The 72,089-nt window shown below is 36.6% G+C and overlaps 5 protein-coding genes across 5 annotated transcripts; 2 read left to right on the top strand and 3 right to left on the bottom strand.

Annotated features, from left to right (window-relative positions):
* Positions 1–2,792: 2,792 nt before the first annotated feature.
* LOC130673856 (uncharacterized) lies at positions 2,793–3,692 on the bottom strand. Its single transcript, XM_057479071.1, has 2 exons — positions 3,461–3,692; positions 2,793–3,313 (listed from the first exon to the last, which is right to left on the bottom strand). Exons 1-2 carry the CDS (start codon positions 3,690–3,692, stop codon positions 2,793–2,795), a joined length of 753 nt encoding a protein of 250 aa, XP_057335054.1.
* A 15,345-nt stretch (positions 3,693–19,037) lies between these two features.
* Positions 19,038–20,471, bottom strand: LOC130673855 (uncharacterized). The gene has a single exon (XM_057479069.1). The coding sequence runs from the start codon at positions 20,469–20,471 to the stop codon at positions 19,038–19,040; it is 1,434 nt and encodes a 477-aa protein (XP_057335052.1).
* A 1,142-nt stretch (positions 20,472–21,613) lies between these two features.
* LOC130673854 (uncharacterized) lies at positions 21,614–22,562 on the bottom strand. Its single transcript, XM_057479068.1, has 2 exons — positions 22,559–22,562; positions 21,614–22,386 (listed from the first exon to the last, which is right to left on the bottom strand). The coding sequence occupies exons 1-2, from the start codon at positions 22,560–22,562 to the stop codon at positions 21,614–21,616; spliced, it is 777 nt and encodes a 258-aa protein (XP_057335051.1).
* A 14,600-nt stretch (positions 22,563–37,162) lies between these two features.
* LOC130673853 (uncharacterized) lies at positions 37,163–38,854 on the top strand. The gene has a single exon (XM_057479067.1). The coding sequence runs from the start codon at positions 37,163–37,165 to the stop codon at positions 38,852–38,854; it is 1,692 nt and encodes a 563-aa protein (XP_057335050.1).
* A 23,590-nt stretch (positions 38,855–62,444) lies between these two features.
* Positions 62,445–67,077, top strand: LOC130673852 (uncharacterized). Its single transcript, XM_057479066.1, has 3 exons — positions 62,445–63,315; positions 63,367–65,448; positions 65,567–67,077. The coding sequence occupies exons 1-3, from the start codon at positions 62,445–62,447 to the stop codon at positions 67,075–67,077; spliced, it is 4,464 nt and encodes a 1,487-aa protein (XP_057335049.1).
* Positions 67,078–72,089: the final 5,012 nt, after the last annotated feature.

Raw genomic sequence — 72,089 nt, 5'->3', positions numbered from 1 at the left:
AGCGTTCGCTGGGTAACCGAAATGATGTTACCACTTGCAAGTCAAGTTCAGCTGTCGGTTTTCTCTTTTCAATAAAGGGAAAATGAGCTTAAAGATCGTGTGTTCCTTCTTTTAACCCAAAAATTCGCCCATTCCTTCAAATAACCGTATACAACTTGGATATGGTTAAATATGCAAGTGTATACGTAAAGAAAACTTGGTTTTCCTTTTTCTTTTTCAGTTTAGAGTTTTTTTTTTGTTACGGCGCAATTATCCAAAATCGCCAGGTGAGTGTTTTTAGTTTATTATGGAACATGTGACTAATCTGAGGTGAGTAACATTCTGAAGTTGGTTTTTGAAAGAAAAATTTCTATCTATTTGCTGCTTCCATTTTCTTGTTATAGGTGGTGGAAAAGGAGTTTCTAAGGAGTTTTCCAGGATTCATTCTTAAAGGAGAATTTGGCGGAGAATTGGTATCCTGTAAGAAAATTTTGTCAAGGCTGTGATAATATTTGTCAGCGGCTGTCATCTGCGTTTGGATTCGCGCATGCGCTATGAAAGGTATACGTTTAAATAATTTTCTTTAGTTTGAAAAGTAATTTCGCGGTTTTTAACAGGGACTTACCAATTATCCTGTTTTCTCGAATGTTCAGGTGATTTTAAATTTCATTAATGGTTTAAATGTAAAAACCTATTACTAAATTTTCTTTCTTTTTCCAAAATTTATCATATAACTTAAGTCTAGTAATATGTTTATTAGTTAAATTTTTTCTGTTTATCTTTTTAAAAATAAGGTGGTGGTAAAATAGAAATCCTCTTCAAAGATAACCATAGATATGGTTAAATGAATACAAAAATTTGTAGATGTTTTCCAAAATGGCCCCAAAAATTACTTCGGAGTCAGTTTCTAAATAATTAGAAGAGGATTGCTATTTTTACCACGCAAATTTTTTGTTTGATTATACATTATTCTTATCTTATTTAGGTTGATTATATTGGTGCGTTGAAGTCGGAGAGACGGAGACCTCTGGATGTACGAGTTGGAGTTGTTCGCCGATTTGCGGAGAAGGAGACACGAGTTGGTGTCGACGGATGCTCTTGGAGTTCGATGACCTCTGGTTGGTCCTTAATTTGGACTGCCTTTGGTTTGAGATCAGAGGTACGTTTGGTTTCTATTATTGTCTTGTGAAGTACCTCGACTGGCTGCTTGTTTATCTTGTAGGTGAAGCAGCGCCTTTTGCTTGAGCAAATACAACATTTGAAGACAACTGGAACGATGAGAATGGCACACAAGATGACGAGGATGGACATATTTCCCGCCGTCATCGTTCGTTGTATCTCGTCCTCCTGATGATGCAGCGCTATTTCAGACATCCGGTTTTCTGTTTCTTCCAATCCTTCTCCCCGGGGTTGGAATTTATCGATTGTGTTTAACGGGTCGATGTTCTTTTTGAAGAGGAACCCTGAGACTTTGGGCTCAGCTGTTAAATTTGTTGACAGTGTTTCCAAAGTTAGATTTAACTCCGGTAGCGTGATATTCAGCTGGGTGATTTCTTCGTCTATACTTTTGATTAAATATTTTATGTTTTTGGTTTCGCATCTGCCCCGGATATGGATCATCCCTGTTCCATTGATGTAGTAATCTTTTTCGACTGGGTCCAAACATTTGAGACTCAATTTTTCCTCTTTGCAGGTCGAATAAGCCCAAGAGTTTGGTTGATTGAGTTTTATCTACGTAGTTTTGCAATCGGGGATAATGCGGATGTTGCAAGTTCTCGAAATGTCTTCTGTCGATTTCAAGAGCAGCTTCATTTCGCAGTCGACTTCTTCTGGATCTTCTGGAGATTGGAATGGGATGTCGGGACGACACGATAGATCTTCTCCGATGGTTCTGCATTTATTTATATATTCAGAGTCTGCGAGGAAAAATCTTCGCAGGCCTGGATCTGTAACCAAGAACCTTTTGGATAGTAAAATGGTCAAAGTTTGAATTTTCCCGTTCACGTTTTCTGGTTTTGGCAACGGTCTCATTTCATACGATAATAGCGGAATCTTGTGGAACAGAGGCAAGGTTACTATGATGGGTCAATAACCTTTTGTCCTCGCTACCTTTACTGTCGATACTGCTGACAAGGTTGAGATATCCATCCTGTCAATCGGCTGAGGTGGATTTAAATCAGGATGTTTCCGCATGATGTTGACCGTTGCTTTGTAAAGTTGTTTTGGCGATATCGCTTGAGGAGAGAGTCGGCCGGCTTTTGCCTCTTCGATGATGGTTTTGGCCTCTCTCAGGACTCGTAGGTGGTGATTGGCGACCTCCAAGCGCTCATCCCCCAGCATGAGGACTTTCGTGACATAAACGACTTTTTCTAAGGAATTTAGTGTTGCGTTTATGAATGCGTGAGTGACGTCCGCAAGTTTGTTCAGATTTGACTGCATCTAAGCCTCACTCTGAAGGATGGTATTAATCTCACTCTTGACGATGTGGGTGGCGTTCTGTACCAGGTGCACCATTTCGGCATTACCTTGATATAACTTGTTAATTTCCTTGTTAATGTGTTCTTTGTTTTCATAATCCATGGTCCCAAACAATTCTCGAGAAATCGTGCCTATGAAACCGATCCATGGAGCTCTCTGGTTACGGTCAAGTGGCGGCGCTTGGAAATTTGTTTCGTCGAGGAGTTGGTCTAAGCGATGTCTGGCCTGGTATATTCCGAGCTGCACCTCATTTATCATGTTGATTTTCAGATAGTGCATTTAATCCTTGGATTGGCTGCTTTCTATGGTGATGACCAGGAATATCAACAATGGCTTCATGGTGGTAAATTATTTCCTTGGATCTGAAACAGAGAACTTTCTAAAGGTTTAGCCTTTTGATCGAAAGAAGGTTTAGCCTTATTACGGTTGACCAATTTTTGGTTCCCTTTGTCATTCAGGTAAATAAGACTCCCAAATTCGTTAATTTCGACAATTTCATAAGGCCCGGTGTAATAAACATCGAGTTTATTCTTCCTTGGCTCTTTTAAAACATAAATGAAATCACCAACTTTAAAGGTTCTGGCATGTATGTGTCGATCATAACGAATTTTGGAATCTTGTTTTGCCTTATTGAGACAATCAGCAGCGACTTCTCTAACTTCCGATAATCTTCCCATAAGGTCAGCGAGATAATCAGAATAAGTTTCGATTCTGGAATAATCGGGGAATTGGGTTGGCAACCGAGCTCTTCGATCAAACATCAACTCAAATGGAGTGAATTTGGTAGAAGTATGCGCATTGATATTGTAACTCAACGCAGCAAAACCCACATATCGATCCCAGTTCGGATACTTATCTGAAATTACTCACAAAAAGTCTATTAATGGTTGATGGCTCCGTTCTAAGGACCCATTCGACTGGGGGTAGTAACCCGAAGTCGTTAGTCTCTGTATTTTTAAAGCTTTTGAAAGCTGTTGAATTATTTTCGAAGTGAATGACGTACCTTTGTCTGAGAGGATAACTCTCGGGCACCCGTAATAACACATATATCGATCAACAAGGGCTTCAGCCACTGTTGTCGATCGGATATCAGGTATTGGGATCGCAGTTACGGCTTTCGAAAAGTTATCCTGGATCGTCAGGATATGGACATTTCCACTTCTGGTCATCGGAAGTGGTCCAACGGTATCGATGGAAATTTTCTCGAAGGGCTCGAAGGGAGTGTCGGTTATCATCATTGGTTGTTTAGTTTTTATTCGCGTGAGTTTGTTCTTCTGGCAAATTTCGCATTTCTGGATAAATCTGTAGATCTTTTCCTTCATGCCAGGCCAGTAGAATCTCGACACCTTTGTGGCCTGCTATAGGGCTACAGTGGTTTTCTTCGATGATTTCATCGCGTAATTCTTCGGCAGGAACTTCTATATTTCCTTCGCAAAGAGTTACCTCGATTGGACAATCGCCCAATTCTTGTATGAGATAAGGCTTTATGTTCAAATCGTCGAAGTCATCCCCCTGTTTCGCTATGCGGAACGTATAAATCTCATGTTTGAACATGGATGCTCGTAGATTTCGTAGTCCTTCAATTAAATTTGTTGAATCAATTTTTTCGAAATGATTCTTCTTAACGAAGACAGTGAAGATGAGGCATTGACCCAATTTAGTGACAAGTACGTCACCCATTTTTGGTTTAGCCACCTTCAGGTCTTTCCGATTGATGAAAGTAAGATCTCTCAACAGACGTGAAACTGATTTTATCATCTCGCAATCCAGAGACAGGAAATGCACTATGTGGTCTCTCACATACGTGATTCCATCTCGACTGTCTTTGAATTTAATTCGATTTTCAGGCAGTTCCTGAGGTCTGTCAGATTCAGAGCCAGATGAAGACGAAACTTCAGGCGATGAGTAGTTTTGACCACTCGAATCTTCGGCTATGTCCGAAGATGGAGGATCGAAGACGCACCATGGAGCTTGATTCGGAAATTTAGGTGGCAAATGGTCATTCACAGCCGGCTCATCCCCCAGTTGTTCGTCAACAACTTCCGGATGTGTCACATGGCGAGGACCAGATTCGCTTGCCTGCTCATTTCCGTCGTCTTGTTCTTGGTGTACCTCTACTTGAATCACCGTGGCTTCGTCATCTTGTGTGGTCTCTGATTTGTTTGATTGAGAAGATGTCTCTTCCCTTCTCGTCAGATCATTTGTAGAATTGTTATTTGGTGATTTGGGTTGCTGGTTTTCGTTCAGCAACGTTTTTTCATTAGTTTTTGGAGAAACTTCCCCCATTCGCTTGGGAGTTTCCGGATGTGCTATACTGGAAGATGCAGCTGGAAAATCTTCAGTGTTTAAGGTTTGACAAGTAGGAGGTCTTGCTATGATGGTAGAATTTCAATTGTCTGCTTCTACTTCGTCGTTCCAATAAGAAGGTTTTAGGATGGTCATCGTATTCCAGCCTTTTATGCTCTTTCTGTGCAGCTCTCAACACAGTGTGTTTCCACATGGGAGTAGATGGACTTGAACCACCACTCAAATATTTTTCACGAAGTTGGGTAGCTTACGACAACGGTGGAGTTGCTGGATTTGTCTCCACTTGGACTTCTGGTTCAGAGCAGCTGGCTTCTTTCGAATCTTCGTCTTCTACTGTACTTTCGTTTTCACGAAGAAATTCGTCTTCTTCTTCTTCTTCCATTTCTTCGGAATCGTCTGGGTCTTCGTTTTCATCGTATTCGTGTGGAAGGTAACTCTGTTCAAGATATTCTCTGACTTCCTTGGCCACCTGAGGGCTGACTACTGGCAGTGGATTGTAGTAGTCGTCTGTTGTGTGTATATCTGTTTCCAGTTTCTTGCAAAACTCTAGATGTACATGAGACAATTTTCTCGACATTTGCATCTGGGTTTTCCGGAGTTTGATCTTCGTTATCGAGTTCTTGGCTCAAAATACCCGAGATGCCAACATCAGACGAACTCGTCGCTAATATGAATGGTCGATTAAAGTCTGGGTAAGCGAGGAATGAATTCTCACACAATGCATTCTTTATGTCATCGAAAGCTTTTTGAGAATCAGCTGACCAGACGAACGGTTTAGTTTTTCTTGTAAGGTCGGTGATTGGTTTCGCTCTTTCGGCGAAGTTTTCGATGAAACGTCGGTAATAGTTCGCTAATCCCATAAATTTGCGCGCCTCCGTATGATTACGAGGGTGGGATGCATTTTTAAGGGATGAAATTTTCTTTGGATCGGGTTTCACGCCATCTTTAGTGATAATGTGACCCAAATATTCCACCTCAGGGCAGAGAAATTTACATTTCTCGGGCTGAAGAGTTAGCCCAGCCTCTCGAAGGCAGTTGAAAAGTTTTTGCACTCGTATTTCGTGCTCTTCAAGTGAAGATGCGTAACTTACCAAATCATCCAGGTAAATGAACAATTCAGTTCCCTTCAAACCACTCAAAGTGGAGTCCATCATACGTTGGAAAATTGCTAGAGCGCACTCAAGCCCAAAAGGCATACAGTAGTATTCCCAATGACCATCAGGGGTGAAAAACGCAGTTTTCTCAGCGTCCCTGGGATCCATTAGTACTTGATGGAAACCGCTTGCAAGATCAAACACGCTGAAATATTTCGCTCCACCGAGTTGATCTAGAATGTCAATTATGAGTGGTAGGGGGTAAGCATCCCCGATGGTTATCTTATTCAAATTTCGAAAATCGATAACCATTCTCCATTTTTTATTACCTTGTGCGTCAGATTTCTTAGGGACGATCCACAAAGGCGAATTATACGGAGATTTTGATTTACGTATAATTCCTTGTTTGAGTAAATTATCGACTTGTTTCTTGATTTCCTCGCGATGTTCTTGAGGAAAACGGTATTGTTTGATTCGGACTGGCGTATCATTTGTAGTTTCGATTTTACAAGTGAACTTTTTTGATCGTCCCAGGCGATCGCTAGGAAGGTGAAAAATATCATGATTTTTCTGTATGAGTTTAAATATTTGTCTTTTTTCCGTCCGAGTGAGATGAGTAGTTTGTATTTTATCAAAGATTAAGTGGATACGTTCTCGCTGAGAGAGGGAATTCGTTTCAGGTGAAGATTCGGCAGTATCAGAGTATTCGTCAGATGGATCTAAGTGATCGAATTCAAATTCTTCGAGCATTTGGGGTTCTATCTCGATTTTCGCTGGATCGGTTGTTGTGTTGATCACCATACACATGGCCTGGCCATCATCCACAGAAACAACGGCTTCACCCATTAAGAGTCCTTCTTTAAGAGGAATCTTAGGGAGATAGCCTTGTCCGATTTTTGTATTCAAGACAGGTACGGAGACAGACATTCGCATACGGGGTGGAATGACATACGAACGAGATGGCTGTACCCCTATGCTGAAGCATAGAGGTCGGGAAGGTCGCGAGAATAAATTCAAAGATTGGTGATGATATGAGATTTCTGCTTGCTCTTTTCTCAAGAAGTTGTTTCCCAAAATGCCCACGCCATTGAAGGGTAAAGTACCATCACAAACGTGAAATCGAATTTTGGATCCCAAAACTTGTAGTTCGACAGAACCGATCGTCTCCATGGGATGCCCATTCAAACCTCGGAGTAGCGTCGTGTCACCACGATCCACTCTAATTTCGGGTTTAAGGGCCGAGGAATTTATCAAACAGACATCCCCCCCCTATATCCACGAGGAAACATTGTAGTTCTCCATGAAGAGAATTACATGAATCGAATATTTTTGACCCTGTCCCCAGGGACAGGATATACCATCCGTCAGGGTCGTCTTCCATTGTGAAAGGGATAGGACGGGTAGATCGATTTTTAAGGACCAACGTATTCCAATAAAAGGAAATGCCAGCTCGTTCTTTGATGAAAAATTCGTTTCCAAGGATACCCGGGTAACCTCCAGGTGATCTAGGTACAACCTGAAAACAAACATCTACTTCAAAGACGTTGAGCGTCACAGTTCCGATGATTGGCATACTGCTGGTCGCTATGCCGCCCACCTTACCTCCGTTTTCGGGGTAAAAGCTGGTATCATCCCCCAGAGCGTTGATGCAAAGGAGGTTCAGGTCAGAACCTGTATCCAATAAAACTTCGCAACCACCCTGGGAGAGGTCTGGAGATTTCATCCAGACTCTCGGACCTTTACCGATTACTAGTGCGAGGGCTTCGGGCGTTGAAGGATTATGAATTTCTTCGCGGTCTGAGGTCTCTGCTGGACACTCATGGATCGGCGAGCCTCGCGGGGCATACTCGCAGTTGCCTCGGCCTGTCGAGCGCCCATTAAGTTTAAATGATCGTCGTTGTTTTTCCTTGGGGCGGATTTATTCGAGTCGCGGTGAGAGCAGAACGGACAGTCGCAACATGGAGCGTTTAATTTCAGATGCTCCAGTTTTTCAGTGTCTATGTCAGCAGGATCAAACGTCACAGTCTTTTGTCTGGCTGAAACCTGCTCTTCTGTACGTGAACGTGAAGGGCTTTTCTTGTCCGTTCGTGGAGTCAAATCATCGTCACGGTTCTGACTACGTCCCCCTTTACTTGAGGTGTAAGCGTAAGTTAAGTAATCTGCGGACTCTGCACTGGCGTCAGAGTCTACACTGTCTTCGTCGTCTGTGTCATATTTACTCCGTCTGTGGTTATTTTTAGAGTAACTAAATGCTCGTCCTCTAGTCTCTCTACGATCGTCGTACTCGTCATAATCTCGACGAGGTCTCTGATAATCGTCTCTTGAGTAGCGTCTGTTGTAGTCTCGGTCATAGTCTCGACGGTCTTTATGAGGATGACGAGAAAATTCGTTAGAATCGCGTTTCCGAGCAGGCCGCAAACATTCGCGAGTTCGCTCTTCTTTAATCGCCTTGTAAAGCTCTTCCAGCGTTCCGGGGTTTTTTAGACGCGCAAGACATTTTGGAAGGTCAGGCAAAGCGGAATAAAGAAGGTCGAATGCAACCTTTTCTTGCTGCGACATGATGGCATCTCGATTTTCTGCTGGTAGTGCAGCTTCCAGGCCTTTGATTATTTTGCGTAACCTGAAATAAAAGTCTTCGATGGTTTCCCCGTCCTTCGGGGACGCTGCAGCTAGACGTTTGTGCCAGATAAGAGCAGGATCGCCGTGACGAAACCTCTCGCTCAGAGCGTCGAGAAGTTCTTCAACGCTATGAATCGGAGTATATTCAATGATACTCTTAGCACGACCCGAAATTCTCTTTGCGATTTTTGCAACGAACATGTTATGGTGGTCTGGGAGGATGCATGGTAACCACCTTCGTACGATTGCGTCAAATTCTCTGAAATCTTGTTCGCAAGTTGGGCCTTCACCGTTAAATTTAGCTAGCTCTCGATAGAGATCTTTGGCCATATCGTACTGGGTTGGTAGGGTGTTTACATCGTGCAAAGAAGCATCCAGCCGGATGAGGGGTCTCTCGTTATCGGGCATTTCTGCTTGTAAGCCATGAGCCGGGGGAGGCGTTAGATTTCTTCGCCTCCGGTGTTGTCTATTACGAGCAATGGTGGTGACCACACCCTAAGGTGATGGTGAAGCGACAATTTTATGAGTCGCTAAACTCGGAATGTAAATTGCTGACTTAGTCAGAAAGAGAGAGAAAGAGTTACTTTCAGCAGCTCAAAGCTGGGACGATAAAGTCGATGTTTGACTTTTCGCTGACTCTGCGGTTGGATCGCGGAGTCGCGGACTGTGAACTCAGATGTTTCGCAACTCGATTGAGGGGCAGAAAACGCTGAGCTCGCAATACGTGGAGTTGCTAACCGTTAAGGTGTGGCAAGTCCACGAAGACAGGGTCTGGCACTTTCAAAAATGCCACGAAAATATAATTTTGAAATTTTTAGAATTTTGAAAATAGGAAAATTACCACAAATCTACCTTTAATCTAAAAATTGGTAGAAAAATGATACCTGTGGCTCAAAAAAAAGGATTTTTAATTTCGAAAATCCCACCGCTGCCACCAGCGGTCTTTATGTTATGTCCGCCACTTAATTTTTAATTATTTATCCGGGATTTCTCCCTTTGGTAGCGATAGTAATTTTTGGACAAGCGGGTTGGAGGGTGCGAACAACAATAAAGAATACGAGGAAGAAATTATCTCCCTATAATTTATTATTTATAGTGGATCTTTTCGAAAATTAAGAACCCAAACGTCTTCAAAGAGACTGGTGCTCTTGTTTAAGCCAAAAGTATTTTATGATGATAGAAAAATAGCTCTTTCACCTACCTTTCGATGTCAATTCTTCTAGTGCGGCAGCTATTATCCCTCCAGGACTAAACAGCTCACTCGACCTTCCTGAGGGTTGGTAGAATGGGTGCGGCTGGGTTGGTAGGATGATATCTTATGTACTACTTTCGAATGAAACCGCATGGTTGGAGTGATGAACTTGATCTTTTATTAATTATTTCAAATTACAACGTTTCTACTGAACGTCACTTGTTCACTATAGTTTTCACAATTTTATGTTTAATTTATATTATAGGATCATTTATCCTTAACAGATATTTTTATGAGATTTCAATTTATTTTTAATGCGTCCTTTTTCACACCCGAAAAGTGGTTTTATGCGCAAATTAACTCGGCACGAGATGGAATCGCAAATTCACGTGATTTGCGTCACTGGTTCGATCGTACTGGATGGTTTTCATAAATCCGACAAATACTGTACTAGATGAACGATTATTACAGTTGCGTCAGATCGAATTTTAGATCAATATTTGAGGATTTTTAATATAAAATTTAAATCCTTTACTGACTTTTCAACGCCTAGGGCGGATTCCTGCAGTAAGGTTAATAGAATTTAGCAATCTTTGACTATTTCTTATTGACTTTTCGACGCAGATGCGGATTCCTGCAATAAGAGTACACGAAATTTCGACGTTCGAATATTCGCGGACCGTAAGTTTTATGAACCGACTAGCCCTGAGCTATGGGTGCTCAGGCCTTTTATAAACTTTGGTTGGTGATTTGATGGGGAACTTATAATCATTGTCATTGGTGGAAAGTGACGACAGTTTATTATTTATTCGTTAAACTTATTGCAGGTGTCTTCTTACTATTATTTGCCGCATAAAAAGGTGAAAAAGCTGACGCTGCGTTTTCGCGCGCTTTTCAAAGAGGAGCTCAGAAATAATTATTTTAAATAATTATTGAAATAAAAAAAAAAAATTATTTGGACATAACATCATTAACGACATTATTCCGATTAAATAAAACTTCATTTTGTATTTCATTATTTTATTTTAAAATATGTGTAATATCAATGTACTAATAATTTGCTGTTCATTTCTTAATCATGTCATATTTTTTCAAAAATAATATAGTCAATTAAAAAATAATAAAAGAAAAAACGTCTAAGTATTAAGTTCATTCATAAAGAAATAAAAAATGAACCACAAAAAATTTATTTTTTATTGAAATTTTCCAGTCAAAATTTTTATACATTTATTTTTTAAATTATTTTTTTAATAAATAAATAAAACAAAAAAAATACCTTCCAAAATGAAAATGAACATTATTGTGTCATGCATAGTCTCATCGTTTGGCTAATAATAATTTTTTTTCTTCATAACATCTGATACACTGTAATACTAAATTTTCAATAAAGTAAATTTCTGTTATCAAAAGTATTTTTTACATTATTTATCATTACAGTTGAAAACTTTTTTTACTTTTTTCATTTTACATCATTACAGAAAATATCACTGAGATATTTAAGCTAAACTATAACATGTAAATTTTTTCATCATTTTCGTATTTTAATTATTTTATGCTATCAGTTTGAAAATTTCTTTATTAACATGAGGGTTGCAAATAGTACAGTTAAATTAAACTAAATTTGCATTGAAATAAATGTTTTTTCTAATTTTGAATTCGAAACAATTGAATTAAAAATAATTTTTGAAATTTCAATTCAATATTATTCGATTGTAAAACACATTTAAATTATTATATTCCAACATATTTCATTGGAAAAAAATTATTTTTTATTTCCGTGTATTATAGAATTAAGCATAAAATTTTTTTTTTCAACTACCGTATTCAAAATTTATTGTTTTATTTATTATACAGTATTATCCATTAAAAATTAAAATAGAAATTGTTTATTCCAATACTTATGGATTCAATAAGAATAATTTTTCATTAATTTTTTCATATTCATTTTTCAACAAATATATTTTATTTGTTGAATATCTTCAAATATTTAATAAAAACGAATTTATTAATTTTTTTTTCCGTTTCATTCCTATCATTCATATTGAAAAATAATTTTAAAATTTTTAATGATACATTTTAATTAAAATTTTTTTTAAATATATAATAACGTTCAGTTTCTACTAATTAAAATATCTAATTCTTTCTTATTTTATATTATAGTTATATAATATATTTACAAAAGATAATTCATAATTATATATATATACTTCAATATAATTATATCTATTTATATTTTTTTCAAATAATCTCTTGTACTCTGTATATTAAATATTATGACCGACTAAATTGTTCTTAAAAAAATAATAATTAAAAAATGAAATTAAATAATTTGAAGGAATTATAGTATATTATGATCATATTTTAGACTATTAATTCTACAGATAACACCTCCGCTCTACAGTAGCTGCATACAAAAACCTCATCGGTGTTTGTGATTTCTGTGACGTAGTTCTTCTGACACTTTCGACAAAACATGCAATGCTCACATGGCTTGTAGACCACATCCGCCAGAGCATTGTCATCACAACAGCCGATACATTGCGTACGCGCTAAAAACATAAATTATTTTACCTCTCAATATATAAATGAAAAAAAAAAAATAAACAAATAATTATTGTTATTTTTAATGCATATCAATGATCATAAAACAAAATTTTTCCTTACTTGCATTATAAACATTAGGCTGTAAATTTTCCAGTACACCAGCCACTTGATTTTATAGCAATGTATAAAAAAGTAAATCAATTATTTTCCTTACCGTGCGCTGGTTGAACAACGACTACATAGTCATGATCAAGTTCTATGTAATTCATGGCAACTGCAGGCGGATTATCAACTACTGCAGGCGGATTATTGAAAATTTACATTTAAAAAATAAAAATATGAAATAAAAAATGTTTGTGGTTGCAGAGAAGTTGAGAAATTTACAGGCTGTAACTCACCTAGAGCTCCTATCATTATTAAGTGGTGAACCAGTTATACGTCATCCCCGGAGCGAGAGCTTAAAAAGAGATGAAGCGATTACAAATGTTTGGCTACTATATGATAGCAACATTTTAGATATTCCGAATTTCCTAGCTTATGCTTGTTATTTTCTAAGACCAACATATCTACAAGAACATTTGAATGATATGGACGGTAGATCAGACGACGAGGAAGAAATTTTCGAAATAGGAGTTACATCTTCAATAAATAATCAATAAATATTATGTCGTTAATGACATTAATAAAACGATATAATTTTCAATTACAAATATTAAGAATGCCAATTAAAATTTTACAAACTGTTGCAGGTATCATTCTTCGACCAATGGAGGAGTACTTTAGGATGGAAGTCTTCTAAGAATTAAACTTAATTATTGAAAATGAATAAACTATACTTTTAATTTTATAGCAATGTATAAAAAAGTAAATCTATTATTTTCCTTAAAAAAAAAAAAAAAAAATTGTTTTCAAGTTTTTCATCCTAGATTATTACACCAATAAATTTAAAATTTTTTATTCGGATCGCGTTATAGGTTGAAATTTATTTTTTTGCATTTTTATTATTACATAAATTAGTTTTTTTATTTAGTCTAATTTTTCATAATAATTTCTACGGTCAATATTTTGTTATTTAATTAATATTGAATATAATTTTTTTTAACTTTAAGCCTTATCAATAAAATTTAAATATTTAAAAAATTAAATCACCATCATTTGAACTATAAATAAATTTATAAATTTTTAATTTAAACCAAAAAATAATACATGTCCTATTAGATTTTTAAAATCCTTAAGAACGAGTTCCATAATTTTTTATTATCATGGGAATCTACTACATCAACTGAATTCAGTCAATTTAACGGTCGGTATTGTTTAATAATATTTAAACACATGTCACTTTGTACAAAGCTCACGTTTACCGTTCCGCACATTGTATACATCTCACGTTATTCGTTCCTCCGTTTATACTAACCTCTCGTTATCCGTTACCCGCGTTTATTCAAATGTATCATTGTCCGTTCCTACGTTTATAAAAATGTTTCGTTTTCTGTTCTTACGTTTATTTAAACGTTTCATTATCCATTCCTCCGTTTCTACAAACCTCACACTAACCGTTCTGCACTTCGTACACATCTCACGCTTTTCGTTCCTCCGTTTATACTTACCTCTCATTATCCGTTACCCGCGTTTATTCAAACGGCTCATTATCCGTTCCTACTTTTATACAAATATTTCGTTTTCCGTTCTTACGTTTTTACGAATCTCACTATAACTAAACCTTCGGTTTATTGAAGTGATTGTTATTCGGGGTTTACGTTCATCGGAACAGACATTATACATCCATCACGTTATCCATTCCTACGTTTATTCGAACCTAACTGTTATCGGTCGTTCGTTTATTCGTACGAGTCGCTACACACTATTACTTCTGATGCAAGTGTGTGTTTCGACGTAACCTCCGTTTGGCACAAGTCGTGGCACCCGAAAATTTTAGTAAAAAAGTTCTCGACTCCCTGAATTGTAGCTCCAATATTTATAATTTTAATTTAACATTGAAAATCAGATTTTGCGTGGCATTTTCGGCATGCGCGCGCCGCCACTCTAGTGAGCGCAGTTTTTAAATAACTTTTGTTTGCAATTAAATATCAATTAAAAAATTCGAAAACATTCTGGTGTCATCTAGACACTTCAAAGAATATGAATCCGCGGTAATAAAAGTTGCATCACCATTTTTCAAAAAGTTATTCAATTGTTAATCAACATTTTTTTTACGGGTTAATTAGTCTATAAATTTTTTGTTTCTTGGAGCCTTTTTTATAAACATACTAAATAGATGACAGTATGAAAGTTTATATAATATTTTGATTTCATTAATTATTAATTTTTGAACTACCCAAAAAAATAGTAATTAAAATAATGTATGTTAAATATTTTTTTTTTTTATTTTAAGCTATTACTGGTTTCATGTTCTATTTAGGCATTATATGATTACTTTTCAAAGTTTTTCTTGCCATTTGTTTATAAATTTTTTATAAACAAATGTATGAGTTAAATATTTTTGGAAATTTTTTTTTACCATATTCTTAGCGTAAGGAAATAATGATTTCAAAAAACAAAATTTTCTTAAAAACTATATCTTATTGTTTATAATCGTTTTTTTCATCAAGGAATCGTTTTTTTTTTAATCATAATTTGCATTTCTAAATATAATGGCAACAATAAAATTTTTTTGTGAACAATTTATTCATTTGTTTGTTTGACAATTTTTTTTTTTTTATTTTAATTTTTTTCTAGAACATAAAAAAAATTACAAAAACAGCAACCTGCAACAATATGGCAAATAGAAATTTTTTCAATTTTTTAAAGAACATCTGGATTTTGGAGTACGACAAAGTTCAAGCACTGACTCAATTTGTCAACAAACAAATTGCTGTAACTTTGCAACCATTGCAGATACAGTTTTCGACCTTCCATTCGTTTTTATACAGAATGAGTTAAGCTTTCTTATAAATTTTAAACCTAACGTTTATCTGTTACAGTTTTCTAAAAACACGCATTTATTTATAAAAATTATAAATGTATTTTTAATGCTAACAATATGGTGAACAAAAATTTTCCAAAAATATTCAATCAATCCATTTGTTTATAAAAAGATTATAAAGTTTATGAAATGGCATGTAAAATTTGAAAAGTAATCATATAATGCCTAACAAGAATATAAAATTAGTAATAGCTTAAAATTAACAAAAACACTTGAGAATACAAAATAATAATGCTCACTATACGTATCATTAGAGTACGAGTGATGTACTATATATATATATATATATATATATATATATATATATATATATATATATATATATATATATATATATATATATATATATATATATATATTATCATTTAAAGACGCCGTAGAGTGTATATTATATACCTATATATATTATATATATATATATTGTAATATGTCTAAAATCTGGAGGTTCGAAATTCGCCCGTTTGAGAACGTGGTGGCGTCCTACTCGCTAAAACGAAGATCGCGCGTAAAATCAAAATTGAAAGTTAATTTGAATTAATTTTAAGTGGAGTTGAGAGTTAAGTTGTTTCAATCACTATTCTTTATAATAATATTTTATAATATTTAAAGTTAGACTTGAACTTGATTTTGAATAATAATTAAATTGTTCAAATTGAATTGATTCTTTTATTTAACTAGTAGGTTTGTGAAACTAAAACACGAGGTCTCTATTCGAAACTTATAACAAATTTATTTTAAACACCAGAAAAATTACAAGCTGCTTGTCTTCGAAGCTCGAAGAGAGTATTGATATATGATTTTCGTGTCCCACGTTTGAGATGAGTGGGGAAGGTGTCCCGCGTGGAAAGACTGGTCGAGTGGGGGAATCACGTGGCTCCTCCACTTGAGTTGGGCTTGCCTTGAGTCCCTTCAGTGCATCTGCACTGAAAGTGCTACAATTTTGGTTTTCAGCTGTTCAAGTTACCTGCACGCCAACACCTTAGACACTCATCTCGGAGTCTGCACCTTTTTACGATAGGATTTACATTATGGTCTAGACTATAAGTACTTGGGAAAGCCCCAACAGTTTCCATCTGTTTTGGATTTTCTAAGCTCTTCTTGTTCCGTACTTATTTTAATTTTACAATTCTTGTTTATTTTTTATTTACAAATATTTTACTTAGTTCTATTGTTTGAAGTTTCATTTGAATAATGTTATCAAACAAATACTTTTTACTATGGGTATTTTCTATTTTCTATTTCTATTTCTATTTTCTCTCAGTGACCATAACTTTTATATACCACTTACTTTAAACTCAGTCTTATTGTAGTTATTCAAATTATCGGGTTTTTCCCGCGTCGGTTTACAATTTTATTTCAAAGGATGAGGGCGCTGGGAATAACCCAGTCGTCATAAAGTTGCGAGTACGCGAATACGCAACACCTCCCCCCTTATTTTTAAAAGATGTTTACTTATGAAAAATCTTTTACATATCTCTAATTGTTCTTACAAAATAAAATCTCTCATTTACTCAAGGGTTTACATTTCAGTTAATTAAAATAATAAATATATATAGATAAAGATCAAGAGGTGAAATGCAAAAGATTATCAATATCGTTAGCGTAAATTTCCATATTCTAAAATTATACAATAATTATTAAAATTTTACCCATGAGCATCATACATCATACAACGCATACATTTATAATCTTCGTGCACACCCATATGTATAATAAAACTCACAGGGAAATATAATTACTTAAGATTAAACTACACACATTCGCGCGTACCTGTTAGGTTTGAAAAATCTGTATTTTACGGATGAATTAAAGTTAGAGTGAGTATATATTGAGAATTTTTTTGTTTGAATAAAAGGGGAAGTAGGGAAGTTCGGAAGTTCTTGTTCGTCTGTTAAAGCACAAATTTTTTATGCATTCGTTGGTCACGTTTCCATTAGATACAATTTTAACTTCCTATTTTTCTTACTCGAGGCCGCTTTTGCTAGTGGTTGCATTTCTCTATTTCCAAGTATCTTAACCCTCTCGTTTACTTTAGCAGGCATAAAGCCCTGCACAACGCCCCGCGATGCCTCCCTGAAGCGGTATTAACCCATAGTGGCGGTGAAGAGGGACCGTGTGTCGACAGGGTAGTCACCGCGCCGGCAACATTTGCCAGCAGGCATACAGCCCTGCTAAACGCCCCGTGATGCCTCCCTAAAGCGGTATCAACCCATAGTATCGGTGAAGAGGGACCGTGTGTCAACAGGGTAATTACCACGCCGGCGATATCTTTCAATTTCTTAAATAGACTCCAGGCCGGTTTCTGAAGCGGTATCAACCCAGAATTGGTGAAGAGGGACCGTGTGTCAACAGACTACCGAACCTGGCCGTTTTTATGCGCCCTATTACTGAAATGCAACCGGTTTTTCTCATCTCTGAAAACGGAGTTTCCAAAATTAGAGGTACCTACGTGTTCCTGTTTAGAAGATAACCTTGTATAAGCAGGAAGTACATCGTCTTCATCAGTAATTAAACAATTTTTACTGTCATTATTCTTGTCTGAAATTAAGCTGGAATCATTAACCTTATCTGAATTTAAAACTGTCTGCGGCCTCATCAGAACGTTCCAGGTTGTGTACTAACCTCCCACGCGTAAGGAAAATAATACACACCTGTTCTTGGATTTGCAAATATTGAATACATATCTAGTAATGCTCTGTATCGTTTTGAGGAAGAGTCTGGAATGGGATACCATACTGTTCCCGACTCAAAAATGACGTCTTACTGACGGATGGTATCGAGCCGAGACTAGCACCGCCACCGTGTCCACTCTCTCTCTCTTTCGGTGTGTCAGTAGTGTCGTTATTATTGTCTTCTACACTAAGCTTATGCTTCGTGATGTTAGATCTGTCCACGATTTCTTCCAGGACATGCTCAGTTTTCCCATGCATGAAGAAAACAGAGCAAACCTGTTCATGAATTATTGGCTTTAAATCATTACTAGGATGACAGTCAGCGTCGGAATCTACGAGTGATATGGCGTCTGCGCAGACGAATATCCTTCGCAAAGCCCTATGGCTGCCATCGTTTTCTACAACAGTTATGTCATCAGGTGGTGGAAAAGGGTAAGGCTGAGATATAGTGAGATTATACGTTTCAAGATTAGGGTTCTGTTTAAATAACTAATAACTAATTAATTACTAAGTGCGAGGATGAGAGGATCTGGTGTGTGTGAATTGGCGGGCAATGAACAAATTTATTTAACACTGAGATTTTAATTTAATAAACACTATAAATAATTTATTTACAATATTTACACTTTATGTTAATTGTTCATGATGAGACTTGAGATAAATTACTATTTATTAATGCTAATTTAATGAGAATTACACTCGCGATCAACACGTGGCCAAGATGGCGTCGAGGCGCGAAAAGTGCCGGTACACGAGGTGAGACTAATTAATGTAAAATAATGCTGAGATAAACAATGAGACCAAAAATAATGCAATAAATAATTAGGGTAAATTATTATTAACAAAAGGCACTGAGAACTGTACTGAGAACGCAAGGGATTATGATCTTACGAGACGATTTATGAGAGCACGAGGCGTCAGCCATGAAATCACTGTAACTATATGAGTGAGAGAGAGCCTTGGAAGAGTGAGAGAGGCAGCGCATCCGTCTTCTTCATCCCCACTCTAGCGGTCCCTTGAATGAGAATGCGACTAGCGGAGCCGCCTATAGTAGATGACTGATCGGTAATGCAGGCGATAAGATATCGACGGTGAGAATAGAATAGCTGAGCGCGGGAGATTTGAACATTCTCCCCGCCTTCTCCTACTCGTTGGAGAAGTGAGACAATTTATGAGAATCTTCCGTGGTCGATGAGACGGGCAATAGCACTAGTTTGCTTATTGGCCTTTTGAGAGTTGTTGATGCAGTTTTGAGAGTGACCACTCTGATGAGACCATCGGCACCGGAATGTAGTTGGATGACACGGGCGAGCGGCCATTTTGTTGGTGGATACCGCTCGTCTGAGAGCAAGACAAGTGATCCAACTGCGATGTCGTGATGAGAAGTATTCCACTTTGAGATTGATTGATAAGATTGTAAGCATTCTGTAGACTACCGGTCCCAGAAATGCTGTAAGCGTTCTTGAATATGTTGCAGATGAGATAGTCTTGAGGTAGAGATGTCCGGGCGTGAGAGCAGTGAGATCGTCCGGATCCTCTGAGAGTGCGCTGAGAGGACGAGAATTAAGAACAGCTTCAACTTGTATGAGAAAGGTTGAGAAATCTTCATAGGTGAGAAGTGTATCAGCAATGGTTCGCTGAAGATGATACTTTATTGATTTTACTGCAGCCTCCCATTTTCCTCCCATATGAGGAGCCCCAGGTGGGTTGAATGACCACTGGGTTCCATCATTGGCGAGATGCTGCTGTAGGTGAGATGATTCCTTGAGAGCACCGGTGAGAAGTTGCTTGAAAATGAGATCAGCACCTTTGAAGTTCGTTCCACAGTCACTTCGCAGTGTGCGGCAAATTCCCCGTCTGCGAGTGAAACAGCGGAATGCCTTGAGAAAGCCTTCACTGGAGTAGTCAGTGACAACCTCCAAATGAACGGCTGATGTTGAGAGACAGACAAAGACAGCAATCCAGCCCTTATAGCATCTGGTACCGCGTCCTTGAAAGAACTTCAGAGACACTGGACCGGCGCAATCGACTCCAGTGTTCTCGAAGACGAGAGATGGTGAGACACGTTGAGATGGAAGTTGACCCATGAGTTGTTGAGATCTGACTCCCCGCATTCGTGCGCAGGTGAGACAGCGATGGATGAAGTTTTTAATTGGAGCTCGTCCACCAATTATCCAACACTTCTTGCGAACATGAGATAAAGTAAGCTGGGTACCTCCGTGGAAAGTGCGTAGATGAGAGTCTGAGATGATGAGACGTGAGAGCATACAATCCTTGGGAAGGATTGCTGGATGCTTACTGTCAGCATCCAATGCTGAATTTTGAAGACGTCCACCGACTTGGATTACACCAGCTTGATCGATGAATGTGGTGAGACGGGTGAAACAGTGAGATTTCTTGAGAGTACTGCCTTGAGATAATACTGAGATTTCTGATGAGATATATTCCTGCTGAGTTGATTTGATCCAATGAATGAGAGCTGATTGTAATTCAGCAGGTGTGAGAGGTAAGATGCTGAGTGATGAACCAGGTACTTTCTTAAAACATGAGATTGCTCTGAGACTGTTGCAGTACGCCGTAGTAGAGCTGTGAGTGTAGTCCATGAGTGAATGAGAGATGATAGTGGCATGAGAGGTGGACTAGTTGAGACGTGAGACTTGCAAGGCCTTATTTCTGAGTTTACTTGCTCTGTTTCATCTGCAGCTGAACTGAGAACATGATGAGATGGCCATTGAGAGGGAGGATCAGCTAGCCAGCTGGGTCCTGACCACCATAACTGATGGTTGATGAGCTGAGATGCGGTTAGACTCCTGGATGCACAGTCAGCCGGGTTTTGTTTTCCTGAGATGTATCTCCAGTGTGCATCTGGAGAATTTTGCTGGATTGCTTCAACTCGATTCTTGACGAATTCTTTCCATCTTGTTGGTTCACTGGTGACCCAAGCAAGTGTTGTTGATGAGTCGGTCCACAAATAAATTGGAACATGAGATAATTGCAGCGTAGATGAGACATGAGAGGCCAGTTTTGAGAGCAATAATGCAGCTGAGAGTTCGAGTCGAGGAATTGTGAGACGTTTGAGTGGTGCGACTTTAGTTTTAGAGCAGATGAGAGAGATGCTAGTCTGTTCGCCGGGTTGACAGACTCTGAGATATATCACTGCTGACATGGCAGCTTGCGATGCGTCAGAAAACCCGTGAATCTCGATGCCAGATGAATTTGGGATGAGATTGATCCATCGAGGAATTCTGAGATGAGAAAGTTGAGGTAGTTCATCGCGGAAAGTTTTCCATCGGTGAACTAGCTCTGGTGAGAGTGAATCATCCCAGTCAACCTTTTGTAGCCAAAGGTCCTGGATGATGATTTTTGCTTTTACAATTACTGGTGAGATTAAACCCAGAGGGTCAAATAGCTGAGCAGCCTCTGAGGTGATGGTGCGCTTGGTGATGCTGAGAGTTTGAGAAGTCTTGCCAGTGAATGTGAGAACGTCTTCTTGACAATTCCATGAGAGACCCAAGATCTTTGAGATGTTGTCTGAGAATGAATGAGAATCTTCTGGACTGAGTGATGATGAGATTTTGCTGAACTGAGGGTGGTTGCTTTTTCATTTAGCTAGTGGAAAGCAACCTAAATCGCAAAGTGCTTTAACATTATTTGCAATGTCGTTGAGATCGCTGAGATTGTCGGCACCGCCGCCGATGTCGTCGACGTAGCTGCCTTTTTGAAAGGGTTCCACTGCTAGTGGATATTAAGACCCTTCGTCGATGAGAAGTTGTTTGAGAGCTCTGCCAGCAAGATATAGTGCTGGTCGAGTGCCATATGTGACGGTGTTGAGTTGATAAGCCACAGTGAGACCATTCTCTGTCCAGAGGATGCGCTGATAGTCCCTGTCATCAGGGTGGATGAGAATTTGACGAAACATCTTAACGATATCAGTCAAGAAGATGGATCTGTGACTTCTGAGGTACAGAAGTACATCACAGATCTTTGATTGCAGGCTTGGGCCGATATGCAGATGATCATTGAGAGAGCTAGCTGATGATGTTTTGCTTGAACCATTGAACACGACCCTCAACTTGGTAGTTTCGCTGTCTTCGCGCACAACGCAATGATGAGGTAAGTAATATACATGAGATGGTTCAGGCGATGATGATGAGACTCGAGTCATGTGTCCAAGTGATTCATACTCGTTGAGAAAAGTAGTATATTGACCTTGAAGTTCTGGGTTTTGAGAAAGACGCTTCATGAGACGGTTGAGACAGCGCTGCGCAATATGACGAGATTCACCTAGCTTCTGATATGATGATTTGAATGGTAGACGGACGATGTATCGTCCTGATGCATCTCGAGAATGAGTGGATAGGAAGTGAGCTTCACACTCAGCTTCCTCGACGGTGAGAGTTTCGTTGCAGGACTCTGGAACTTCTTCAAGTTCCCAGAACTTGGTGAGAGAGTCGTGCAGTTGAGCATTTGAGATGATATGATGAGACAGGCTAGGTGAATGATGAGATTGTTCATGAACTGGGCCGAGAATTGTCCAATTAATTAATGTAACGGGACCTAAGTCCGCCTCCGCCGACCGGAAGCCGATACCTCACCCTTTTGGGCATACTCGCGTTGCATGTGGTCCCTATTTTTGACACTTCCATATATTATAAAAGCGAAATGTGAGCATAAGCTCACATTAACTTACCCATTAGGCATGCATTGCATGTGGGTGTCTCATCAACAACCACCACGAGTCCGACCTCATTCGGACCCAAACACTTCTCCCATTTCTGGTCAAAGCGGGGCTTGGAATGGATCCCCCATGGTACCAGACTTCAGCTCTGGTGAACCGCTTGCTAGGTATAGTGGTGGGGCGCGCAAGTTCTTCCCCAGCCCATAAGGGCTACCTCCACTAGGAATATATTCACCAAGATTTCAGATACGCTATTATAAACACATACCCTCATCCATCACTCAATGAACTCTAATCTACGAGTTTTTTGTGGACGCCATTATGTTTTGAGGCACAAAATGGCGGCGGTTGGTCCACTCGTGCCGAGAATTGTCCAGCCAAGCATGGTTTGTTGAGCTATTGGTTCTGATGAATTTCCTGTTATGAGACCAGGTCGGATAATTTGACCGTAGTAATCTGCGCCGATGAGAAGGTCAATTTTGCCAGATTTGTGTAAATCTGGGTCGGCGAGTTCTAAATCTTGAATATGAGACCAAAGAGTAGATAATATTGTGACTGATGGAATCTGCGCTGTGATGTTCTTGAGAATGTGTGCGTTGAGGTATGCGTGTGCTGATGAGATGGTAGACTGCAGTTTGAATGAGACCATGCCTGAGGTTTTCCCTGATGAGATATTGCCAACTCCTTGCAAAGGTATGTTGCATGGCTGAGAGATGAGACTGCAAGTGCGAACAGCAGCTTGAGAAATCAGAGTAAGTTCTGATCCAGGATCAATGAGAACTCTGATTCGATGAGACGAACCTGATTGATGAGAGATGAGAGCATGTGCGGTTGCCAGCAGCACTGTCGGTCGAGATGTCACATGCTTGTGATCTGGAGCACGGCTGATGGCAGATGAGATGAAAGCTGCTGCTTGAGAAGAGCAAAATTGTTATTGCTGAGAAGTTTGTTGCTGAGCTTCGGGATGAGATGCAGGTGGTGATGAGACTTGCTGCGTTTCAGCAGCTGCTGCAGGCGGCTTCTTGGTAAGCCTCATGAGACGAGAGTAGTGCAGCATGAAGTGGTGAGGCTCGTCGCACTTTTTGCAACGGTGACGGCCCTTAGATTGACAGTTTTCGAAACTGTGGTCGCCAAGACAGTTTTGACAGAGATGAGCATGTGCTGCTAGCTGGAACCTTTCATCCGGAGACATTGCCTGGAATCTCGGGCATCCGACGATGAAGTGATTGCCCTCACAGCAATGACAGTAGTCCGATTTGAATGAGAGTGTGCTTTTCGGAAATACTGGATGAGACTGAGTCGTGTTATATTGAGATCTAGGAGGATGAGATTGCAGATTTCTTGGTGGTGGATGAGACTGCGAGTGCGTTTGATGAGACTGAGACTGCCCTTGCTGAGATTGCTGAGACGGGGGCGCTGTTGCGACGTGTACTTGAGCTGATGAAGTGCGAGGTTTGGTACCCAGGTGGTTGCGTGAATCATGAGATGGCTTGCGTGGTGAGACACCACCCTCCATGGCTTCACGAGCTCTGGCGCGACCGGTGAGAAACGTACGAAGGTCCTCGTAGCTTGGGAACTCCGTTGACGTGCCCAAATGTACTTCCCAAGCCTCACGTAGTGAGAGGTCCAGTTTCTGGACGATGAGATGGACTAGAATCTGGTCCCAATGCTCGGTTGGTGATCCTAATGACTTGAAGGCCTGAACTGCCTCATTGGCAGTGTTGATGATGGACTTGAGCTGCTTGGCAGAGTTGCTGTCAGCTGGTCTAATGCTAAACAGCTTGTCCAGCTGCGCTGAGATCAGCAGACGCTTGTTGTCATACTGCTGTACGACGGCGTCCCAAGCAGATGCAAACGAGTCCCTAGTGACTCTGATGTTTGCGATGAGACGGGCGGCATCACCCTCCAATGCCGATTTGAGATGATACATCTTTTCCACAGAAGTGAGAGATGTATTTTCACCGATGAGAGAGACAAACAAGTCGTGGAAATGTTTCCAGTCTTGATACTTGCCTAAGAATTTTGGCACAGGGATAGTAGGGACATTAAGCCTACTTCCAGCTGGCACGATGAGACTTGAGTTGGCTAAGACATTGCCTTGTGAGGGCAGTGTTGCCTCCAACTCATGTATGCGATGAAGCAAGGCATCTTGAGCTCCTTGGAACATCTTGAGAGCTTTTTCGAAAGAACCGTCGGTGAAATATTTATGTTCGACCGTCACGTCGGTCTTAGACGAGAGTAATTTCTCGTGGTCTTACGTGAACTTGTTCCAGTGCTCGGTGAGAAGGTCCAACTTTGCGTTGGCTGCACGCAATGAGAGAGATTCAATAATACCGGCTTCAGCGGATGCCGAAACAGAGGTAAAAATTGAGATGCGGTGCATCTGCAGCACAATTCAGTTAGGTACAGTAGCCATATCTGTAAAAAAGCTTAATGAGACACACAAGAAACAATACAATGCTCAATTGAGCCTGAGAATTTTAATGAGACACAGAACAAACTGACAGTAGTTTTCTGGGTGATGATGAGACGCTGAGAACTGCTGCAAATGGATGCAGATGAGAGACGCTGATGAATGAGAAGTAACTTGTGCACTGATCACTTCACAATAATTAATTTGCACTGTGGTGTCCCTTAATTATTTTCCACAAGTGCAGTACCACGTCCAGGGTACTCGGCAATGCACCTGTGTTGAAGTGAAAAATATACACGAACTAAAAACGTCACTTTTAGTCACTGAGAAAGTTTTGTAAATAAATTTATTCAACCAATTCACACGATCCGGCTCGAAGGACCAAAAAATGTTTGAATAATTAATAACTAATTAATTACTAAGTGCGAGGATGAAAGGATCTGGTGTGTGTGAATTGGCGGGCAATGAATAAATTTATTTAACACTGAGATTTTAATTTAATAAACACTATAAATAATTTATTTACAATATTTACACTTTATGTTAATTGTTCATGATGAGACTTGAGATAAATTACTATTTATTAATGCTAATTTAATGAGAATTACACTCGCGATCAACACGTGGCCAAGATGGCGTCGAGGCGCGAAAAGCGCCGGTACACGAGGTGAGACTAATTAATGTAAAATAATGCTGAGATAAACAATGAGACCAAAAATAATGCATTAAATAATTAGGATAAATTATTATTAACAAAAGGCACTGAGAACTGTACTGAGAACGCAAGGGATTATGATCTTACGAGACGATTTATGAGAGCACGAGGCGTCAGCCATGAAATCACTGTAACTATATGAGTAAGAGAGAGCCTTGGAAGAGTGAGAGAGACAGCGCATCCGTCTTTTTCATCCCCACTCTAGCGGTCCCCTGAATGAGAATGCGCCTAGCGGAGCTGCCTATAGTAGATGACTGATCGGTAATGCAGGCGATAAGATATCGACGGTGAAAATAGAATAGCTGAGCGCGGGAGATTTGAACAGTTCATCGAATTCAAAACTATATTAGATGGATTCGTAGGAGTCAAGTTATTATGGCTACTAAATTATAAAGTTTAGATACAACGAATGGATAAGCATATGAAAATACAATTTCAAATAATACAGGCGTGTCGAAGAAGTGGAAAATTTCCTTTAACTTATACAGATTTGTTATTAATTACTTAAATTTAGTACTTGCAAAACTAGTTTATAAATTCACTATTCTATATATTATATTTTACTTGTATTACCTTTTCAGGGGATATAATTAGTTTTTTATAAGTATATATCTCTATAACTGAACTGAATATTCAAATCTACCTATTTGTTTATAACGTTTTAACAATTTCAAATGTTATGTATTCTGTCATCTCAGTGTCTTATAGACAAGTTATCATGCTCTAATACTAATACGGGAGGCTCTTTGAGATCGTTGAATCGGAGGTTGAAATAAATGACACGTCGGAGTTCTTGTGGGCAGTCAGTGGTTCGTTCCGCGAGAATTTCTTCTGTGGAGAGCCCTGCGAGTTTAAACGATTGGTATCTGTTTGTTCTGTATCCCCTTGATCGCGTTTCTTTTTAAAACAATTCTTTTCAATATGGTTAGGACGTCTGCAGTATTGACAGAAATCTTTATTATAAGGCTCAGTTCGTTCTTTATATGATTTATTTTGGCAATTTACCCGGAAATGCCCTGATTCACAACAAGAATAACAACGTGGGCTACTTTCATGGATGTGATGAATTCTAGCCGTTCGCGCTGTGGGGTTACTAAGGTTATTTAAAACTTTTTGCCGTTCTCTCATTCCATCCTCTAAGCGTGAAGCTACATCAATTGCTGCGTCTAAGGTTTTCGGTAGACTTTGAGAGACCATCGCGCTTACCATTGGATCACGTAATCCACGAGTGAAGCTCGTGATCCCTGAATTAATAAGCATAACTGATACTCCGATAAATTGACTCTCGTTAAATTTTTCCTTAGCTGCTTCAAGTCCTCGGTTTAGTATTTCGTTTACACGGGCCCCAAAATATTCCGCGCGTTCATCGTTTGTCTGTTTCACTCTTTTTAGTTCGTCGTGAGCCCGGTCAGTGTCCAATGATTTAGAGTACGCTGATTTTAAATTAGTTATAAGGTCATCGAGTGTGTCTGGTTCTCGTTTGCTGTTGAGTAAAATGTCTGCTTGTCCTTCTATTTTACTTCTAATTATCGCGAGTAAGTTAATGCGGTCGTTAGGTCGTATAAGAGAGTCAGCGAGTTTAGCTTGTCTTGTGAATTTAGTTAATAGACAAGATTTTCCGTCAAAACGAGGGACTAGGTCAGCGGCTAATTTCGAAGATAAATAAGAAGAAGACTCAGTAAACGATCTATTATTTTCTAAATTTCCGGTGGCATTACTGCAGATGGAGGAAGCGGATTCGGGGACATTAATTATAGGTGGGACATTATGAGATAATATTGGAACCATTTCCATTGAATTTATAGAGGAGTGTCCCGAGGTGGATTCTATGAGTGTTGGCTCGATAACAAACACTCCACTACTATTTTCTATTTTATTTCCAGAGTGCTTTGAATTTATAATTTTATTACTTGGGGTTTTGTTATATGTTGTACATTGAGCTTTGTTACGTACGTGACGCGACATTTTACTCGTTTGGGGACGCATTTTCGTATTGAATTACCTCTTATAAACTAAATTAATTACGCCAAATACGCATACACAAAGGTTCAGATAATAAAAGTATTTCAATCTATATGGTCACTTAATGAGAGAAAATAATGGTAATTGATAACTTACAATAACTGCAAAGTCTATTTCAATAAATTATTACTATGATGATGATTCGTGATGTTGATTTTCCGTGAGTGAAGATCGCTGTTGCCGAAGTTGACTCGTTCCTTGCAGAGGGATCGTTGTTAACCACCGTTGACTCGTTCCTTGAATGAAGATTTCTGCTGTTCGTCGGTGACTTGTCCGTTGCCAAATGATATTGTAGCTGCTTATGATGATTTGATTTGATTTAATAAAAGCACGTGGTTGAGGGGATTTTACTTTAGCGGCCACTGCAACCACCCGTCTCCGGTATCTACCCACCGATCTTAGGGAAACCGCTTTAAAACCCAAGATAGAGAGGAGCTTTTAATTATTTTGAGTTATTACACAAAGTTCACTATAAAATTTTTTTTGTATTTGTTTTAAGACACAGATTTTACACCAATCCGAAATAAAAAAACTTCACCACGAGAAGAAAAAAAGTATGTATTTTACTTGAAATTGGTAGAATGTTAATGATGTGGATCACTAAAACTTTTCAGATAATTTTATTTAAATATGAGTTCGTTTAAATTTTCACTCTCTTCTGATTGGCTACCTTGTTTAATTAATAACAATTTACTTGATCGTCAGGTGAAAAAACGGCAGAGGACTTTTCGTCCCAGAATTTCGTCTTCTATGTGGCCTTAAATTTTGGGCCGGAACTTTTGGGACACCCTGTATATGTTTATATATATATGGGTCATTCCACCAAATAAAATTATTTTTACGGGGCGACCCTCGTCGATTTGGTTCAAACTTTGTGGAGTCGTTCTATATTTAAAAAAAAAAATTCTCTGAAAATTTGAGCCTTCTACATGCAGCTGTTTCAAAGTAATGACTTTTTGAATTTTTGAAAAATTTTTGTTTTCAACTTTTTTATTAATTTTTTTTAAGGAAAACTTTTTTTTTTAAAAAATGAGCACACAACAGTTTTTTGTAGGAAAAATTCTCAGCTTTCCAATAGAAATATCTATTTTCCATTTTATGTTACAGACGACCTTTTGAAATTCGATTAAAGATGAAAAAACGATTTTTATGACTGTGCGGCGCTTGATACATCGAATTTGATATTTTTTTCTGAAAGCTGGGACTTTTTCCGACAAAATATGGAATTTTCACGACGTCCATATTTTTTGTTTAAACAAAATTGAATACAATATAAACCCTCTATGATTAAAAAACGTTAATTCTTATTTTTTTTTTTTTTGAGCATGTTGATACGTTTTTAACACAAATATATCCTAAGCTATCAACAATAGGTGAGATAGGGTGCACTGCTTGTGTTTCTTTCACCGTATTTGACTCCAAGTATCGGACGTCTAAAACATTTATTTTCTATAAAAAGTCATCATTCCCTGATTAAACGAAACGATTTGTAATGTTAAAGGCCCATAAAAAGAGTGATTTAAAAGTATTCAAAAGCATTAAAAAGTATTTAAAATGTTTTTTCCAATCGTTTTAAGTCGTTTCTTTTGATAAGGGTTGGTTATAACAGTAAAATCAACGCTGGTAAAATTTTGAATAGCCCGGATGTATAAATTTTGCGGTGTGAGGATATGTTTTCTGGTATGTATCTGCAGTAAAGCTCTGGAAACAAAATTTTTAAAACTATTTTTCATGATACCGGCATCAATGTTTCAAGTCTAGGAATTAGTAATTTGAACTTTGATTCTTGTATTTTGTTCAATAGTGATTTCAGACTATTGATGTCATCTGCGTTAATGACAGTTCTGACTTTGTAATCAAGTTTTATAAAAATTTGTGTACATACTAAATAGTATTTATGGTTTCTGTTTAATTATAAATTGCAAATCATAAGTTACGCGTACACTAATGGTTGATCACACCATTGGTCTTAAGTTAACTTGATTCTAACTGGCTGCTGACACTGAAAGTAATTTTCAATGCAGGTAATCATGAAAAAAATAGAGTGTAACACGAAATGAAACACGACTTCAGATTGCAGTTATCGTCAGCTTTCACCTACGGCTCGAGCAGCCTACTTTACTCTCATCTGACATCGTTTTGTTTCATCTCTCACCACACAATGAGCTATGTGAGTTTGTTAAAACTATAAAATCAATGACTTGCATTCAAATAATTATTGATTTTGTTCAAGCAAAAAATATGCACATCGTGAAAATTACATATGTTGTGGGAAAAAGTCTCAGCTTTCAGAAAAAAAATATCAAATTAGATGTATCAAGCACCACACAGTCATAAACATGGTTTTTTCGTCTTTAATCGAATTTTAAAAGGTCTTCTGTAATATAGTTTAAAAAATGAATATTTTTATTGGAAAGCTGAGAATTTTTTCTACAAAAACCTGTTATGTGCTCTTTTTTTAAAATAAATGATTTCCTCCAAAAAATTAGTGAAAAAGTTGAAAACAAAAGTTTTGTAAAAATTTAAAAAATCATGACTTTGAAACAGCTGCATATAAAAGGCTCAAATTTTCAGGGAATTTTTTTTTAATATATAGAACGACTTCACAAAGTTTGAACTAAATTGACGAGGGTCACCCCGTAATAATAATTTTATTTGGTGGAACGACCCATATATATATATATATATTTATTCATAAACCCAAGTTTTTGATGAGACGGTTGTAGTTGACGTGAAATGCCGAATCAGCGCACCATCGATGTTGGTCTTTCGCACTGTATTGTAATTATAATAAAATAAATGCAGGACTAGTTGGTGGTTAGGATGTTGGAATGTAACGGGTAAATTTAATAAATTACAATAATTTGAAATTTAAATTTTGAATAAATTTCCCGCGGTTGGTCAATGACCCAATAACCGATAGACCCCGTGATCTAGTTTATCGACTTGTCACCGGGAGCGCCAATTTTGGAGGCTCGTCCTCCAGAACCAATTAGAATTAATCAAATGGGGATACACCAGATAATTGCCGAAAGGTCACGAACTGACACTTTTATTAGTGCGTGCACGAGGTGAAAACAGACACAGTTGGACGGACCGGCGTTGCGATCAGACGCAAATCCAAGTACATAAAATTCAGGTAATTATAATTATTCTGGAGAGTTACTCGTGGAACCTTCTAGAAGCAATAATTTAATTAATTAACAATTCGTGTATCCGGCCGGTAGCCGATACACTACAATTATTATTACTTACTTCTACTGAATTTTTCACAGATACCTATATAAAATTTTGAGGCGAATAAAATTGAGGAGAGGAGAAAATTATTGTAAAGAACGTGGTCAACGGAAATCGGCAGCAGGGCTGGAGAGTAAAAGACGCCACGACCAATTGGAAGGAAAATTTCATAAAGAGGTAAATAAATTGTCGGCCGGTTGCCACAATTTATTAATTAATTAATTAATAATTAAGAAATTGGTGGGCAGTCGCCATTTCCGATTGATTAAAATAAATTACGAATTCTCGGCAGGAAGGCCAGAATCCAAAATTTATTTTACACGCGGTCCGTCGGATAAATTCTCGGCAAGAAAGCCAGAATTTATTAACAATAAAAATTATATATAAAAGCCAAATTTCTCGGCAGGAGGGCCAGAAATTTTTAATAATAAAATCTAGTTAATAAGAAAATATAGTCAGTAAATTAACAATTTTATTTAATAAGAATATTTTACAATTATAAAATTCAAAGACTGAAAGAAAGAAAAGTGCGGTGAATTAGTGATAAAAGATAAATTAAAATAAGTAATAAAATTTTTCAGTAAATTGATGTCAGTCATAATTGTAGAAATAAAACTGTTGATGCAAATAGGGAAAGATAGCGTCTGTCGCGGACAGCAGTTTTTCGGTGTCAGTAAATTCTTACTCAATAACTTGGTGCTCGAAAAACTGAAAGTATAAAAGTATGAAGAAATAAAAATACAGTCAGGAGAATTTTGAGAATAAAATAATAAAATTATTGTCGTGGAATTTTTGAGTATAAAATTTTGAAAGAAAAATATATGGTTGTGGAAATTTTAATGATATAATTTTAAATTAAAATAAATAAGAATTGTGAAAAATCTAAGTAACAGTTTTAGAAAAGAAAATTTTGAGATTAATTAAAAGTGTGTGTGTGAAAAGTTAATCGGTAAAATAACAAATTGTAAACGCGTGTGTGTGTAATACAGTCCTGGGGACTAGAATGTAAAACGTGTGTGTGTGAGAAAAGAAAATTGAGTTTCTGGTGGAAACGGTTTTAAATAATAGATCCTGGGGATCTGGCAAGTTGCCAATTTGTTTTATATAAAATTTGATCCAGGGGATCAGGCCGGTGGCCAATTTCGTGAAAGTCCAGGGGACTAAATTTATTTTAATTTGATCCAGGGGATCAGGCAAGTTGCCATTTTGCTACAAAGTCCAGGGGACTATTTTATTAATTAAAAAGATCCAGGGGATCAGGCAAGTTGCCATTTCGGTTATAGAGTCCAGGGGACTGATTTTATTTTAATTAAAAGATCCAGAGGATCAGGCCGGTGGCCATTTTGTTATAAAAGTCCAGGGGACTAAATTTTTATTTTACATTGATCCAGGGGATCGGCCGGTGGCCAAATCGTTCGTATATAAAGTCCAGGGGACTCGTTAATAATAAGAAAGGTTTTGTTTAAGTAGTCAATAAGAATAAAAGTCTGGTGGACAACCATTGTAAAGAATTTATAAGTGAGATAAACCCAGTGGGTAATAATATTATTAGTTAAAATAAATTTATAATTAATTAAGTGAATAAATTGTGTAAAACAATTAATTTAATCCCTCAATTCCCTCACTCTTATATATTTTCAACGACCCTGATTTATAATATTAACATCTCCGGTTCTGGAAGGCCGAGTCTTATCTTCCAGTGGCGCCCTTATTAAGATCAATTAATGAAGGGGCCAAACTTGGCAAGGTTGAGAAATACCCTGTTATAGGAAAAATACGCATATTTAAAAAAATAACAATATTTTTATTTGTCACAGCACAAAATTTCACTGGGTTACAAATTAAATCGTTGATTTAATTGATTTATGCTGTTAATTGTCTGAGCTCATGAATACGTAATTAAGTGAATGCAAATTGTAAAATTAAGCTCGAGTAATTGATTTAATTAATTGAACTAATTTATTTGAGTTTAGTTGAACACTGATTTGATTGTAAAAATGTCAGAATGAAAAGTAACATGAAATCAGAGGTTACCGAGTGAAGTTAATTGTTGAACACGTTAATTACTATTTCTAAATAACACCAGATGCATAATAATTGGATTATTAAGTTTTAATAATAATGATCACTGAATTAAATGAAGTTGATGAGCTCATATCAAATTGCACTGAATTTAATTTATTTGTTAAACACGTGGTAGCATGATTGCAGAGGCTACTGAGCGACATATAACTTTTAATTTATTTAAAAATATTGAGCATAATGATAATTAATTAATTGTTACATTGAGTCCTTCAATTATTAGAGCACTGGTAACAAGTAAATATTTAATAAATAATGCATCTGTTGTTTTCCCGATGAATAACCTCGTGGTCGATGATCGCTGAATTAGTTGAGTTCTTTGATAATTGTTAATTGAGCTTTTATGCTTGCAATTATAACAATAATCATATTTTTATAAAGCTTAATGATCACTGAATGCTTTGAATTAATTACTTTTATTCAATTACTCGTAATGAGCGCAAAATGAATTGATTAAAAATAACACGTGTTAGTAAATGAATATACGTAAATGAAAGATAATGGCGTCAGTCTTCTCGACACGAGGCAGGGAAATTCGATGCGCATGCGCCGCACTGCGCTAGTCAAGTTTGAATTGACAGACACTAGGCCCCAGTAGGTGCTGCCTCTATTTGCCGGAAGTGCAACTACATTAAAATTTGAATGTAGTTGTGATTACGCAACACACTGAAAAAGGAAAGGGGGGAGAAGAAGGATAAATGACTCGACTTTTCAACACTTACCCTATTAAGCTCTCGGCCGTTTCCATGAAGCAGACCGACAACATCTCTATCTGCTCATGGTTGGAAGCCAGAACGACCTCGAACCGTTTTGTTGACTCCAAGGCACCCTCGAAAAACCAGCGGGCCTCCCCTGACTCTGGTAGAAGATGCCTCGTAGCCACCAGCTTCACGCAGTCGATAATTTCGATGGCGTTGGCCAGGTTAACATAGCTGGCTAGACTCCCTACCAAGACGCCCAGAGTCAGGGTACTCTATAGAAAAAAAAAAATTGTTTTTAATTATTATAGAAACTTGATTCTCAAATTATATACAAAAATAAATATTCTTAATAACGGTAGCTACACTTACTCTTGAACTATCTCGGTGTATAATAAATTGAAGCCAGGTTGAAAATTCTGCAACATGCTCACTTGCAGCGTACATCCTGGCACAAGCAAGTCGTAAAGCGCACTGAGCTCAATTGAAATGCGTCTCAAGATAAGCCGGTAGCTGGAGATCAAATTCGCTCGTGCAGACGCGGCAAAACTAACTCACAACTAAACATCGTTAGATGTCAGTTCAATGCAGATACGCAATAATTGCGAACTATTCTCTCCAGCTTATTTCTTTAGCTTATTTCCCCAAGCTCACATATATGCTGTAACGAGGTTTAAGACACCTCATTATCATACCATGATAATAGACTATCACCCGAGATAAATTATCATATGTTACCGTGATTACCTGCTAACATATATGTCGATTATTATTATTATTGAATATTCCCTTTCCATTCGCTGTTTTAATGGAAGTGATGTGCATCTCGTCAGCGCATGAGCACCGACGTGAATCTATAAAAAGGCCTGTGCGCCGATTATTATTAGCTTTTCTACTCACTACTTATACTTTCACTTTCATCATGTTTTTATAATAAATATAGTTTACTTTTAACCTTTTTTTTAATTTTTACCCGTTTACGACTAATTATCCGGTAGTATCTAAGAACTTCCTTAGATAATATAATCATAGACTAATATGATTTTCCTAGCGTAAACCTGATTACACCTTATCCTAGCCTATACTACCTGCCTATAGAAGACGGAAATCCTGTAGAGGTGCATATCTGCTGTATCCTCATCCTAGCCTATAGTACCTGCCCATAGAAGACGGAAACCCCGTAGAGGTGCATACCTGCTTTATCCTTATATCCTACGATACCTGCTCGTAGAGGTGCATACCTGCTGTATTCTCTTCCTACGATACCTGCTCGTAGAAGCGCGTACTTGCCGCGATATTATCCTACAATACCTGCTTGTAGTTATTTCCGACAATTGTGATACTAGACTCACAATTGTTTTAGCTTGTAAGTTCATCTTTATCTGCATCAGTGAATCACCAGCTCTCAGGTAAGTATAATAATACTATTATTATGGCTTATTCAACTCCTAGTGCATATTCTTTAGTTAAATTATACTCATGTGGCTTGTCATGCAAATACCTAAAATCCATATTTATTATATACCATCTGTATGTAATCTGACCCCACGATTCCCGATCCTTTATATGTGATTTAATAACATATATGAATCTTAAGGTCAAACGGTCGTCTGGTCCCTACGAACCTGGTAATAAAGGCTCAATTACCAAATAAGTAGCAGAAATGCTAAAAAGGACACGGGCCCATTTAATTTAAATGGGTAACGGGCGGTTGATTCATCCTTCCTATAGGAGGTGGACCTCAACTTCGTTTCAATGCATATGTATATGCATCATATGCATCTGGAAAGATTAAAATAAACAATTGTAACTCTCCTTCTAAGTAATAATATTATTTAATCTTTATATTTAAGTATATATTAATTATTATTTGGTGATAGGAAAATCATAGATCTTAGGGGAAAACCAAAACAAAATTCATATTAAAATAAATACATGTATGAATTGTAACATGATGGAAAAATTTGACATTGACCCGTGGTATAAAATTATTTCAAGATAATAAATCGTTATCCAGTGAGCTAATTTCGGTGACATCTATGATCACCATTCCGACTTTGACCGAGCAATCGATCCGACACATTGATTGAAACGAGCGATCCGGGATAGACCACGCGATCAATTAGAGCTTCCAAAAAACTTGCCTCTCGCAGATCCAAATTTTCATGTACTGCGTCCTGTCGACATACTAATTGGTGCGGTTACCACAGTCGCGCTCTTACAATCCGGTCAAATAAAAATTAACCCTACACAAGGTGACTTATTACTGCAAAAAACTCATTTAGGCTGGGTAGTCGTTGGGGGGTTGGAAGCGAATAAAAAGGCACAAATTGATTCGTGTTGCTTGACTAGCTTACAACAGACCTTAGAAAAATTTTGGGAGATTGAAGATCTATCTAACAAAACTGTATAAACTACCAAAAATGATTTATGTGAAAAACGTTATGTTGATCATGTTCAGCGTGCTCCTGACGGGAATTACGTCGTTAGATTGCCGTTTCGATACGAAGATTTCGATTTAGGTGATTCTCGTTCACAGGCACTTCGTCGATTTTTTTCTTTGCAGCGGAAGTTACAAGCCAATCCAGATTTGAAGCTAGAATATCACAAGGTCATGAAGGAATATATCGATTTAGGACATATGTCACTCGTTTCTGACGAATCTCCTCCGGGATATTACATTCCACATCATGCAGTAATTAAAAGTACAAGTCTCACCACGAAATTATGGGTCGCTTTCGATGCTTCCGCTAAGACTAGTAACGATTTATCGCTTAATAAGGTGCTGATGGTCGGAGCTACTATCCAGGACAAACTCTGTGAACATTTGTTGTGTTTTCGTACTCACGTATTCGTCATAACAGCAGACATTGAAAAGATGTACCGGCAGATTCTGATCGCCCCTGAAGACCGGCGATACCACCGGATCTTCTGGTACAGCGATGGACGTATCTCTGTGTTCAATTTAAACACCGTGACTTTCGGAGTCAGTTCGTCTCCTTTTCTGGCCATCCGTACTTTACATCAACTTGCACGCGAAGAAGAAAAAACTTTTCCACTAGCTAGTCCAATTGTCCAGCGAGATTTTTATGTCGATGATCTTCTTACAGGAGCAGATACGTTAGATGAAGTCTTACGTTTACGTGATGAGATCATTGAGCTGTTGAAGTTAAGTGGTTTCAATATTCGTCAGTGGGCATCCAACCACAGTCATGCATTGGACAACGTTGCCAGCAAAACTTTCGAATCTGAATCGGGTATGCCTCAGGAAGCTATACCCAAGACACTTGGGATAGCTTGGAATTCTCGTTTAGACATTCTCGTTTACACATCTAGGCCGATCGCTCTCAAAGAAAAATTTACTAAACGTCTCATTCTCTCTGAAATCGAAAAAAATTTTCGATTCACTAGGTTTACTAGGTCCCATCGTTTCCGCAGCTAAAGGAATCATGCAAGATTGTTGGCGTCTGAAGATTGGTTGGGATGAATCTGCATCACAGGAATTAGCAGCCAAGTGGCTGTCCTTTGCCGAACAACTAACGCACATGCCTGCAATTGACATCAATCGTCGTCTTATCATCGATCAGCCAATTGGAGTCGAAATCCACGGGTTTTGCGACGCTAGTAAACTATGTTATGGAGCTTGCATCTATATCCGTTCTACCAACAGCTCGAATCAAGTCTGGGTCGGCTTAGCTTGTTCGAAGTCACGTGTCGCACCACTCAAGGAAACTACGATTCCCAAACTCGAACTCTGTGGGGCTCTCACACTCGCTAGATTATATCACAACGTTCAATCAACTCTTGGGGTTTCTATATCGCGCTTAGTTCTTTGGTCGGATTCCACGATCGCTCTCGCTTGGATCAAAAAATCTTCAGTCGTATTAAAGGTATTCGAATCAAATCGAGTCAAGGAAATTCAGAAACTCACCGCAGACGTCGAATGGTGGTACGTAGGAACTAAAACTAATCCAGCTGACGCTCTATCCCGCGGACAATTTCCGCGAGAATTTCAGACTAATTCAAATTGGTTTCAGGGTCCGTCTTGGTTATCGCAGTCGTCTAATTTTTGGCCTACTAATCCTACTCTCGAAACTCAGGGTCCACTGGAAACTCTGGAACTTCAATGTCTTGTCATTCAATCTGAACCATCTGTCATTTTTAATCGATTCTCATCTTATTCTAAACTTATTAACGTCATTTCACTTTGTCTTCCCTGGAGATCTTCTAGCATATTCAAAACCAATCGCGTGTCTGTCGCAGAACGTCATCAGACAGAAACTCGAATTTTACATCTCATTCAACAGGAACAGTTCGGCTCAGAAATCAGCAACTTAGAAAATTCTAAACCAGTCAAAAGTGCTAAATTGGGGGCTTTCGATCCATACTTTGGTAATAGCGGTTTACTTCAGGTCGGTAGTCATCTAAAAAATTTTGATTTAACTCGTTCACAGAAACACCCTATTCTCTTGCCATCTCATCATTATGTGACAGATCTCATCATTCGGGACACCCATCAGCGCATGCATCACGCCGGAATTCTGAGTACTTTGTTTGCTATTCGTCAGCGGTTCTGGCTTCTTGACGACAAGAATCAGGTCCGTAAAATCGTTCGTAAGTGTGTCGTTTGTATCCGTCACCGTCCGGAGCCTATACAATACAAGATGGCCGACTTACCAAGATTTCAAGTCCAAGGTTCATATGCTTTCGAACACACCGGGTTAGATTTTTGTGGTCCCTTTCTCATCAAGGAAAAACGTTATAATCGTGAAACTCGTTCTTGTAATACCACTCTCATCAAGGCGTACGGTTGTATCTTCATTTGTATGTCCACTCGAGCAGAACACATCGAAATCGTCAGTGATCTAAGTACTGATGCATTTCTAGCTAGTTTTCGACGATTTATCGGTCGCAGAGGTATTCCATCACACGTCCATTCGGACAACGGGTTAAATTTCGTCGGTGCTAGTAATCAACTTCATGAACTCTACAGTCTTCTTCAATCGAAAGATCACCAGGATCAGGTGCTTTTATTTTCTAATCCACGTAACATCACTTGGCATTTCAATCCGCCTCTTTCACCTTACTTCGGTGGAGTGTGGGAGGTAGCCGTAAAATCTTTTAAACACCATTTTAAGTAAATTTCAACTAACCCTAATAGCACAGTTTGCTTAGCAGAGATTTACTTCACAAAATTTTTCATTAAATGACCGTTAGTTCTAGGCTTTTCTGTTTTCAACGACAATTTGTGTACAACTTGCTATACATGTTCAGGTAAATTTACTGTTCGAACTAAAATGCGAATTCACTTCAAAAGGTGACTAAAAAAAACTTGTCAATTTTCAGGGAAATTTTTATATCAATTCACTGTTAATTAGACTTAAAAAATTGTAAAGTATTTATTTACCGTCAAATAGTAGACATTTTTATTTATCAATTTGTTTACCTTCTGTAATGGTAAAAATGAACACTTCGAACTTTTTTTCGAGTAAAAAAAATTGCCTCTAGATTAAGGAGAAATCAACCGCAAAATTTTTTTTCCACTTTTTCTGTCAGATTGTCGACAAATTCGCGCTGCAAATTTCCGGTAATTTTAACTGTAAAATTACTGTCTTCACGCTAAAGTGGCTATGAAGGAAGTTAAATTTCTAAGTTGATAACAGAATGGCTATCAGGGTTAGTTCAATCAAAGTAACCCATTATGTATATTATATTTTCAAGTGAATAATGATCCAAACTACTGATTGCTCCCAAATATATACAAAATAATTTTAAATATGCTTTGGCATGTATTCTACTATAGTCTATTAGATAATACTCGATATCTCATATAGTATATAAGAGCAGTGCTACCACCATGACAAATGTCAAAAATGGACGATTATGTAAAAAAATTTGTAGGATCACAAAACGTGGGCGAGCACGTTTCAATAGAGTATATTATTGTTTATCAAGAATTAATTGTTAGAAACAGAACTAATTCAGTAAAAAATGGGTAGAATATATAATAATTTATACTTTTAAAAGTTATTTAGGGCTTAAAAAAATATTTTATGGCAATTAAAAATTTGGAGCTGTCAAAATGAGGTCTGTCTACAGAATAGAGACACGACAGGCTCGCGCTACACACTCACACACATACGTGTGTTTGAACGTGTACTTGGCGCGAGACACTGCCGTGTCTCTGGATAAAAAAAAAAAAGTATAGGAGTCTTTATGAAAAAGTTAACAAATCAGAACGTAAACATTTAATCTAAATAATTCGTTTATGGCACGAGTGCTTGAGGCATGCTCATTTGGATTTTCCAAACTTTTTTTCAATCCCGCCACATTCCAGAAACCAACCTTGTAAAACACTTTTCCCCCCTTCTTCTTTCTCTCTCTAGCCCCCCTTTCTCCCCCACCTTCCTTTCCCTTATCCTTATTCGTTTCCCGTCCTTGCTACCCAAATCTCATTCACTTCGTCCCATACCTTCAATTCTCCATTCACTCACATCCTCATGTAACCTACTTTCACTCTCTTTCCCTGCATTCTCTCTTTTTGTGCTTCTCTCTCAATCATTCACCTGGTTCTCCTATTATCAACCGTTAGATCATCATCAATTCTTTCTCGCTCCCCCTTCAATTTACTTTTTGCCTTCATAACTTCTTTCTTTTTCTCTATCCCTTCTAGTTCTACTCATACTATTCCCCTTCCATCTCCATCTGCACCTCCTACTTTTCTCATTTTTACTCTCCCTTCTACTACCCTCAATTTTTCTCATATATTGTCTACCTCCTTCACATATTCCTCCCCCTCTCCTAATTTAACTCTTCTAATTACGATATTTTTCCTTCTCGTCTCTCTCTCCCTTTTGTCCTTTTTCACTTCTAGCTGCCTGACACATCTTTTCTCAACCCCATTTCCCCTTCCCCCTTCACTTTCATTCTCCTCATCTCTTGCCCCCTTACCACTGTCCCTATCTTTCTTCCTATCCTTTTCTAAACTTTCTACCTTTTTTTCTGGTTCCTCTATCCTTTTTCCCATTTCCACCCTCTCCTCCGCCCTCTCCTCCTTCCACCACCTCGTCATTTCCTCTCTTGCCTTTCTAGCCTCCGATGCCAACTCCTCTACTCTTCGCCCCAATCTTCTCGCACTCCGACTTCATTATTCCTTCTACCATTTTAAACATTTCCTTCATTTTCAAATCCTTTTATTCTTTTTCCGGCGTCCTAACGACTATCCTACTCCTTTTAAAAACCTCCGCTTTTTCTAACTCCTTCGACAGTCTCACTTCCCCCTCTTGTTCCCTTTTTTTCTCTTTCCTCTAAGCACTGCCTCTACTAGTTCCCCTTCACTTCCCCTTCTACTTAACTTTACTCTTTCTATAACTGGTCTTTTCCCACTTCCTTCATCACCCATACCCCTCACTACTTAGCTCTTCTACTTACTCCCTGTTTTACCCACTCCCACTACACGACACTCTTACCGCTTACCTTTCTACCTTATCTTCTTCGCTAACTCTCTACCTAACCCACCCCAATGTCTCTACCTGATAATTTCTGCTTTACGCACTTGTCGTCCCCCCTTTTCCACGCCTCCCTCAGCTCTACCTCTCTAACCTCACTTTCTTTTTCCCTTACTAAAACACCCTACGAACCCTCACATCCTTTTCACCCTTTTCACTCTTATATTTCCACGTACTCTAAAAACTTCCCTCTTTCCCACCGACTTTTTACACTTTTCTTTTTTCCCAATCTTCGCCTAATTCCCCAAAAATTTTTGCCAATCACAAAAACCACTCACACTTACTCTGTCGCCGGAAACGGAAGATAAATAATCTAATAATATAAATTTGTAAAAGTTGTGAAAAATTAGAGTGAATAAGTGACGTTTGTTGTAATTGAAACATTAAATAAAAGACAAGTTCATCACTCAATCCGTTCGATTTTCATTCGAAAGTAGAACATAAGATATCATCCTACCAACCCAGCCGCATCCATTCTACTAACCCTACAGGAAGGCCGATTGAGCTGTTTAGTTCTGGAAGGATAATAGCTGCCGCACTAGAAGAATTGACATCGAAAGGTAGGTGAAAGAACTATTATTCTATCATTCTTCAAATATTCTTGCCTGATACAAGAGCACCAGTCTCTTCGAAAACGTTTGGGTTCTTAATTTTCGGAATGATCCACTATAAATAATAAATTATAGGAAGATAATTTCTTCCTCGTATTCTTGATTGTTGTCCGCACCCTCCAACCCGCTTGTCTAAAATTACTATCGCTATCAAAGGGAGAAATCCTGGATAAATAATTAAAAATTAAGCAGCGGATATGACACTTTACAATTATTTATTTATTTATTAACGCCACTCGGCAATTATACAAAAATTCACACAAAATGTGTATCTATAGAACATAAGTAGATAATATAATATCATCAAGTATAATCTCATAAACTAACTAATGCATTGCACAGATTTCCATCATAATCTATACAAAATCTTATATATAAATTATAGCAGAAAAATAAATATAACAGAAATATACCAGAAAAGGAATCTATTATTTAAATAACAACATTAAATTAAATTAGATTAGAAATTCAGCAGAAGAAATGGTAAATATCATAACTATAAATTGATACAAGGTTCATTTTCACTACCAGTGCGCTGTGCACTATAGATCAGATCACTTCGGGATTACGCTCCTTGCACACTTTTTGATGTCCTTTGTCGATACATCGAAAATATCAATTTGTGGAATAAACTCATTCACTGCTTTCGAGATACGATATATATGGACTCTCGTTGCGTAGTTAGTTCCAGCAATGGGCAATTCCAACGTTCTTACTGATCTTAAGTTTGTAGCTGGTACCACAAAGTTTAATCGATTTAATACATCCGGGACATCTAGGTGACCATTTATAACACTTGCCCCATAGCAGAACGTCAGATACTTCCTTCTGACAAACAGCTCCTTGTATCCGACATAATCATAACCCTGTCTTCGATCCAAGGTCATTCCTCTTCGATTGAGCCTGTATCTAATATGCCTAATAAATTTGACCTGCACTGCTTCTAGCTTGTCAATCTGGTATCTGTGTATCGGATCCCATATGACACACCCATACTCCATGACCGGTCTTACAAGGGAATCAAATAATTTTATCAGGGTCCTATCTAAACTAAAGTCCTTACTCGATCTTAAAATATTTCCCAGAACCTTATTAGCCTTGAGCGTAACACAGTGAACGTGCTTATCGAAAACTAGTTTTGTGTCAACGTACACTTCCAAATCTCTGATACCATCCGCCTGTGAGAGCACATGGTTGCCGATGTAATATTGATTGTCACTGACCACTGCTCGCCGGGAAAATTTCAACACAGCACATTTCTTAACGTTTAGGCTCAATTTATTTACTTCACATCAGTTACTTAATTTATTAATGTCATCTTGCAGTATGAGTATGTCATAGGGATGGTAAAGTCGACTTCGATTTTAATCGAAAATCGATTTTTCACTCAAAATAATCGATTTTTTACAATCGAACTATCGTCATCGAAATCGATTGATAATCGACTTCAAGCTTCCGACTTTAGTACGGTTGACGTCGCAACAGCAGCGCACCAAAGTCCGCAGATGCTATTTTCATGCAAATGGAAAATATAAAGACGAGATCTGTTCACGCAGAGAATTTTACAGTATTTTTTGCATCAAAAATTTATACACAAATTACTATAGTCATAGTAACATGAGGACAGTATGGAATTATTGTACAAATTACCAATACTGTAGAAATTTTTGAAATACATCGAACAGAATTCACAAGGTGCATTGTAATTTTGACAAAGCAACAAGTAAAATTCATACCAACTGCATAGTAAAATTTACCAGGCTAAATCAGAATATTTAGTATGCAGTTGGTATAAATTTTGTCTGTTGCTTTTTCAAAATCACAATGCACCTTGTAAATTCTGTTCGATATATTTTAAAAATTTCTACAGTATCATTTGTTACTATGATCAAAATGTCCTCATGTTACTATGACTATAGTAATTTTTCTATAAATTTTTGATGCAAAAAATACCGTAAAATTCTCTGTGTGTGATTATGCCTAATAACTTATCGCTAGTAACACATCACTGTTTACATTTTTTTAATAACTCTCTCATGACTACATATTTTTTAGTACTAATAGTCTTTTTTACCGCTGTTTGCAATTTAAATTTCCAAATAAGTTCCTGTGATTCATAACAAACACCAAATCAACAAATATGTCAAGTATAAACGATAAGTACGGAGAAATCATTTAGATCTAATAGGTTTAAGTGTTTGTTTTCGAATATTTTAAATTGTTGTTCTTGTATGTTGATAGAGCTTAAAAGTATGGATATGTTGAAATAAAAGTTACAATATAAATATAAGTTTTGAATCTTTGTCTTTTAAGTAAATTATCATATTGTATGCAATAGTTTGCTTGAATGATAGAATAACCGAAAAAATCGATTAAAATCGATTGTGAACAACGATTAATCGATTCTTATAATTACAAAAATTACGATTAATCGAAAAATTGAAAATCGATTTTTTGAATTCCGTTTCCATCCTTAGTATGTCACCCACATTCATAATGCATCTGAAAATTTTTTAGTCGTCAGCAAGCAGCGCACATTCGGACGACAGAGCATTACTAATATCATTAACAAATATACAGAAGAGGATGGGACCAAGATGCGACCCTTGAGGCACCCCAGAGGTAACCTCAAACTCCCTGGAAATATGATTACTAATTTTGACCCGTAGATTCTTCCCTCTCAGATATGACGCAAACCAGTCCAATATAAACCCCGACATTCCGTATTTTTCCAGTTTAGCCAGCAATACTTCATGGTTCACCATATCGAAGGCTTTACTGAAGTCTGTATATATGGAATGGACTTCCCACTTGTCGGATAGGTGCTGCGATATATACTCTGTATAAGTCATCAAATTTGTTGTTGTGGACCGGGCCTTCATAAAACCGTGCTGCTGATTTATCATCATGCCTTGAACCAGAACTCGATGTTACCAAGGATCATCTTCTCAAAAAGTTTGGACAGTGCCGATTGAATGCAAACTTGCCTATAGTTGTTGACCTCATTTTTAGCGCCAGATTTGTGGAAATTGTAAATTATTATTTAGAATAATTTAAGATAATTTAAATCTTCAATATTGCATCGTTAAATCACGCTGCTTTCAAGTATAATTTTCAAATAAATCATTTTGAATTATATAGAATCATGAAAATGGAAAATTTAATTTGAGGCTGAATAGTATTCTTTGGAATCATTTGAATCATTTCAAATTAAATTGAATTAGAGAATATATTGCAAATTCTGGTTCCTCGGACAATTCAGTATTTGAAATAATTTAAACTCTCGAATGATTTCAAATTATATTGAATTAGAAAATAATGTCGCATATTTTTTCGGACCAAGTTTATCGAAAGTTTCATGTCCTATAAATTTACAAATATTTCAGTTCGGAAAATAATTTTATTACAGTCTAACAAACAAAGTCTAAAAAACAAAAAAATTTTTTACTCATAAAAATAAAATTTTTTCCCCCTAAGTTCCAAGTTCTGTCGCTTTTTTTTTATCATCTCTAAGCGTATAAAACACGATGAGACCTTTTTTTGCAGAGACTTTAATTTCCTACAAGATCTCAGAATCCAAAAATCGGAGAAACAATTTTTTCACATAGTTGCTAGAAAATAAAAAAAAGTTTTTCAATGTATGTGTGAGTGTGTGTGTATGTTTGTTTGTAAAGATTTTTTATTTCAGATTGTCGTGATTCTGAACCCACCTAATTATCATACTGTAAACAATACTAAGGTTGTATTAATCACCCAATTCAACTTAGTATTTACTATTCAATTCTCTGTATTATTTATCATACCTCATTATCCTCATCATTAAAATCCTCGTGAAGCAATTCAATCGATCCCGATTCTTCTGCCTAAAAAAATAATTTAAAAATGATAAATAATTGAGGATTTTTTCAAAAATAAATGTTCATAATAAAAATATGTGTGGAGACTTACATCAAACCAAATTTCATCTTCTTGACTTTGTTCATTGTAATCATCATGAAACCATAAATTTTCTTTATTCTTCAATCGTTCATTGTTTTGATTATGAATCCACAAATCTTCATGACCTTGATTTATTTCGTTGTCCTCACAAAGTCTTGGATTCCTATTTATATTTGGCATATTTAAGCTTTGCCAATCGGCAGGTTCTAAAATGATTCAGCTTCAGTTATTGTTGCGGACTGTATGGTATTATCAACAGTTTCGGTAGGACCATCAGTAAAGTCATTTCGATCTGTTACGAATAGTTTGGCTTCACATACATTTCATCTAAATTTTACTATAGGATAATTTGGATTAAGTTTATTTAAAATTTAAGAAACTAAAACTAAAAGACTGTGAAAGAGCGATAAGACGTTAATGTTATAACAGTTAAATTTATTAGTAAAATTGAAGTCAGTTTTTGTTGTATAAATTGTTTATTAACGTGAAGACAAATTATAAAGGAATTGAAGAGAGAGAGAGAGAGAGAGAGAGAGAGAGAGAGAGAGAGAGAGAGAGAGAGAGAGAGAGATTGATTGATCGATTTATTTATGCTAAGGCACAGGCCAAATGGCAAATTCAAGTACAATAAAATTTATAAGTACATAAACTAATACATAAATCAGAAAAATTTGCGATTCTTCAATTCAACTAATAAACTAAATTAAATAAAATTAATTTTTCAATTAATAACAGCAAAGAACTAAATAAAATATTCAAGTAATAACAGCTGATAAAAGATCAAAGTTGTGATTTTAAACACTTGGAATCCTATGGTAATTGTCAGAGGGTAATTTTCAGAGATATTGTCTACTTTTACAATAATATCATTAATGATCCAAATTTAACAAATATTCAAAGATCTTATTCTTGAACACTTCAATACTAGATGAGTTGACGATCTGTTCAGGTAATTCTTCCCACAAACGCATTACACTCACTTGGAATGATCGCTCCATGAAGGTCGTAGCAAAAAGCGGAAATTTGTAGAAAGAGTGTTTTTTGGCAGCTAACCTGTTTGAGCGTCTGACTTCAGTCTCTTCAATAAACAAGTCTCGCAGGTACTTGGGTTTACCAACTTGAAGTAGTTTATAGAAATAACAACTCATAAAATACATTCTACGATATTTCACAGAGAGCCATCCCAATTTTCGTCGATAAGGTGTTATATGCTCATCTTTTCTAAGATTAAAAATAAATCTAATTGAACAATTTATTGCACGCTGAAGTTTCAAATCATTTTCAGATGTTGAGTCTACCAGTACGACGGAACAATAATCAACAAGTGGTAAGATGGTTGCTAATACTAATAATTTCCTTATGTCAGTTGAAAAAATGTTCTTTCGAACTTTAAGACAGTGCAGAGCTGAATTCACTTTGCTGACTAATTGAGTGACATGATGATTCCAACTAAGGTTCTTGCTAATATGCAACCCCAAGCACTTGGTTGTATCAACATAAGGAATTATGACACCATCTATGATAATCGGTGGTAAATCAAAATCACTTAGTTGCTTCAATTTACTATTCGATCCCAAAATCATAGCTTTGGTCTTAGACAAGTTTATCTCCAAGCCATACTTCTTGGCCCAATTTGCAACTGATTGTGCATCAACATTGACCTGTCTAACTGCCTCATGGAGCTGATATAAGAAAAAGTGTAGGTAGATATATTTGTCATCAGCAAATAGACCATGATTGCAAAACACTAACCATCTGACTACAGAATTCATGACAATCAGAAATAGGATTGGACCAAGAACAGAACCTTGTGGAACACCAGATGAAGTTATGAGGAGCTGAATTGGAGTCTCGAGATCATTCAATATTGACTGAGAACGATTTGATAAGTAGGAGAGAAACCAGATAATTGTTTCCACTGAAAATCCAAGCTCGAATAACGCAGTCAATATGATTTTGGGATCAACATAGTCAAAAGCCTTACTCAGATCAAATAAGACTATTATAGTAAGTTTGTTCTTGTCCATTGCCTGTCTAATATCATCAGTAAGCCTCAATAATGCTGACTGTGTGCTGTAGTGCTTCCTAAACCCAGATTGAAAAGGATCCAGTAGTTCATTATCTTCCAGATAGGTTATAACTTGATTGGCAATGATTCTTTCGAAAACTTTGGCGAGGTGTGATAAATTTGCTACAGGACGGGTATCAGATGGAGATCTAGGCGGTGAAATTTTGTTCAGAGGGATTATGAAGATAACTTTCCAAATGTCAGGAAAAATCCCAGTATCAAGAGATCTATTGAATAAGGCAGTAAGAAATGAGACTTGCGGTAGGTGATCTCGCAGCCATCTTAAATCCAGTCCATCGGGACTTTTCCCTTTAGACTTTGAGAGAGTAATATGCAATGCCTTAGTGACATCAACGATGTCAATCTTGATCCACTTAAATGAACACTCAACTTGTCTTGAATAATTCAAGGGCAACAAATCAACAAAATTTTTACTGCAAGGTGGGTGTTTTCTCACTATGTTTGCGTAATATTCATTCAGTTCAAGAGCATCAAAGAAGTTTAACGGAGATGAAGGATTTGACTTAATTAATCCAAGATGTTTGAGCTTACTCCAAATAGATGAACCATATGAAAGATTCGCAAGAGTAGTTTTCAAGTATTCTTCACGAGCATAATTCACCTCAGCTTTGAGATTTTTTCTTTTAATTCTAAAAAGAGCAAGCAGATTTGGATCCCGATATCTTCTAGCTTTCTTATAAATCTCGTCACGCTCTTTGCACTTTACTTTCAATTCCTTTGTAAACCAGGGATTTCTATGTCGGACAATCTTTTTAGTAATTTCTGGTGCAAACAAATCCAGGGAAGATAGGACATTAGATTTGAAGAAAGTCAGTAATTCATTTGGATCTGAATTTTCCAAAACAGTATTATCAATTTTTAGAGAATTTATCAAAGTACTTGAGAGGACTTGATGATCGCAATGTCTCAAATTTCTATAAGTAATTTTCTTTGGTGCTGGTTTTGAGCAATTTAACTTGTACTCGCAAAATAAATAATCATGGCCATCAATGAACGGAGAATCTGATTTAGAAAAGGAAACTAATTTACTATCACTGTCCAGCAAAATGACATCCAACCAAGAATCATGATTATTTTTATGGAAAGTAGCACCATAAGGCACACAGAACAATGACGATTCTAAAATGAAGCATTTCAAGTGTCTTGCCGTGCAGCTATCGTCCAATAAATTACAATTTAAATCACCAGCTATAATGATATTATTAAAATTTGGAGCAAGTTTTGAATAGATATCAAAAAATTCATTGAGGAATAGTCCTTTGGGTCTTCTATAAATGCAGGATAATAAAAGGTGAGATCCAGAAAAAAGGGTGACATCAGCTATCAAATACTCTGGCTGGTTCAGATGATCAGAAGTAGAAATATGTAAAACCTTGACTTTTAGAGACTCATGGACAAGACAGGCCACTCCACCTCCCTGGATGTAACGACCAGTATCTGTATTTCTTAAAATTCGATCTCTTCGAACAAAATTGTAGCCATTCAGTGAGAAAATACTGTTATCGTGAGAAGGTTTTAACCAAGTCTCAACAAGAATAATAATGTCGGGTTTAGTATCATAAATCAAATTAAGTAATTGAGCAGTATGACCAACAAGGCTATTTATATTTAAGCTAAGTACATTTGATGATAAAGTAATTTTTCCAGTTAAGTTATTAATTGAATTAATTAATTGCTAATCGAGTTTAGCAAGATCAGCAGAACAATTTATCTTAAACTTTTCAGAGCCATCATCCTTCTTCGCATAAATCTGACCACTTGTCACCCAAACATACTTAAAGTTTTTTAGTTTAGCCTTCTCTTTTGTTTTAAGTAGCAACTTATGTACCTCCGGCAACAAAAACTCATTTACGTAGATAGCACCTTTGAAATTATGATCAACACAAGCCGGAAACACAGTTTTAGCCAGCAAATTTCTTGACTTACGTTTCGAAGTAATAATAAAATCACGTACTCGAGATGACTTCAAGTCAACAAGATAAGAATGACTGCTAGTCTTATCCTGTCTAGGCTTGTTTTTATTTTCAAATTTGCGAGTACTCAAAACATCACTGACCAAATTCGGTAAATCTAAGGCATTAAGAACAGCAGACGGAATTTCTGAAGGTGATAATGTGTTTGCTACTGAGTCAGGAACACCTGAGATCACTAACTCAGTAGTGTTTAAGAAGCTGTAGGACAGTGAGGTGTTGGTAATTCAGTCTTGTACCAGTGACAGCAAACGCCACCAGCGGCAAAATTTTGACTTAAACAGCAATGTCAATCTTATCGATAAAAATAAAATTGTAGATTAGCCACATCTACGTCACGTATTTGTATTATTCAACTACAATTATTGGGAAATCAACATGATTTTATGTTCAACTGTAATAAAATTATTTATAACATGAACAACCAATTTGAAATGACTAGGTTGCGAATAATGGTTCAGAATAGCTCTGATATTGAAAGAAAATATTCGACCATATCCTTAGTCATCAAATCGTTTGAATCAAGTTTAAAATACAAAAATGCGTAGTAAAAATAGAATTATTTTGCAAACTAATTTTTCATTTACCAAAAAGAGTTCGAAAATACAACTGGCAGCATTTCTATTCCCCAGGTGCGAATAATTGATATGACATTATGAAGAAACTGTTTGTAAAAATATACAATTTTTCTAAACGGCGTTTTTTCGAAATCTTATTGATATCTCAACGCACTTTTAAATTACTAAAAGGTGTTCAGATAGATGAATTTTTGAATTTACGATCACAGCATGCACAATAAATCGCAAGATTGCTTAAAAATCACATGCAAAGAATAAAAATGTTTCTGAACGGCGTTTTTTCGAAATCTTATTGATATCTCAACGCACTTTTAAATTACTAAAAGGTGTTCAGATAGATGAATTTTCGAATTTACGATCACAGCATGCACAATAAATCGTAAGATTGCTTAAAAATTACATGCAAAGAATAAAAATGTTTCTGAACGGCGTTTTTTCGAAATCTTATTGATATCTCAACGCACTTTTAAATTACTAAAAGGTGTTCAGATAGATGAATTTTCGAATTTACGATCACAGCATGCACAATAAATCGTAAGATTGCTCAAAAATTACATGCAAAGAATAAAAATGTTTCTAAACGGCGTTTTTTCGAAATCTTATTGATATCTCGACGCACTTTTAAATTACTAAAAGGTGTTCAGATAGATGGATTTTCGAATTTACGATCACAGCATGCACAATAAATCGTAAGATTGCTTAAAAATCACATGCAAAGAATAAAAATGTTTCTGAACGGCGTTTTTTCGAAATCTTATTGATATCTCAACGCATTTTTAAATTACTAAAAGGTGTTCAGATAGATGGATTTTCGAATTTACGATCACAGCATGCACAATAAATCGTAAGATTGCTTAAAAATTACATGCAAAGAATAAAAATGTTTCTGAACGGCGTTTTTGCGAAATCTTATTGATATCTCCACGCATTTTTAAATTACTAAAAGGTGTTCAGATAGATGAATTTTCGAATTTACGATCACAGCATGCACAATAAATCGTAAGATTGCTTAAAAATCACATGCAAAGAATAAAAATGTTTCTGAACGGCGTTTTTTCGAAATCTTATTGATATCTCAACGCACTTTTAAATTACTAAAAGGTGTTCAGATAGATGGATTTTCGAATTTACGATCACAGCATGCACAATAAATCGTAAGATTGCTTAAAAATCACATGCAAAGAATAAAAATGTTTCTGAACGGCGTTTTTTCGAAATCTTATTGATATCTCAACGCACTTTTAAATTACTAAAAGGTGTTCAGATAGATGAATTTTCGAATTTACGATCACAGCATGCACAATAAATCGTAAGATTGCTTAAAAATTACATGCAAAGAATAAAAATGTTTCTGAACGGCGTTTTTGCGAAATGTTATTGATATCTCAACGCATTTTTAAATTACTAAAAGGTGTTCAGATAGATGGATTTTCGAATTTACGATCACAGCATGCACAATAAATCGTAAGATTGCTTAAAAATTACATGCAAAGAATAAAAATGTTTCTGAACGGCGTTTTTTCGAAATCTTATTGATATCTCAACGCACTTTTAAATTACTAAAAGGTGTTCAGATAGATGGATTTTCGAATTTACGATCACAGCATGCACAATAAATCGTAAGATTGCTTAAAAATCACATGCAAAGAATAAAAATGTTTCTGAACGGCGTTTTTTCGAAATCTTATTGATATCTCAACGCACTTTTAAATTACTAAAAGGTGTTCAGATAGATGAATTTTCGAATTTACGATCACAGCATGCACAATAAATCGTAAGATTGCTTAAAAATTACATGCAAAGAATAAAAATGTTTCTAAACGGCGTTTTTTCGAAATCTTATTGATATCTCAACGCACTTTTAAATTACTAAAAGGTGTTCAGATAGATGAATTTTCGAATTTACGATCACAGCATGCACAATAAATCGTAAGATTGCTTAAAAATTACATGCAAAGAATAAAAATGTTTCTGAACGGCGTTTTTGCGAAATCTTATTGATATCTCAACGCATTTTTAAATTACTAAAAGGTGTTCAGATAGATGGATTTTCGAATTTACGATCACAGCATGCACAATAAATCGTAAGATTGCTTAAAAATCACATGCAAAGAATAAAAATGTTTCTGAACGGCGTTTTTTCGAAATCTTATTGATATCTCAACGCATTTTTAAATTACTAAAAGGTGTTCAGATAGATGGATTTTCGAATTTACGATCACAGCATGCACAATAAATCGTAAGATTGCTTAAAAATTACATGCAAAGAATAAAAATGTTTCTGAACGGCGTTTTTTCGAAATCTTATTGATATCTCAACGCACTTTTAAATTACTAAAAGGTGTTCAGATAGATAAATTTTCGAATTTACAGTATCAAAAAGCATGAAAAATCGTAAATTGTTTATAAATATTCATAACAGTAGGGAAAAATGAACAATTGATTCACGGGCCCCAAAACTTTAGTAACATCGACTGTCAAGGAATCTAAAATTGATGGTGAATGGTTATAAAATTTGTTTTCACGCTCCTTTGTCCTCTCTGTAATGGAGTCAGTCTGGGGCCAAATAGAAGAATCGAATTTCGGTCTCCAAAAATTCAAAAAATAAATGTCATACAATAATAAATATTATATTCTCACTCACACGCATTATCTTATTGTTCTGGAATCAGGCCTCGTAAATAAATTCAATTTTATTCTTTAAAAAGTCACAAACTAAATTGTAATAGTGAATAAATTTTCTATTATCACTCTCACGCATTCATGAAGTTTTCTGGCCTCAGAAATCACGAAATGATGAAATTCAATTCTTAAAAATTATAATATCAACATAAGTCGTTACTTCAATTCTCACTCTTCACTCGCACGCATTTTTCAAGTATCTTAGGCCTCAAGCCGTACAAAATAATTAAATTCAACTCAAAAAAAATTTCAAAATCAATTTCCGTCGTTACTTAAATTTTTTCTTCTCACTCTCACACCTTCTCTAATTTTTCTGGCCTCAAGCCCCATAAATTAATTGAATTCAACTTTTAAAAATTAAAAAAATTAATTTTCCTCGTTAATGATATTTTCTTTCCTCACTCCCACGCATTTTACAAATTTTCCAAGCCTTAGGCCGTACAAAATAATTAAATTTAGCTTTTTAAAAATTTTAAAATCTATTTCCGTCGTTTATTAAATTTTTTCCACTCACTCTCATGCCTTCTCTAAATTTTTTGGCCTTAGGCCCCATAAAATAATTCAATTAAACTTTTAAGAATTTTCAAAATTAATTTTCCTCGTTAATTATATTTTCTTTACTCACTCTCACGCATTTTCTTAGTTTCGTAGGCCTTAGGCCGTACAAACAAAATAAATTCAGCTCTTCAAATATTTTAAAATAAAATTCTGTCGTTAATTAAATTTTTTCCACTCACTCTCATGCCTTCTCTAAATTTTTTGGCCTTAGGCCCCATAAAATAATTCAAATCAACTCTTAAAAATTTAAAAAATTAAGTGTCCTCGTTAATTATATTTTCTATCCTCACTCCCACGTATTTTACAAATTTTCTAGGCCTTAGGCCGTACGAAATAATAAAATTTAGCTCATTAAAAATTTTTAAATCGATTTCCGTCGTTAATTGAATTTTTTTTTCTCACTCTCACGCCTTCTCTAAATTTTTTGGCCTCAGGACCCATAAATTAATAAAATTCGATTTTAAGAATTTTAGAAATTAATTTTCCTCGTTAATTATTTTTTCTTTCCTCACTCTCACGCATTTTCTACATTTCCTAAGCTTTAGGCCATACAAAAAAAATAAATTCAGCTCTTTAAATATTTTAAAATAAAATTCTGTCGTTAATTACATTTTCTCCACACACTCTCACGCCTTCTCTAAATTTTCTGGTATCAGGCCCCACAAAATAATTTAATTCAACTCTTAAAAGTTTTAATAATTAATTTTCCTCGTTAATTATATTTTTTTTCCTCACTCTCACGCCTTCTCTAAATTTTTTGGCCTCAGGACCCATAAATTATTAAAATTCAACTTTAAAGAATTTTAGAAATTAATTTTCCTCGTCAATTATATTTTCTGTCCTCACTCTCACGCATTTTCCAAATCTCCTAGGCCTTAGGCCGTACAAAATGATTAAATTTTGCTTTTTGAAAATTTTAAAATTTATTTCCGTCGATTATTAAATTGTTTCCACTCACTCTCATGCCTTCTCTAAATTTTTTGGCCTCAGGCCCCATAAAATAATTCAATTCATTTCTTAAAAATTAAATAAATTAATTTTCCCCGTTAATTATATTTTCTGTCCTCACTCTCACGCATTTTCCAAATCTCCTAGGCCTTAGGCCGTACAAAAAAATTAAATTTAGCTTTTTAATAATTTTAAAATCTATTTCCGTCGTTAATTGAATTTTTTTTCTCACTCTCACGCCTTCTACAAATTTTTTGGCCTCAGGCCCCATAAAATAATTCAAATCAACTCTTAAAAATTTTAAAAATTAATTGTCCTCGTTAATTATATTTTCTATTCTGACTCCCACGTATTTTACAAATTTTCCAGGCCTTAGGCCGTACGGAATAATTAAATTTAGCTCATTAAAAATTTTTAAATCAATTTCCGTCGTTAATTGAATTTTTTTTTCTCACTCTCACGCCTTCTCTAAATTTTTTGGCCTCAGGACCCATAAATTATTAAAATTCAACTTTAAAGAATTTTAGAAATTAATTTTCCTCGTTAATTATATTTTCTGTCCTCACTCTCACGCATTTTCCAAATCTCCTAGGCCTTAGGCCGTACAAAAATAGTATATTACACACCTAGGGAAGTAAAGTAAGAAATGTCTCAGATCACATGCAATTGTTGGCCGAGGCGAAGCCGAGGTCAACAAACATGTGATCTGAGGCTTTCTTATTTACTTCCCGAGGAGTGTATACTATTTTTCTCCTCGACGGAGGCGGAAAGCGGCAACTTCGTCTTGCACAGCGGGACGAAAGTTGACGCTTCCGCCCGTCGAGGAGAAAAAATTAAATTTAGCTTTTTAATAATTATATAATCTATTTCCGTCATTAATTGAATTTTATTTTCTCACTCTCACGCCTTCTCTAAATTTTTTGACCTCAGGCCCCGTAAAATAATTCAATTCATTTCTTAAAAATTATAAAAATTAATTTTCCTCGTTAATTATATTTTCTGTTCTCACTCTCACGCATTTTCCAAATCTCCTAGGCCTTAGGCCGTACAAAAAAATTAAATTCAGCTTTTTAATAATTTTAAAATCTATTTCCGTCGTTAATTGAATTTTTTTTTCTCACTCTCACGCCTTCTCTACATTTTTTGACCTCAGGCCCCATAAAATAATTCAATTCATTTCTTAAAAATTCAAAAAATTAATTTTCCTCGTTAATTATATTTTCTATCCTCACTCCCATGCATTTTAAAATATTCCAGGCCTTAGGCCCTACGAAATAATTTAAGTTAACTTTTAAAAGTTTTCAAATTTAATTTTCCTCGTTAATTAAATTTTCACCACTCACTCTCACGCCTTCTCTAAATTTTCTGGCCGCAAATCCCATAAATAAGTTAAAATTAATTCTTATAAATTTTAAAAATTAATTTTTCTCGTTAATTATGTTATTTATTCTCACTCCCACGCATTTTTCGAATTTCTCAGGCCTTACGCCGAACAAAATAATTTAATTCAACTTTTAAAAATTTTTTAAATTTATTTCCTTCGTTAATTCAATTTTCTTAACTCACTTTCACGCCTTCTCTAAATTTTCTGGCATCAGGCCCCGCAAAATGATTAAATTCAACTTTTAAAAATTTTTAAATCTATTTCCGTCGTTAATTAAATTTTTCTCACTCACTCTCATGCCTTCTCTAAATTTTTTGGCCTTAGGCCCCATAAAATAATTCAATTCAACTATTGAAAATTTTTAAAATTAATTTTCCTCGTTAATTATTTTTTTTTCCTCACTCCTACGCATTTTTCAAATTTTCCAGGCCTTAGGCCGTACGAAATAATTAAATTTAGCTCTCTAAAAATTTTTAAATTTATTTTCCTCGTTAATTAAATTTTCTCCAATCACTCTCACGCCTTCTCTGAATTTTTTGACCTCAGGCCTCATAAAATAATTCAATTCAACTCTTAAAAATTTCAATAATCAAGTTTCCTCATTAATTATATTATTTATTCTCGCTCTCATGCATTTTCTAAATTTCCTAGGCCTTAGGCCGTCCAAAAAAATAAATTCAGCTCTTTAAATATTTTAACACTTAATTTTTGTCGTTAATTAAATTTTCTCCACTGACTCTCACGCCTTCTCTCAATTTTCTGGCCTCAAACCCCATACATTAATTAAATAAAACTCTTAAAAATTAATTTTTTTCGTTAATTATGTTATTGATCCTCACTCGCACGCTTTTTTTTTAATTTTTTAGGCCTTAGGCCGTACAGAATAATTAAATTCAACTTTTAAAAATTTTTTAAATTTATTTTCCTCGTTAATTCAATTTTCTTAACTTACGTTCGCGCCTTCTCTCAATTTTCTGGCATCAGGCCCTACAAAATAATTCGATACAACTCTTAAAAGTTATAAAAATTAATTTTCTTCGTAAATTATATTTTCTTTCCTCACTCCCACGCATTTTAAAATATTCCAGGCCTTAGGCTCCACGAAATAATTGAAGTTAACTTTTAAAAGTTTTAAAAATTAATTTCCCTCGTTAATTAAATTTTCACCACTCACTCTCATGCCTTCTATAAATTTTTTGGCCTTAGGCCCCATAAAATAATTCAATTCAACTCTTAAAAATTTAAAAAATTAATTTTTCTCGTTAATTATATTATTTATCCTCACTCCCACGCATGTTTTAAATTTCCTAGGCCTCAGACCGTACAAAATAATTAACTTCAACTTTTAAAAATTTTTTAAATTAATTTCCGTCATTAATTTGATTTTTTTTCTCACTCTCACACCTTCTCTAAATTTTTTGACTTCAGGCCCCATAAATTAATTTAATTCATCTCTTAAAAATTTCAAAAATTAATGTTTTCTCGTTAATTATATTATTTATCCTCAGTTCTACGCATTTTTCAAATTCCCTTGGCCTTAGGCCCCTATAAAATAATTAAATTTGTTCCCAAAAATAAATAAATTCACTTCGGTCATTACCTTAGTTCTTATTTTCACTTCTACGCCTTCTCTACGTTGTATAGCCTCAGGCCTCATAAAATAATTTAATTTCATTCTTCAAAATTAAATAAAAATAATTTCGGTCTAGAATTAAATTTCTATTCCTACTTCCACGCATTTTTCGAGTATTCTAGGCATTTGGCATTGAAAACTATTTAAATTCTGTTCATTTAAAATTGATGTTAGTCGTTAACAAATTTTTTTGAATCCGCTTTAACACATCCTTTTAACAATCAATATCAATTTTTACAAATAAATTTCTAATTACTTCCAACTGCTCACACATTCTTTTTGCATTTCTTTCCATTCTCCAAAATCATATGCTTCTTAGGAAGCATCGAATTGGTTACGATTTTAAATGGTCTTCACTCTATATTGATAGTGAACACATGTTATTTACTCACTCCTGTTCATTCTCGCAATATCATCACGTTTTCAGACATATTTCACGATTAATATACAATTTTTAACGCTCACAATTTTTTTTTCGTTGCATAAAAAATTTTGTTCTCTCACTCCTTTACAATTTATTTTTCCCGTAATCGTATTAATTGTTTAATCATTATTCAGAGACTTCTTTAGTCTTGTTTACATTAGTTACAAATATCATTCTTAACTTACGCCATCTTATTAATTAAAAAAAAATTCTTAATAGTCTCAAATCGTGTTAAGCACACAATTACCGTCTTTCACATACTTTCTCTCTTGAAATGAATCAGTGAAAAATGCTGCAAATCAGTGATTATTCACTGCATAAACAATTTCAAGTATACCACTGATTGAATAAATTATAAACTTGAGACTGTTCATGCAGTGAATATTCACTGATTCGCAGCACTTTTCACTAATTCATTTTAAGAGAGTGTGCATTCTACAAATATAATTTTTATTCCGGGCCATATCACATCACTATTCAATCATTTCACAGATTACTTTGTTTTAAAATATTTTTTCTTAACGCTTACTTTTACCTTACGACAATTTATCCGGCGCCAACAATTTTCACATGGACTAAACGTAAAATAATAATTTTTGTTACCTTATCATAAACTTTTCCGCTGAAAATTTGGTTATTTTCTTCTCATTTTTTTTTGGGAATAAATACGATTTTACTTATTCTTGCCAGGTCTTTCATCACTCGATTCCTCATTATCAATCACCGTTTTATTCACTATTTTCCTGTAATTACATTAAGTTATTATTATAATTTTTTTTTTTCTACTAGCATAAGCTCAATGTCTTCCTCACCTTGCACTTCCAAGAATATTTTACAGTTATACTTACCTGATTGTTATATTCTCACATTCTAATTTCCGTAACAGCTCTTTCTTCTCTTATATTTCGCTGTAAGAGACAACTCAGTTGAATAACATTCGCATCTCACTTGATACTGTTCATATCAATAAATCTCAATGTTACGGCAATAGTAGTTGACAATCAAATGTGTATTTGATTTTTTAAACCTTCTTAAATTACAGGATCAAATTTATTGTATTTCTAGTCCATTAATATTGCGTAAGTTGTTTGATAATCACACAAAATATTTTTAAATTTGCTACACTGACAATGACAAAAATGATTTCAACCACAATTTTGTAATATAAGATAAATTCGATTAAAATTTCTCACAATACTATTTAAAATACACAAGTGTAATCTTATAAAAAATTACTATTTTCGTAGACATTTGATGACAAAAATTGTATTGTAAATTTTTGTTCCAAAACTACAGACGTACACTTTCGAGCAAACACTACACTGCTGCGAATAATCCATATCTCGAATACAAAATTGGCTTGAGATATATATAATGAATCAGAATTGTTGAACTATTCAAATTTGTTCAAATTGATATAGAATTCTGACAATTACAAATTCCAACAATCTCAGTTACAACAACAAATCCAGAACAGACTTGAAGGTTATGTTGCTTGACTGAACAAGTTGTGTCTTGTTGACCGATCTCTTTCTTCTTACGTCACATGTCTCAAGTAGCTCACTATTCGCTCCCAAATATTTAATAGCGCGAGTGTCGTATGAAAATAGCGCGGGAATTTTTAAACATCTCTAATTTAAAATTTCGAGTAAACGTGCAAATACTTCGACGTTACCTTTCAATACTCTTTAAATATTTAATTAATTATTTATTTTTAATCACTACTGAAAATCATTTCTTTATTTCACAATCGTCGTGATTTCAACAATTTTATTTCGATTCCTCATTTAATCGTTATTTTCAAAATTGACGCGATAAAAATTTTAAAAAGGTGATTTTTAGTAGGCAATGATGATAAATAATTATGCGTTTATTTTTAATTCATAACGAAATCCCCACTCCCACGCACTTTTCAACTCTCCCAGACCTCAAGACCCTCAAAATAATTAAAATTTTAAAAAATAAATAAATTCATTCGTCCATAATTAAATTTTCTCTTCTCACTTTCACGCCTTATCTAAGTTTCCCAGGTCTCAGGCCCCACAAAATGATTAAATTTAACTTATGAAAATTAAAGAATCAATTCACGTCTCTAATTAAATTTCCTCTCTTTACCCCCACGCCTTCTTTAAGTTTCCCAGGCCTTTGGCTCCACAAAATGATAAAATTTAACTTTTAAAAAATTGAAAAATCAATTTACGTTTCTCATTGAATCTTCTGTACTCACTCCCACGTATTTTTTAATTTTCCTAGGCATCAGGACCCACAAAATAATTAAATTCAAGTCTTAAAAAATTGAACAATTCATTTACGTCTATGATTTAATTTTCTCTATGCATCCCCACGCTTTCCCTTGTTCCCCAGGCCTAATGCTCTAAAAAATGATTAAATTTAACTTTTTAAAAATTAAAAAATCAATTTCCGTCAATGATTAAATTATCTTATTCCATCCTTACGCATTTTTAAATTTTTCTAGGCCTCAGGACCCACAAAATAACTAAATTCGAGTCTTAAAAAATTAAACAATTTATTAACGTCTATGATTTTATTTTCTTTCTCCATCCCCACGTGTTGCGTAAATTTCAAATGTTCGCGCCAGAACACTTGATAATTTGACGCTCTACTATATCAGAGGTGCTGCTATCGACGCGCCCTCTGATACTCGGAATTTCAACTCGATAGCCAGCTACGCGGCAACTCGCATTACTCTACAACACTTGTGATAGAACACCACGTGCTACCAGTTTTTATTGTAATTCAATTACATCGTGTTAATTACTCTACACTATCAAGTACATCATTCTAATTGTAACTCGCTGATACACCATGTATTTGTTATCATCTATATTCTTCAATTATATCCGGTTTTTCATATATAAACTCTGTGCTCATTGCTGTGGTGACCGCGTGTTAAACTAACGTGCGGGCTATATTCATTCACATACTCGCCATCACGTGACTTTGCAGCCACAAATAATTATTGCAATTTACAATTTACTTTATTACTCATTGTTTAATTATTTACTCGTACTCGATGTCAACTGGTATGACTGACGTCATCATTCAGTCATCCAGTCATACTTAATCTCAAAATCAATATCAAATTTTATTTGTGACTGCAAAGTAATTATATACGTTCAGGCTCGGCTCGCTACGCATCTCTTTTTTATACTCGGCTCGTACTCGTTCTCAATGTCGCGTATCAAAATTAATTGTGACAAAATGTATACTCGAACTATTGATGATATTTGTAAATCATTAATTGTTAATAATTTACTCTTTATTGCGCTCTTTTGTATAAATTAATACACGTGTATGGTGCCGTGTAAATTTATAAACTCGTATTCATTAAACTCAACAAACTCGATCTTCAACTACGCTCTATATGTATAATATAATGTTCATGTGTACGGTGCCATGCAAGTTATATAAAACTCAATTAAACTCAAATGCAATCGAATACTGTTTAATAAGTGCTCTAATATAAACTCGTGATCGACTCTTGTACTCTACGCTATTATCTGTGATTTATTTTTATTAAATATGGACAATACACCAAATCAGTGACTTCTTATTTCTTTCACCATCCCGATCCAGCAAATAAATATTTAATGTAGTTTTTAAGTTAATATTTTACATTATGGTCCTTCGAGCCGGATCGGATGGTGAAAACCGCGTAAAAGTGATCACAGAAAAAAACTCGTGTTTTCATACTCGTATAAATTCTAATCCTACAATTATTCATCAGATTCAATGGCTGATGAAAAGAACTCGAAGGGAGATGGAGCGCCCAAGGACGATTCTCCCTCTCTCCCAATCACTCCGAACGTCATCATCACCGGTAGTGATGAGCACTCGACCACGCCAACTGGGATCTTACCAAATCTACCTGGTAATCCCAGCGACTCCGACATCACTGATGCGGAGACTCGCAAGGCACTCGACACTCAAGATCCCAAGAAGCGTACTCGCAGGAAGTCCGCCAAGGGATGCGAACTCGAACTCAGGATCAGCAGTCAACTGTCCAGATTGAGGCTGATCTCTGACATTGAAACTCGTGCTTCAGCACTCACCGCTGCGGCAGGTGCAGCATCACTCAAGGCTTGACTCGACGTACTCACCCAGGAGTGGCAGGAATTCTCCGTTATCCACGACTACCTGGCATCCAACGCAACGGAGGACTTCCTCCAACACTCGTACATCAAAGATGGCATCTTTGATGTAACATACCGGTCTTACCTGGGAGCTCGCACTCGCCTATCTACACTCATCCACGAACTCGACACTCCAGCTCAACCAACTCAAGCTCAGAACTCGACTCAAAGCTCACAGAGCAGCGTCAATCTCGCTCCACTCAACATCACTCCATTCTCTGGCGACTATGCCAAGTGGCCAGAGTTCAGGGACATGTTTAAGTCCGTGGTAATCAATCGTGCTGGCCTGGAGGACGTCGAACGTCTTCATTACCTGAAGACATACCTTACAGGTCAAGCAGCTCAAGCAATCGCCAACACACCCATGTGCAACGAGAGCTTCTCACTCGCCTGGGGTGCCATTTGTAAACGGTATGATGTACCTCGCTTACTCATCGGTGCTCAGCTCGACAAGCTGGTCAATCTTCCAGCACTCACCTCGCGCTTGTCAAAACAACTTTACTCGCTGATTGATCAGACCCACGAGGCGATCAATGCGCTCTTGGCTCAAAAGGTCAATCTCCAGGATGGGGACTGCTACCTGCTCACTCACATCATCATCTCAAAACTCGACCGCTCAACTCGTGAGGCTTGGGAACTATCATTGGGAGCCTCTGTTGAATTCCCAAAACTCAACCGGCTACGTCAATTCCTGACAGAGCGTGCTCGTGCTCAAGAACGCTACGAGGAAAGTACCTCAAAGGCTGGTGATCATCAGAAATCCAGTCACTCGAACTCGCACTCAAGCTCCAAAGGCCATAAGACCTCCTATGCTCATATGGCAACATCCTCGGCTCCAAAATCGGCTGGAGCATCAACACCAGCAAGCGCTCAACAAAAAGCGGTGGCTAAAGCACAGTATCCGTGCGACCTGTGCCAAGGTGATCACTACCTGGTCAGATGTGACCAGTTTGGCAAAATGACTCCACCACAACGAACTCAGCTGGTGATCCAAGCCAGATTGTGCCCAAACTGTCTTGGACACCACCGAGTCGAGTCATGCAACTCACCATTCCGTTGCAGAGTGTGTCAGGAACAGCACCACTCGATGATTCACCCAGGAATCCCTGCAACGCAAACTCAAGGTGCTCCTGCTCAAACTCAATAAAAATTTGCGCTTCCGCACGACACTCAAGCACTCGACACGCACTCGCACTCGCCTACTACAAGCTCACCGCACTCAAACAACACTCTTGCCCACACTCAAGCTCAAAATACTCATGATCGCAGCACTCGTACTCATCACTCGCCCACTCAGAACTCAACAACTGGTTGTACTCAAACTCATCATTACGCTACGTTACTAGCAACTTGTCAAGTCTACGTAGTGACCAAGTTAAGTACTCACCCAATACGCATTCTCTTAGATACCGGTTCTGAGATATCCTTTGTTTCAGATTCATTGATAAGAATGCTCAATATTTCTCGTGCTCGATCACACCTTAACATCCTAGGGATCGGAGCAGCCAAGGCTGGCCATACCAGAGGGTGTGCAACTCTCACTCTGCGTTCATACCACTCGGATCAATCACTCACGATAAAGGCTCACATCCTCAGTGGTTTAACTGCTCAATTACCATCTGACCAAGTCCAAAACACCGACTTGGCACAGTACTCGCATCTCACGCTCGCAGATCCAGAGTTTGGAACCCCAGGTCCAACGGATGTCATCCTTGGAGCTGATTACTACGACCAGGTCATCACTGGCGAGATCATCAAGTGCAAATCTCCTGGATTACTCGCTCAAAACACCATCTTTGGCTGGATTATCATTGGTCCAGTCCAAGCTCGGCTCAACAAACCACTGAGAATTCATCATGCTGTCTCCAATCATCATGATCAAGATCTTCAAGACTTACTAACTCGATTCTGGCTCCAAGAAGAGGTCAGTCCAACTCAACTACGCTCATTAACTCCCGAAGAAGAGGCTTGTGAAGCTCACTTCCGGGACACTCACACTCGAGACAGTTCTGGCAGATACATCGCCAGACTGCCATTGATATCAGACCCGCACCAGCTGGGGAACTCATACACAGCAGCTCGTCGCTGCTTACAACACCTCATGCGACGTCTTGATAATGATGCTCGGCTCAAAACACTCTACATGAACTGCATGGCAGAGTATCTCGAACTCAAGCACATGGTGCCTGCGGCATCATCTACATCATCAATTCAATACTTCCTACCCCACCATGGGGTACTGAAGGAGGACAACAACAACTTCAAGATCCGTGTGGTCTTCAACGGCTCAAAACCAACCAGTTCAGGACTCTCACTCAACGACATCATGCATACCGGGCCAAAATTACTCGTTAACATCTTCGACGTACTCATCAGCTCGCGACAACACCGGTTCATCTTTATCACAGATGTTACCAAAATGTATCGACAGATTTTGGTTCACGAAAAGGACCAAGGTCTGCAACAAATACTCTGGTTTGATAAGGAAGGAAACATCACCCCCTTCAAACTTACTACAGTTACTTATGGGACGAAATCAGCTCCATTTCTTGCTGTTCGAGCCCTGCTCCAATTGGTCGAAGATGAAGGACATAGATTCCCACTCGCAATCGATCCACTCACTAAAGGTCGGTATGTCGACGACATTTCCGGAGGCGCAGATGATCTCGAGTCATTGCAAGCAGTTGCGGATGATATCGAGGGTCTGTGCAAGGCGGGCGGATTTCCACTCGCCAAATGGGCAAGCAATCATCGCAAACTACTTCAGCTCAATCGTGCGGAAGCGATTACAAAATACAAAATAGAGGATCCAGGAGTCAGCACCAAAATTCTTGGGATGTACTGGTCTTCAAACAAGGATCAATTCTCTTTCAAACACTCGCCACCATGCTCAACTCAACCATGCACGAAGCGTGCAATTCTATCAGAGATTGCTCAGATCTTTGATCCACTGGGATTCCTATCACCACTCATAATTCAAGCCAAAATGTTCATGCAGGAACTTTGGCTTGTCAAACTCGGCTGGGACACTCCATTGTCTGCAGAATTACGACAGAAATGGACTTCATTCAAAACTCAACTCGATATGATTCATATCATCAAGATTCCCAGATGGATCCACTCGTCCACGAACTCGGCTCTAGAAATCCATGGATTCTCCGATGCCTCGCAATTGGCGATGGCTGCGGCAGTATTTATCAAGGTCCTACCGACAACTCGAACTCAAACACTGCCAGACTACACTCAACTACTCGCATGTGCCAACATATCTTTGGACCGATTCATCAATCACGCTCACGTGGATACACTCGCATCCGTCTCGCTGGAAAGACTTTGTCAGGAATAGGGTGTCATTTATTCAAGAACTAATTCCAGATGGCCACTGGAAGTTTGTCCCTGGCACTGACAATCCAGCAGATTGTGCAACTCGAGGCTTGACAACCAGTCAGCTTAAAACTCATCAACTATGGTGGTCTGGCCCATCATGGTTGCTCGAAGACTCGCCGTCCTGGCCAACCAGTCCTATTCATAAAGATGCAGATACTCACCTGGAAGAACGTCCAGTCAAATCACTCTATGTTTCGGCTCAACCACTCAACTCGTCTTGGACGCTAATGGAACGTCCAATCCCACTATTGCGTATGCTCAGAGTTACAGCAATTTGTGGGAGGGTACGCGATATAATCAAACGCATACCACACTCGACTCTCGCTCATCCACTCACATCAACTGAAATCAACCTTGCACTCCAGTTCTGCATCAAGGAAACTCAACGTATTCATTTCTATTCTGAACTCCAATTACTCGCAAAACAGGCATCATGGCCAAAGGATCACCCATTTGCTCGGTTGGTGGCTTATCAAGACACCGATGGCATCATCCGAGTAGGGGGGAGATTGGAAAATGCTCCGAACTCAGATCAACAGAAGCATCCTGCAATTCTACCTCGTGATGCTGCTCTAACTCGACTCGTCATCTCTGATGCCCATCAGCGTACCATGCATGGTGGTACTCAACTCACACTCGCTCATACTCGACTCAGATACTGGATCATTGGTGGACGTCAACCAGTACGTTCACACATACTCAAATGTCTCGTCTGTGCTCGTCATCGATGTGTTCGCGCTCAGCAATTAATGGGACAACTCCCAACTCAACGTGTCACTCCAGCGCCACCATTTTCTCACACTGGAGTCGACTACGCTGGTCCAGTATCAATAAAATCATGGAAAGGTCGAGGATCCAGGATATACAAGGGCTGGATCTGTGTGTTTGTCTGTCTGACCACATCAGCAGTTCACGTCGACCTTGTCAGCGACTACTCATCATCAGGATTTATAGCAGCTCTCCGACGGTTTATTCACCGTCGAGGGATATGTACAGCACTCTACAGCGACTGTGGAACGACATTCCAAGGCGCGTACTCGGAACTCAAGCGGCTCTTCACTCAAGGCACTCAAGAATCTCATGCTCTAGTCGATTGGGCCACTGTGCATCAAATCACATGGCATTTCAATCCTCCTGCTGCTCCCCATATGGGTGGTAAATGGGAAGCCGCAGTGAAATCGGTGAAACATCACCTGACTCGCACACTCGGAGAATCAGCCTTCACGTTTGAAGAACTTACGACTCTTTTAACGCAAGTGGAGGGGATTTTGAACTCGAGACCATTGGAGGCTCTATCCGACGATCCTCAGGATCCTTCATCGCTCACTCCAGGTCATTTTCTCATTGGGAGACCAATCGTTGCGATCCCTGAACCTTCACTCATGGATACAGAAGTATCAAGACTCTCTCGCTGGCAGTTCATTCAGCAACGTGTCCAGCATTTCTGGAATCACTGGTCCACCAGTTACATTCAACGTCATCTGGCTCGAACCAAGTAGCATCATGCTCGCAATGACATCAAACTCGGCTCACTAGTCCTTCTCACTGATGAACGAACTCCACCAACTCGATGGCCACTCGCGAAAGTGACTGCACTCCGTCCAGGGAAGGACAACCTCACTCGAGTGGTAACCATTCAAACAGCCACTGGTACTCTCACTCGTCCAATTGCCAAGCTCGCACTCTTACCACTTGCTCCAGAACCAGATGCCTAACTTAATGGCAAGCTACTCATCAATCATCAGGTGCTCAAGATCATAATCAGCAACTCTGTTCCTGATGGCGGGCGGAATGTTGCGTAAATTTCAAATGTTCGCGCCAGAACACTTGATAATTTGACGCTCTACTATATCAGAGGTGCTGCTATCGACGCGCCCTCTGATACTCGGAATTTCAACTCGATAGCCAGCTACGCGGCAACTCGCATTACTCTACAACACTTGTGATAGAACACCACGTGCTACCAGTTTTTATTGCAATTCAATTACATCGTGTTAATTACTCTACACTATCAAGTACATCATTCTAATTGTAACTCGCTGATACACCATGTATTTGTTATCATCTATATTCTTCAATTATATCCGGTTTTTCATATATAAACTCTGTGCTCATTGCTGTGGTGACCGCCAGTTAAACTAACGTGCGGGCTATATTCATTCACATACTCGCCATCACGTGACTTTGCAGCCACAAATAATTATTGCAATTTACAATTTACTTTATTACTCATTGCTTAATTATTTACTCGTACTCGATGTCAACTGGTATGACTGACGTCATCATTCAGTCATCCAGTCATACTTAATCTCAAAATCAATATCAAATTTTATTTGTGACTGCAAAGTAATTATATACGTTCAGGCTCGGCTCGCTACGCATCTCTTTTTTATACTCGGCTCGTACTCGTTCTCAATGTCGCGTATCAAAATTAATTGTGACAAAATGTATACTCGAACTATTGATGATATTTGTAAATCATTAATTGTTAATAATTTACTCTTTATTGCGCTCTTTTGTATAAATTAATTCACGTGTATGGTGCCGTGTAAATTTATAAACTCGTATTCATTAAACTCAACAAACTCGATCTTCAACTACGCTCTATATGTATAATATAATGTTCATGTGTACGGTGCCATGCAAGTTATATAAAACTCAATTAAACTCAAATGCAATCGAATACTGTTTAATAAGTGCTCTAATATAAACTCGTGATCGACTCTTGTACTCTACGCTATTATCTGTGATTTATTTTTATTAAATATGGACAATACACCAAATCAGTGACTTCTTATTTCTTTCACCATCCCGATCCAGCAAATAAATATTTAATGTAGTTTTTAAGTTAATATTTTACACCACGCTTTTTCTTAGTTCCCCAGGCCTCAGACCTCACAAAATAATTAAATTCAAGTTTCAAAATATAAAAAAAAAAATTTTTTTTTCGTATTTTTTAATTATTTCAGAGTCTACTCAATTGAGGACCTGAAATCCTCAGGAAAGTTGATGGCTAACATGCTTTTTCGATTGCCGCAAGAACAATCCAAATCGGTAGATTAGTTAAAAAGTAATAGAGCGTTCACACACACGCACGAACACTCACACACATACACACATGCGTGCGTACACACACACACACACACACGCATACTCGGACCACTCAGAAAATAGTCAGAATAGCTTCCTAGGACATCAAAACGGCGAAATCTGATGGATTTTTGATTTTTGAAAATCAGGGTGAAAACAATAACTTTCCGAAGTTTTCAAAAATCATCGATTTTCGTGGTGGGAAGTTTAAAATAAAATTTATTTCATCAAAAAGCTAGATAAGTAATCAATTATCAAATGACGTTAGCAGAATCAATCGATTAGATACTTATTAATGCTTAGATGTACTTGAGAATGGTGAAACAAACTTTTTCGGGGCTATAATGTCAAAAGTTTGAATTGCCGAAAACTTGAAAAAAGTAGAATAATTCAAAATTTTTTTTATCTTATGATTGTAAGTATATTTTTGCTTATCATTTGGAACTGAGCATACACGGAGAAACATACCAATTTTCATTATGCTGTCGACCTAACTTGAAACAGGAAGTGAGGCATCCAAAAAATTATCATGCTCATACGAAAAATTATTATGCTGTATCACAATACTTACTACGCGCGAGAAACTTATTGATAAGCTTTTATACCAATTACTTTCATACATTATAATAATTGTGATGCGGCATAGTAATTTTTTATAACAACAGAATAACTTTTTGGATGCTTCACTTCCGTTTCAAGTTTGGTCGATATCATAATAAAAATTGGTAGGTTTTGAGCTAACATTTTTCTCCCTGTAAATCAAGTCAAAGAAGTTCTTGAAATATGATGAAATACATTTTTGCGAAGCAATAATTAAAACATTTTTAACTTCCCGCTAAGAAAATTGGAAACTTTTCAGCCATTAATTCGCATTGGCTATTTTTTCGTTGCTAATTTCAGTCTCATGTAAAAAACAAAGAAAAAAATGTACTTTAAATGCTAACTTAGTAATGAAAAATAGAAGTCAAATTAAACATACAATTTTTGACACAGCTATGAAAGGTTTCGTCCCGAATGTGATAAACCATATAAAATTTCAATTGATTTATTTTAGTCACTTTCTACCTTAGACCTTTACTTCAGATTACAGACATAGAAATATTCATAATTAATAAAAATTGTGGCCTATTCCATACGACACAAAACAAATTATAAAAATGTTATTATTGAGGGCTTACAAAACTATTGGATCTGTAAGCTTGTTGTTTACGCAGTGAACACATGATCTATGTATATCAATTCAAGCTCATGTGTTCTTTGGGTAGCTTTAGTAGTATTAACTGCGGAGATTAATTGATAGCGAACAACAATACTCAATAATAAATTTGTTCTATGATTACATTACGTATAAGACTGGCACCTCCAGTATGTTTATGAAGTGGATACTTTTTATGTATTCGTATCCTAGTACCAATATTTACCCAGAAATGAGCCAAACTACACAAATGAATATAGTTTTTTTTTGTGGTATACCAAAAACTTGCCCTAGGCTTGGCCGCTATCGGTACAGGAGTAATGAATGCAGTAATACGAATTTTATTTTGATAATTTTATCCTTAACACAATTAATCGGACTCATCAGTAAGGCTTGTAAAACGTGTTTTAGGAATCTGAAGACTTAATCGGAAGATAATATTACGGATATTTCAGCCGTAAAGTTACACAGAAAAAAAAAATTCTGGGCGCAAGAAATTTTTTGTATTATAAATTGAACACAAAAATTTTCTTGGTATGAGAAATAATTTATTGACTCAAAAAGTTTTTTCTTGCTCTGAGAAAATTCATTCTTGCCGTAAGAAAATTTCTGTTTAAAATTCATAATGCAAAAAATTTCTTGGGCTGAAAGAAAATGTTCTTGGGGCGAGTAAAAAATTCTTGTGCCAAGAAATCCTTTTTTTTAGTGTATAATTAAAAGTTAGACCTAAGCTATATTCAACGTAATTGAAATATAGCGAAAATTTTTAAACAATTTTATGAGAAAAAAAATTGTTAACTTTCATAAGGTCTAGTTTTTAGGAGTACAAGGAAATTGTACTACTTGATTATGATAAATAATTTGAAAAAAATGATCTCGCATTGCTGTTGCATTTTGAGAATAATGGAACTTACATGGATCACTACCTAATACAATAGTTGTGGCATACGCAGCTGCATATATTCCACAAGTACTACCATCGGGCTGTGGGGTTACCAATTTAAAAATTACTTTATTATGTTTCAATTGTTGTGGATATCGGATTTGTAGATATTTTTTTTCAATATCAGACAGCTGCATAAAGTTTTTTCGATTCAAGCTATCATAAATAGCAACATATTGACCATCAAAATACAAACAACACCAATGTTGAAAACTCTCATGTCCACCAATGATCAATAAATCATTATTTGAAATTGATGGCTCCAGAGGAGCCACAGCAGTTATTGGTAAATGGATTGTAAAATTTCTATCTTCTAATAATAATAAGAATCGAGATATTGAAAGATCATCCAAGTAACTATTGTCAATTACGATATTTTCTCGATATTCTTCAATCGGTCGGTTTAATACTAAAGCCTTATAATTGTTTAGTGAATCTTGATCATGGCTGTTTGTTGACAAAGACAAATTCACTGGACAATCTTGAGCACTACTTGGTTGTTGTGTTTTTTTAGCTAATTTCTCAGCTTCTTTTTGACTTTTTTTCGCTTTAGCTTCGATAGTAAATGAAGCCTCACGGATAGGCATACTTCGTGCTAATCTGCTGTCAATGATTTCATCAATTAGAGCTAAATGATAAAACCGATTTAACTTATTTTTCATATTATTATTCCAGAAATCGTCATTTCTAGTAACTAATGTCGCAATTTTTAAATCATTTGGAGTGTAAGCCGCAAAAAAACAAAATTGCTTATTAGTAACATGAAGCTGACCTTGGATTATGTAATATATTGTATGATTAATGTTAATTTCATTAGGGGATTTTTTGGCAAATAAATTTTTCATATTTCTATTTTTACCTAATGCTGTCTCAACGTTAGTTTGTTCATCTTCCGAGATTTGACAAACAATGACTATTGAATCATCATTAACAAGACCGTCTGGCCTAGCACATAAGTAATAGCTTTCTGCATCATCCGAAACAAATATACCAGAACGTTGGATTTTACAATTGATTCGGGATTCTAAAAGTTGAAGAGCTGCCACTCTATGATTTTCCATAGATAGTAATACATCATCATGATATACGAAAGAATTACATATATCATTAACTACTGGTATACATGATGTTGTGTCCAACATACGACATATTTTGCCGAACATAATAGAAGGAATCATATCTTGTTCGTAACTGTGGGGTTTTCCGTACGGATAATTTTTTGTCTCAGCTTCAAGAATTGTCCGATTTAATTGACGTTCACGAAGCTTATTATGATGAGCTTC

The sequence above is a fragment of the Microplitis mediator genome, chromosome 8 (genome assembly GCF_029852145.1).
Source record: "Microplitis mediator isolate UGA2020A chromosome 8, iyMicMedi2.1, whole genome shotgun sequence".
Classification (NCBI taxonomy): Eukaryota; Metazoa; Arthropoda; class Insecta; order Hymenoptera; family Braconidae; genus Microplitis; species Microplitis mediator.
The sequence above is the reverse complement of the archived record's forward strand: the minus strand, read 5'-3'. Positions and strand labels throughout refer to the sequence as shown.

Excerpts from the sequence above, each read along its gene's own strand:
- LOC130673853 (XM_057479067.1), top strand. The coding sequence starts at position 37,163 with ATGCAAGATTGTTGGCGTCTGAAGATTGGTTGGGATGAATCTGCATCA.
- LOC130673856 (XM_057479071.1), bottom strand. The coding sequence starts at position 3,692 with ATGATAACCGACACTCCCTTCGAGCCCTTCGAGAAAATTTCCATCGAT. Across the intron at positions 3,314-3,460 it reads AGTTATCCTCTCAGACAAAG|ATAAGTATCCGAACTGGGAT; the intron begins GTACGTCATTCA and ends GAGTAATTTCAG.
- LOC130673852 (XM_057479066.1), top strand. The coding sequence starts at position 62,445 with ATGTTTAAGTCCGTGGTAATCAATCGTGCTGGCCTGGAGGACGTCGAA. Across the intron at positions 63,316-63,366 it reads CCCTGCAACGCAAACTCAAG|CACTCGACACGCACTCGCAC; the intron begins GTGCTCCTGCTC and ends ACGACACTCAAG. Across the intron at positions 65,449-65,566 it reads CTACACTCAACTACTCGCAT|ATGGCCACTGGAAGTTTGTC; the intron begins GTGCCAACATAT and ends AACTAATTCCAG.
- LOC130673855 (XM_057479069.1), bottom strand. The coding sequence starts at position 20,471 with ATGGACTACACTCACAGCTCTACTACGGCGTACTGCAACAGTCTCAGA.